Consider the following 72,089-nt stretch of genomic DNA (forward strand, 5'->3'; position numbering starts at 1 on the left):
CATAATCTTTTCCAAAGCAATATAAATGGCAAAATAACGTTAGCAATAACCGCCTCGGTTTTGGTTCCAGCAGATGAAAATTTCAGTACTTATAACTTTGTACCCAGTTTAGATGTGCAGTTTGATGTTTTGAAATTGTATTCGTCTCTAGCAGCTTGGAACGAAAATATAGTCTCCTTAGCAGCACACTCAAGATTATAATTCCCTAAATATCTCATATATTTGGTGAAGTAGTAGCATTAAGAGCATTCCTATGTTTAGTTGTTTTCATATCGTCTTTAATGTGCGACAGAAGTTCTACAGTACATTTTTACCCAGCGAGGTGGCGCAATGGTTAGCACACTGGACTCGCGTTCGGGACGACGACGGTGCAAACCCCAGTCCGACAATCCTAATTCACTCATGGTGTTTCACCTCCATCATTTTTAAATAGCAGGGCCTTGAAGACACATAGACCTTGCAACCGTAAACAAACCGAGATCACGTAAAGGCTCTGAAAAACTGGAGAATACAAGTTCGGTCTGCTCCTCATGAGCTACGGCTAATACTCGGAGCTTTTAGTGCCCGTAAGGTTTGGCAAACAGTTAAATTTAAAATTAAATACGAATCCAGAAATCTCTTCATTTCCTTCAAATGATGAAAAGCTCGGGAAAGTTAAAGCAGAATGTAAACGATTAAAAAGTTCATACATAAATTTTTCGGTCGACAACGAGGTCATTAGACACATGGCACAAGCTCGGATTAGGAAAGGATTGGGGAGGAAATTGGGCGTGCCCTTTTTACGGAACCATCCCGGCATTTTCCAGAAGCGATCTAGGGAAATCACCGAAAACCAGCGACTCCTTATGATATGACTGGCCTATAAGACTATGCCGTACATTTGCTTCAGCGAGCAACGAGACCCTATGTTATTCGTGAAAAGGATTGATTTTTTTGAGACAGATGTGGCTGATTTTAAAGTTGTACATCAAGGTTGGAACAGATCACTATTTTCACTCCTAAAGAAGCCTAGAATCATTGGGTTGGGCAAGTTTTAAGGGAGGCTGCACTCTAGATTTAACCTTTAATGTTTTAAATGTTCTTTCAAAATAGTGTACGCTGATGGATCAAACCAAGGAAACATCACTGGCTGCTCAGTCATTTTCCCCGCTCTTCTCTTCAGGATTGACCTTCCTACCGTATTTAATCACAGCTCCATGTACTCCTGGAGTCAAATGAGCAAAAGGAGCGTCTTTAGAGCAAATGGGTTCTCATCTGCTCCGACTCCGTTGATACTCTGCTGGCATTACAGCAAATGTAGACAGTGGACAAAATGACACCAAGTATGTTGGACCGCCTTTTCCTCGTTCAGCAGTGAGGGAAAAGTGTTATTCTGCTAGACAACAGCGCACGTGAAAACCTGAGAAAATAAGAAAATAGACCAGGCAACCAAGGAGATGTGTACGGAACATGGCCTGACACAGTGTGCCATTTCCTTAAGGTTGTCATTTTGCTGTTGAGCGAGAGAGCCACGCAACGGTGGGATGGATAGGTGACTTCCTGTGAGGGATGACAAGCTGCGATAGGTGAAGCCGACCATCTGGCCACGACATACCTCACACTGGTCACTATGAAGAGTTTAAGTTACTGTCTGTAACACATGGCTTCATACTCAGCGAGAGGGCCCCCCTCTGTGGTGCATGTGGTGTACAACTCACCATACACCATATTTTAGCCAAGTGCATTGTATGGTGTGATGAGTGGGCAGAGGAAAATTTAGGTGAGGATCTGCCCTCTATTTTAGCTGGTGAAGAGAGTAGTGCCTGGACTCCAGCCTAAACTTTTAGAGCGCCGGCCGCTGTGGTCTAGTGGTTCTAGGCGCACAGTCCGGAACCGCGGGACTGCTACGGTCGCAGGTTCGAATCCTGCTTCGGGCATGGATGTGTGTGATGTCTTTAGGTTAGTTAGGTTTAAGTAGTTCTAAGTTCTAGGGGACTGATGACCACAGAAGTTAAGTCCCATAGTGCTCAGAGCCATTTGAACCATTTGAAACTTTTAGACTGGGGAGTTTTGTGAGTTGCAGAGTGAAAAGCTGATTTTTATTCTACTCTATTTCTTTCCGATGCTCTTTTATTTTTATTGTATAAAGGGCGATCAAAATGTTTCCGTTTGAAGGCCACACTAACCACTTGCCTGTATGTCGATGTATCCGCATCAGAGTCGCGCTAGGTTCCACATGAACTACAGCAAGTTTTGGGATGATTTTCACATTTTGCTCACTCCCCTTCCCTCCATCTCTCTCTTACTTCTCCCTTCATCTCTCTCTTTCTCTCTCTCTCTCTCTCATTTCCCTCTCCTTCTCTCCCTCCCTGGTTACATCAACTTGTCTCCTCATACTATTGCCCATCAGCTGTTGCTTAACTGAAAAACTCCAAGTCGCATAGATTTAACATCACAAATAGATATCGAGACCAGCAGTCCCACGGTTTGAATCGTCGTGAAAGGAACTGACAAACTCATTAAGAAGTCGCAGCTCGTGGTCATGGTGATGAGCGTGAACACAGTCCCGGTGCGATAAGATGTGCAGTCTCATTGCGTATGGTAATTATGCCATTATGAGAAAAATTATCAGCGAACCTGTATCAGCTCCCAGCACTTGAGCACTAACGAAATAGTTCAGACTTACCACCCTCGCCTTGACCCACGAGACGACAATAAAACTGTTATCACCTACTGGAAACTATAAACTCTGTGGTATCCTGATTACATTAAGTTCCAAATTCCTGCTACTGAACCGGAAACATACATCGTTACTCCCAGCTCGAACACGGAACACTGCAGTGTCTTCAAAAATGTGAGCAAAGGTAAATCCTCAAGACCAATGTTCAAAGCAAGAAATATCCAAGAATCATAGGAAAACAAGCTCATTACACTTGATTTCCCTGTTAAGGAACCTACGACCACTAGTTATTTTCACAAAGTTCTGTCAACAATTAACGACACCAGCTTCTTCTATATACTCAATTTCACAACTCTACTTTGAAGACTGGCTGGCCATCACTATGGGCAGCTATTGCAATAATGTCTCTCACCTCTGCACTTAATCACAAGACGACTTCAGAAGTCGGAAACTGCTCGTGAACGCCCTCTCACAGGCACAGGAACATAGCTTATAGTTCTTTCAGTCCTTTCGTAATCGAAATATAGCTTGTCCAATTTCCGTAGGTCGGAAATAGGTGTCTATAAACTGATATGCTACTGACATTAGTCACTGTGTTCTGCGACTTTCTGGGTGTTAGAATTTCTCCCTCCCCCACCCTCTCTCTCTCTCTCTTTCTCTCTCTGTCTCTCTCTCTCTCTCTCTCTGTGTGTGTGTGTGTGTGTGTGTGTGTGTGTGTGTGTGTGTGTGTGTGTACACGCGTGTGCATGCATACGGGCTTGTTCGGCTTTGCGTGTGAATGAGAGAAAGGAGGGAGGGAGGGGACGACCATGGAACAGGCAGGACGGTAGAAGTGCAGAGTTAAGGAAAATAGATCTTACGGAAAAATTCCTCTCTCTCTCTTTTATCTTAAAGTACAGGAAGAGAGGGCTAAGGCAAGGATATTTTCGGAACAATGAATGGACAATGAAACAGATGTTGGGAGGAATGATAGATGAGGAAAGTAAAAAAAGGAGGTGAGGTAGATGTATGCATTATAACAAAAGTATAATTGTAACAAAACAGGTTAACTGGTTTGTTAAATGGAGTGACAGACAAGTAAGATGAGAGTGTAAGACAAAGAGAGAGATGGGAAGAAAGGTAGAAGGGGAAATTAAAGGTGAATAAATATTATAAGAAATCTTTTACATATTACAGGGAGGATGCAAGAGGTAACAATAGAGAGGAAGAGAAAGATGAATATGAAGTAACAGAAAGTGGGCTCAAAGAAGTCATCTTACTTTATTAATTTCCATCTGTGGAGGCAGAGACGAAATACAAGAAAATGTTACATTTAAACAATATATTTAAAAGGTGCTTACTTCATTTAAATAAGTAACTTAATGGAAAACTATCTCACATTCTATTACCTCAGGTGCGATACTTTCCTGTAGCCAAGTGATCTTCCACTGGCTCTCACTAACAAATAATTGAGCGAAAGGGCAAGTAAATAAAATAGAATGTTTTGAGTGCTCTGATATCTTGTCGAGAATCCCCCAAAATTTCTAACTTCAGTCGAACATCTTTGCATGGTACACATGAAGCGCCGGACGTAATCGCCAGAAGCGGCAACTTCGTCAAAGGCTTCATGAGCGCAGTCCCAAAAGTGTCATCTGTAACCGGTTGGTATCTTGGCCATTGAATTCATAACATTAGTCTGTGGTGACCAGTCCATGACGTTAATGTTCATGTTGCACAGCTGCTGTTGAACTAATGTCGACTTACGCATCGTAAGGTGAATTGTTCTTCACTCTACAGCATGCGCATTTCACATTTCCTCATCAGTGAACATTACTTTTTCCCGGCCGCGTTCTGATGGAGTTCTGCGAATACCAGTAGGTTTAAAACATTTCTCTTTTCTGTATCACTGTGGATCTTCGTGTGTGCAGTTCAGTTTTCCTCAGCCTTCAGTAAGTATGTCCTTGCTACTACGGAAATTCGTCTCTCATCGAAACTGCTTCGCTTTTGTGTCTGCTGAGTCTATACTTGCCTGAGCCGGAATTCTGGAAGAACATTCCTCCACCATCTCTTTTCAGTAGTGGAGGCACATCATACCCCCCCCTCCCCCCCTAGCAGCAACTCTACTCTAATTGAAAACGTGCCTTCTTCAGTCAAAGCGATGCTTCCTGTGAGCCATTGCAACTGATTCTCTGCAGTGTGATTTCTGCTTGCCGTTCTTATACAGATGCCTGGGGAAGACCCAACGTATTTCCGTCAAAAGCAGCGGCAGTGATGACAACCTGAAGGAAGAGCCGGAGTATCTGCTAATATGCTTTAGCGAAGGTCGTGCGTTCGATTCCCGCCCGTGCCCGTGCACCTGAATAAACATTGACGTACTTGTTCTTAAGAAACGTGCTCGAATTTAAACAAATAATCCAATGCTTTATTGTAAAGTTGCTAAATGCCAGTGGTTACAATAGTTACCGTCTATAGCAGGATTGCGTCTTTGGCCAGTTTCTTTAAAATGTCTATGTCTATATAAAGAGAAAAAGTCTTTTTGGATGACCTCCTGTTGCAGTGGAAATAAGACGTAAGACAGAGTTCACCGGTTCGAATTTGGTCCGTGGCACGGTGATTTTCGGAGAGAGTTTGTGTTGTCTTTTTACGTACACTGTGAGTAACACTGATGGCGATAAAACGCAGTGAATGGCTATTTGGTCCAATTGACGAATGCAGATTTCGAGAATATGAATCATTGTAACAAGCATGCGTCCTACGGCGAAGTTTTAAACACAAGGAAACAAAAAATTTGTATCGATAATGTCTACTACACACATATACGTAATGTATGTCAGGCTGCTGTGGATCGCTCCTAAATGCCATGCATTTATTGAGTCCAGAGCTCGAGCCTAGTAATACGCCCCTTAATCACTATCGTTTGGATGCAGGATACTTAAAAACTCATAAATGCGGCAGATATGTGTCACCAACATATAGAAAGTCACTTTATATGCATGCTGCACGTGTTTGTTGAGTTACGTGCAGATACGCTCACATTGGAGGACAGGCCGTGTGGTCCACCCTTCGACGTCAGAAAAAAAATAATAAAAAAAATACAGCAACATTGGATCAGGATGCTTTGTCTGACATAAATCATGAACCGCTTTGACGACGCCTGAGTGACAGTCATCGATCCACAATTAGCACTTCGAGTATATTGCAGATAACCAGAGATCAACGGTTCAAGTTTAACCCAAGGCATGAGAAATGACATCCAATGGAGTATTCGTTTGTTTGTCTATGAGTATCTGTTATGTTTGTTACTACTAACTAGTGTCCCACGATTGTTCAAAGTCCTTCCACGATTGCTTCCACCGCTCTGTAACATGTACTATTGTTGGCAGGATGGTTCATCACAAGATTGCAGCACATCTCTTAATCTCCTTCTTCGATTTCCCTTCTTGTTTTTCGTTTTTCGTTTTAAAGACGCTCACTCAGTTGTCAGTCTGTCTGTAAATAACCTCATACACATCCCTGCAACATTTACAGTGTTCCAGAACTCGTGTCCTATGTATGACGAAAACTTCAATAATACACTAACGGGAAAAGAAATCGCAACATTAAAAGATAATTAGGGTAGGGCAAGCAAATTTTCGGAATACGTTTGCCTAGGTAATATATTTAAGTGATTTACGTTCCAAGATAACAGTTTAATGTAAGCGCGAAATAAGACATTGCAAATGTGAGATGCTGGTACATTAATAGCTGGTATAACCGGCAGAATGTTGTATGGAAGCATCCAGATCCAGACGTGCATAAATTATGTTTTGCAATTGCCGGATGTCAGTGTGTGGCATGGAGTTCTATGCCTGTTACACTCGGTCTGTTAGCACAGGGACAGTTAATGCTGTTTATGGAAGAAGCTAGAGTTGTCGTTCGATGAAGTCCCATGTCCCATGTAAGCTCTGGTGATCTGGTGATCGAGCAGACAAAGGCAACAAGTCGACACTTGTAGAGCATGTTAGGTTTCAACAGCGTCATATGGGCGGGAGTTATCTTGTTGGAAAGCACACCCTGGAATGCCGGCGATGAATGGGAGCACAGCAGGTCGAATCGCCAGATTGACATACAAATTGCCAGTCAGGACGAGCCGGATAACCACGGGAGTGGCCCTGCTGTTATACGAAATCGCACGTCAGAGCATAACTCCAGGTGTAAGTCCAGTGTGTCTAGCGCGCAGAGAGATTGGTTGCAGGTCCTCAACTGATCTACTGTTAACCAATACCTCACTGGCACCGAGGCAGAATCAGAATTCATCAGAAAACACAACAGATCTCCACATCGCCCTCCAGTGAGCTCTCGCTTGACTCCACTGAAGAAGCAAATGGTGGTGATTTGGAGTGCGTCCTACAAGCCGTCTGGCTCGGAGCTGTCTTTGAAGTAACCGATATGTAACAGTTTCCTGTGTCTCTGTGGTGCCAACTGCTGCTCATATTTCTGCTGCAGATGCACTGCGATCCGGAAAAGCCATACACCAAACACAATGTCTTACCCTCTCGGTAGTGCCACGTCCCCATGTGGATTCCGGTCTTCTTGCGACTGTACATTCTCGTCACCACCGCTACCTGCAGTCACGTACACTGGTTACATTCTTGCCAAGTGTTCTGCAATATCGCAGAAGGAACATAGAGCTTCTCATAGTCTTATTATGCGACCTTGTTCAGATTCAGTGAATTATTAATGGTGGTTGTTTTGTCACCTTAAAGCCCTTCTTGATTAACACTAACTCACCACGTCGAATCTCGAAGGTAACTAATGCGCACGACAGTTGCAGTGTGTATTTAAAGCAAAACTGATTTCATCCGCTAGCTATGGTGGCCTCGCTATATCATGAGATGAGACGAGAGTGGGGTGCCTCTGCTAGTGTTCCCCTCCTTTGCTGCCTCAACTCCATGCTGGTTGAGGCAAAACCATGTTTCGATGTATATATGAAAGTTACTGACAATGGTGGTTGTAGGAAAACTGGTGGCAGGGCTTTTAACATAATGTGTGCTTGGTGGCGATTGTTTTAAAAACATAAATGTGAATTTTAGTCATTTGTTTATGCTTGTCCATTATTAGAGGGTCACGCATGGAACAATGAGCAATATATCAGTTTATTCTTTTTGGTGGTTGATCTCTGTTGACGTACACTGTACTATAATGCAAAGATATTATTTCATGTATTTTTGAGTTATAAAAAATGTCACGTTACTGATGTAGGGCGTCATCTCCTTATGTTTAGGATAGTATACTCAGTTGTGTGCAGCCCGCATCTCGTGGTCGTGCGGTAGCGTTCTCGCTTCCCACGCCCGGGTTCCCGGGTTCGACCCCGGCGGGGTCAGGGATTTTCTCTGCCTCGTGATGGCTGGGTGTTGTGTGCTGTCCTTAGGTTAGTTAGGTTTAAGTAGTTCTAAGTTCTAGGGGACTTATGACCACAGCAGTTGAGTCCCATAGTGCTCAGAGCCATTTGAACAATTTTTTTCAGTTGTGTGCAGATAGGAGATGTGAATCCTAAAATCCAATCACGTTGGCGATTACACTACACAAAAACGTACATAGTGATTTGTATATGCACTTCCGTTATGTAAATTGTTGTGTACCTAAATGATCAAAAAAATCAAATGTTTAAATGTGTGTGAAATCAGTCCCTAAGCTTACACACTACATAACCTAAGTTATCCTAAGGACAAACACACACGCCCATGCCCCAGGGAGGACTCGACCCTCCGCCGGGACCAGCCGCACAGTCCATGACTGCAGCGCCTTGGACCGCTTGGCTAATCCCGCGCGGCACCTACATGATCGTTGCACCTACACATTGTGTGACTATTACATAGCAAGAAAATACTTCGTTTCTGGTATATACATTTCCCCTACATAAACAGACCACTCCACTTGAAATTTTTTAAATTTCCCACGTTGTTAATTTGGATTATACAATATGGATGATGATAGTGTAATTTAACGAGTTTTAGAACATAAAATCAGCAGCGGCTTATCTGTCAACCATACAGACTATGCTCATTCCATGAGACCATAGGGCAATGCACCAGTTTCAAATTTCCAACCATTTTTGAAGGGGAACAGTCATTTTTGGGTCATAAAGCGTTAATAAATTACTTGATCTCTGCTGATGCTGAACTTGTGGCGTAAAGGGCACGAAAACCAGAGGGCTAGTAGGTCAGGATGCAGCAGATCAATAGTGAAAAGCAAGCAACTGCAGCGCCATCAACAGTCTGCCAAAGTGATGTCATAATCCACCATTTACCGCGGTCATCTTCGTTAGTGACATAGCTCTGTCAGCTGTGCCAGCCACCAAACTACTATATTTCTATACTACTCGCCATTACAATTGCTACACCGCGAAGATGACGTGCTACAGATGCGAAATTTATATGCAAACGATTAGCTTTTCAGAGCATTCACACAAGGTTGCCGCCGGTGGCGGCACCTACAACGTGTAACACGAGGAAAGTTTCTAACCGATTTCTCATACACAAACAGCAGTTGACCGGCGTTGCCTGGTGAAACGTTGTAGTGATGTTTCGTGTAAGGAGGAGAAATGCGTACCATCGCGTTACCGACTTTGATAAAGGTCGGATTGTAGCCTATCGCTATTGCGGTTTATCGTATCGCGACATTGCTGCTCGCGTTGGTCGAGATCCAATGACTGTTAGCAGAATACGGAATCGGTGGGTTCAGGAGCGTAATACGGAACGCAGTGCTGGATCCCAACGGCCTCGTATCACTAGCAATCGAGATGACAGACAACTTATCCACATGGCTGTAACGTATCGTGCAGCCACGTCCCGATCCCTGAGTCAAGAGATGGGGACATTTGTAAGACACAAACCATCTGTATGAACAGTTCGACGAGGTTCGCAGCAGCATGGACTATCAGCTCGGAGACCACGGCTGCGGTTACCCTTGACGCTGCATCACAGACAGGAGCGCCTGCTATGGTGTACTCAACGACGAACCTGCGTGCACGAATGGCAAATCGTCATTTTTTCGGATGAATCCAGGTTCTGTTTACACCATCATGATGGTCGCATCCGTGTTTGGCGACATCGCGGTGAACGCACATTGGAAGCGTGTATTCGTCATTGCCATACTGGCGTATCACCCGGCGTGATGGTATGGGGTGCCATTGGTTACGCATCTCGGTTACCCCTTGTTCGCATTGACCTCACTTTGAACAGTGGACGTTACATTTCACATTTGTTACGACCCGTAGCTCTATCCTTCATTGGATCCCTACGAAACCCTACATTTCAGCAGGATAATGCACGACCGCATGTTGCAGGTCCTGTACGGGCCTTTCTGGATACAGAAAATGTTGGACTGCTGCCCTGGACAGCACTTTCTTCAGATCTCTCACCAATTGAAAACGTCTGGTCAATGGTGGCCGAGCAACTGGCTCATCACAATACGCCAGTCACTACTCGTGATGAACTGTGGTATCGCGTTGAAGCTGCATGGGCATCTGTACCTGTACACGCCATCCAAGCTCTGTCTGACGCAATGCCCAGGCGTATCAATGCCGTTATTATGGCCAGAGGTGGTTGTTCTGGATACTGATATCTCAGGATCTATGCACCCAAATTTCGTGAACATGTAAACATATGTCAGTTCTAGTATAATATATTCGTCCAATGAATACCCATTTATCATCTGCATTTCTTCTTGTGTAGCAAGTTTAATGGCCAGTAGTGTACATATTTTCTGTGACAATTTAAGTGAAGTGTCCAGAAGACATGGTTAGATGCCAGTGTAATGTCATACACTTGCACACCATTGGCATGTATGTAGATAATCAGAGTTGCAATTCTCTGTGACAAGTAGAAGGGTCACTAGAGTGCATTAACGTTGTTCATATTTAGTGTTGTTTGCAAGTATGATAATATACATAATGTGTGTGAACGGCATCAGCTGTTGAGCAGTCGCTATGACACCCATGGAGGTATGTCAGGCTCGTGTGAAAGTGCGTTGTCAGCATCTGACAGTTTGAAAGGGACCTGATAGTTGATCTCCATTTGGCTGTTTGGTCGAACTGTGAAAGATGAGCATTTCAGGAGCATTGAGTTGTGACAGTACTGCACTCCATGGGAACGTGAGGGCAGGCATAGTTGTCATATGGACTCCCTGCGCAATTCTGTGTCATCCCATACCATAGGTTGGAGAGTAGCCGCAACCAGAATGGGCAGTTACAGTCCCACATGTAGACTGCGTTTGGAGTGGTACCATCACCATGAAGAATGGACTTCATATGAATGGTGTCTCATGGTTCTGAGTGACGACTCGTAATTCTGTACTATCGTGGATGACCGTCTCCGAGTGTGGCGGCGGCCTGCGGATTGGTTCGATTCTTCCAATGATATGGAGAGACAGAGCGATGTTACTCGTAGAGTCGTGGTGAGGGGAGCTATCGAGTATGACTTCAGGAAACGGCTGGCAGTGACTGAGGGAGTTGGCAAAACCAAAGAATGTGACAGCAAAAAAAAAAAAAAACTGTCTGTGATGAGAGACTGATCTATAGAGTAACGCAGCGTCTAGGTTAAGGGAATGCAACAGTTTGTTTGTGAGTTGGTGAAGCCAAAGAAAACAGTGGTACGTCATAGACGTCCATTGTCCTTGTATGTTACTTCTCATGCGACAGTATCGTGGTGCGATTTTTCAACAGGACAATGCACGTCCCAACACGGCATGTGTTCCTATGAACTGCCTGCACAATATTGAGGTACTTTAGTTAGTTCGGTGGCCAGCAAGCTACCCAGATCTGTCTCTGGCTGAACACCTGTGGGACCAACTCAGACGTAAACTCTGTCGCAGTGCTGGTATGCAAGATATCGACGACCAGTTACAACAGTCGTGAGCGTGATTGACTCGGGACAGGGTAAACTGCCTTGTGACGTTCTTAACAAACGATTCAATACATTCGTCGACGCCAGAGGGGTGCAACATCATACTGATAAGGGGGCTCATACAGCCAAGTTCTTTTTGTAATAACAGGAATAACATCCATACCCTTTCAACTTGTGCAGTTTCATTTCGTGCTCTTCTCTCCTCCTGAATGTTCCGCTTCTATTTTTCTATTGCCAAGCAATATCACGTGCCTCTCCTGTGGGTCGACAAGTGCAGTTTCTCTGGTGTTTCGGCAGATATTTGCAATTTCGTTTTTGCAATGTGCAGCTGAAGTCAGCCCAAACCAATTCTGCTCATCACGTCTTTCATACGACGCCCAGCCTCGACGGAAAGCTTCCGTTTATTTCCCATAAAAAAAAATTAAATCTAAATATTGCGTGCCCATTCGACAGAGCGGTCCCAAATTATTTCCGTTGTCGATGTGTATTAACAGCTACAGTAAAATGCGAAGGATAAGCGGTAGTCCAACAACTCTTTTGCGTGGCGGTAGAAGTCATTCCGGCTAAGGCTGTGCTGTCACTGCTGGAATATTGGTTATTCCACTTCAGAAATCATTTTGTTTGTAAGCGGAAACAAACCAACGCTTTCCATCGACGCTGGACGTCGCATGAAAGAAATGATGAGCAGTGATTGTTTGCGCTTACTCCAGCTACACGTTGCAAAAACGAAACTGCAAATATCCGCCGAAAGGAAAGAGAAAATGCGCCTGGTGGCTCGTGGGAGAGGCACTCGGAGTATGTGCATGATATATATTTGTGTGCTGTGATTTATTTCTGTGGTTCACAACAGTAGCACTTTCGCGAAAACACACAACGTCAGAAGCTTCAACGCGAAAATGTTACTGCTCTGAACCACAGAAATAAATCACAGCGGTATTTGGATAAATGGTATAAAGATGAAAAATATTTTTCCACGGTGGTTAAAACGGCGTTAAAATGTGAAGCTCTTGTCCTACGAAATTACAGAAGCGGATAACGTTGTTGCCTCTGTTTCGATCGTGACCCGACTGGTACGCTGTCGGAACTTCGGCGCATTTTCGGCTGCAACAAGGGTGCAGCTTTCAATTATCTTGACGCGTGAAGTCTGGTGAGGTTTAATTTTGACGAATGGTTGCGCACCTGCACTGGGAGGGGCGTTGGGATCGAGGGCAAGCTTTAATCACAGAGCACCGCTGAACCCGGCGAGGCTACCAACGCACAGCAGCAAAATGTTTTCTCTTATTCTGCGTAATTGGCGTCAGTCCTTATTCGAGAACAAGGGAATACAATTGTAACCTTTCGTTTAAATCTTAATTTGTATTATTATTTTTGCCATTTGAATCTTATAGTGCTACAAAAAAATGTCAGTACCATTGAGGAATAAATGGAGACAAATTTGCGTCTACATCTGTACTCTACTTTTCCTAATACACTGTCCGCTCTCATGATTTTTGAACTTCAAATAATTATAAATAAGTAATTATTACATTGATGTCACAAAGAATCTCCTAAAGGTTATGGTGGAATCTTAGCAAATTTTAAAGATGTAAAAAAAAAAAAAATTAAAAAAAAAGATCTACATGCTGGAATACTGTTCACAAACTGAGAAATGTCTACACTGTGCCTCGTCATCCGCTGTGAACCACAGCCAAGTGCAAACTGATCGTAATGTTATGTGGTATTAATTACAGTCGGTCACAAGAGGGCGCTAGTGTAGCGATGTCTGCCAGTTACCTAAGGACTTGTCTATAGGAATTTTAAAAAATTAAAAAAAAATTAACGAAGTAAGCATAAGACTAATAAATTCTGCATTGCATTTTTTCCTGCAACTACTTGCATTAGAGAGGAACTGACTGGAATTATACACAAAGCATCAGAAGATATTGTTTACGGAAAAAAAATTAATAAGTAGAGTTATACCACAATCGATAGATGGCAATGCTTACGGTGGCAAAATGCAGAGCTCTTAATACATCTGCCGGCCGGAGTGGCCGAGCGGTTCTAGGCGCTTCAGTCTGGAACCGCGCGACCGCTACGGTCGCAGGTTCGAATCCTGCCTCGGGCATGGATGGCTGTGATGTCCATAGGTTAGTTAGGCTTAAGTAGTTCTAAGCTCTGGGGGACTGATGACCTCAGCTGTTAAGTCCCATAGTGCTCAGAGCCATTTCGTAATACATCTCTCAGTTAAACTTATTTACAAAAGCATGTGGCAAGCTGCAAACGCCGGAAGTACAATGATGAAATGACAGAAATTACATTGTTCTTTAACAGATCAATGTAATATCCTAGTTCTTCATATCACGTACGTATGTGCAATACTGTAGTATAGATACGAAGTTGGAGACTTTACTTATAAAATGTGTTCAGCCTAGCCTCATTGTAAATATTTGATACTATATATACGTAGTTCATCACAGATTACAGTATGAACCTATTTGAATTATACAAAATTTATTAATGAACAATAAAATTTGCATGTACCAAATGGGTGTGAATGGACACTGTGTACATTTTCATACATATTATTTTCCATGTGTACATGACGTGAAGGGACGGAAGATTAGACCAAATTATTATTATACATACGAGTAGGGGGACAAAGAAAGATGGAGGTGGCGGGGGAAGTTGCTTATGCTGTTGTATTCGCTACTTTTTTACCAAGAGGTGGTGCCTATGGCGGTTTCCCTTCCTTGTCTGAAATAGTATGCACGTTACCGGTAGTTGATCTCTTCTGATTTCAGGAGTAGAGATGCGAGGCATGTCAAGTGAAGGAAAGGAAGCGTCAAACACATGAGCGTCAAAAATTAGCTGATATTAGTGATCGAAACCGAAGCTGTCTCACACTACATACGTGTTGGTTATTTCGTCGACTGATAGACAGGCGTTTATAAATCCTAGTACTTTAAGGGTAAAGACAAGTATCAGTGGTGAGCTTCCGGGTGTTCTGCTAAGATTTTTCCATTTTCTGCAGATTATTTCGACGGCCGACCCTCCCGTCTGCTTCAGCTGTCACCAGTTTTGCTGTTATTTGTACTCGCTGCCTGGACCCTAAACAGACTGTGAACAGTTGTTTCCCTCACGCCGCCATTTATAGTCGAGCTCGACTCCCGACTCCCACTACTTCCTTTGATGCACTTTTGTTTTTTGGAACTCGCTATGACAGTGTGTTCCGTGAACCTCCAATTGTGAATGTGTTGACTGATGAGATTTTAATAAACTGAGTGCCGAACCCGAAGCCCTGTGTAAATAAAAACCACATTTTCCTTTTTGTCATGTTATCTGACATCTTCATTTAGATACATTCCTTAATTACCCTGTTCCAGAAACTTAAACATTTGCACAACGGTATTGGCCTAATCATATTTCATTTCATGATTGTATTCGAGGCAGTTGTCGGCGACAGACGATTTACGTGGTTGTTTTTGTCGGGTGTGTCACTGATGTTCATTGCATGTCTCTTCCACTGTTCTTATAGTCTGTCCCACGTAACAGATACCACATAACACTATAGTCCTGATGCCACACTGTGCAAGGAATATGAAAAGAACCAGGAGAACAGAATCCGAAGACGGATCGAGAACAAACTGAGAGAGGAACAGCATGGCTTCAGACCCGGTAAATCAACTGTTGACCTCACGTTTGCAGTGAGGCAGCTTCAGGAGCACCTCCATGACTTTGTGAGAGACCTCGTGATGGCATTCCTCGATATAAAAAAGGCATTTGGCAGCGTCTATAGAAGAAAGGACTGGGAAGCAGTAGAACAGAAAGGAATGGAAAAAGAGACAACAAGCAGAGTGGATAAGATGTACTGTGGAAGTCTGAGTCGTATGAAAGTGATAAATGAAAGGACTGATTGATTCCAGCAAACAGTGTGAAACAGGACACTGCATTCTCAGAGATAATGACTAAGGTGGCACAAAAAACTGGAGAAAACAAGATGAAGACAATGATGTTCCCCGATAACTTCATGATTTCGGGAAACAGGGAGAAGAAGATTAGGAATAGTTGGATGCTTAGGAAGAAACTGTGAGACAGTATCGAATGAAATTTAATGTAAACAAATATGAGACCCTGATTACAACTATAAAGAAATGCAGACCAGCAGGCGGAATAAGAATTGGAGGTGAAAACTGAAGAAGGTGGAAAGTGTCAAGTATTTGGGAAGTATGATACAGAAAAATGGAAGAAATGAGAAAGAGATAAGTGAACGAATTAGACAGGCAGAAAACTTCCTGTGATGTGTAAGGAGTTTAATTTGGAACAAAGGCGTCCCACAAAACAAGAGAAATGATATATAGAAGTTACTACATCCCAGTATTGACTAATGCATCTGAAACATGAGTAATGAAAAAAAAGAGATGTAAGCAGATTACAGGCATGTAAAATGAAGTTCCTGTGAAGTAGCGTGGGAGTAACAGTGACAATAGGATGAGGAATGAAAGAGAAAGAGAAAAAATGAAAGAGGAACCCTTATAGAGCAGGGCAGGTACATCAAGGCTAAGATGGTATGGGCACTTAAGGAGGTTGGAAATCAAGATGAATCCCAAGAAGATACACGAAATGGAGATGTGAAGGAAACGCCTGAAAGGAAGGCCAAGGGATGGATGACTGAAAGGTGTGGAGGAGTGTGATGAGAAAAGAGGCTAGGACTTGATCAGAGTGAACGCAGAAAGATGGTGGGAGAACACAACTAGATGGTGAAGTTTGTGTTCCAAACAGACTCAGCCAGGGGCTGGAAACTCGATGAAGATTTTTTATCATAGTTGAAGGGAGCTAAACACACTAGATGCCATGTTTATTAAGGAATCTACGGATATTTCTGGATATTGGGCCAGAATACGCTAGATAAGCGATTTTTGATTTCTCTTCCTCGTTCTCAATCTCAAACTATTTCTCGGGGGTTTTTGATTTTGGATACATTTTCCGTCCACTTTGATGATCTGACAATGAGCACACGTTCCTTCGGAACACTATTTGTGTTATAATTCTTCGGCGAGACTTTCGTTACTTGAAACCATTCGAGCTATATGGGCAAGAGTCTTAAGCATCGAGTTTCTTTATGACAAGTGGTGATGACTCGAGGCATTTAAGTAAAGAGCAGTGTGATACACTTTTTCTATATAAATTGTGACCCTGGGATCCCTCTGCTCTTCTCTTACCCAACACGTCGAGGAAAGGTAGTTGGTCTTCTTAAAATTCCATCGTGAATTTTATATTATTGTGGGACTTACACTTTTTTCCGCTCCGTCTGGTTATACCATAGAAGTCTCGTTCACGTATCAATAGAAACACGGTGGTTTCAATTTGGAGGATTCTAGTTCCTTTGCTTCAAAGCATCCCACGCGTAAGTTCACCACGACGGGAGGTAAAGGACTACCCAGCGCCACACCATCTGTAACTCGCATCAAAGAGATGAAACTCAAGTTAGAAAGTGGGTATAGTTAAATGACAATAATATTGATCAGAAGAGAGTCATCAATAGAGATCTCAGGAGTATCAGTTTTAGAGTACACAATTTCTGTCCCCCTAAAAACAAATAATACATCCTTATAATACAGTCTTACGGAGTGAAACTAGCAAGAATTAAAAAAAATGAGAGAACTGTCTCAGTACAAATTTTGCTTTCATTTGTCATTTATCATTTACATTTACATTCACTGTGTATGTTATACACATAATACAGCAATCAACTCAACTGAAACACAAAGGTTCCATGCAGCTGTGGCTGAACGTGCCCAGAAATTTAAAATCTGGAGACAGAGGTACACTACTGGAATCATTTATGATAAGTGCTAATATTTTCCTGCAATAGTTGTTTCAAATTTGAAACAGGAAACTGACTGATATACTAGACTGTTCAGTGATTTCTACAGACCTAAGAAAAGAATTCACTTCATTGCCTAAATTTTTCTGAAACTCCACAACTGGTGTACTGTACATCCATCGAAACAATCACCTAAGTGATTAAAAAATCCTTAGACTGAGTACAGCAGAGGGAGAAAATGTTTATTATGAATAAGAAACATATTATTTATGTAGACTCGACAGCAAAAAAAGTGGGTCATCCCTGAATTCCAACGTGTAGGCTGCACCTGAAAGTATGCAACCAACATAGCATATCTGTGTTGCACATAGTCGAAACCCTCCACAGTACAGTCGTTGTAAGATACACAATGGGTACTGCTAGAGATTACTAGAGAACACCGGTCTTTATGACAGTCCGTCCAGATGTAAAGTAACACCACGATAGTACAGAAGAGATCAGACAGTCCTCAACATTTGTAAACTAAACTTAATTACAATAAGTGACATTTCAAATGTTATGGGACAACTAGTTTTGTCACATAAATCGTTCAGTAATCCTTAGGCACAATTAAATATTTGAGACAGTATATGGATTTATAAAGTTGTATGGCAATTGGAAACAAGTTCTTTGCTGTCTAAAAGGTTTACCCAACACATGCTGAACGTCGTTCAACATTCAACGGGGAGTGGTTTTGCATCAACTTTATGTAATACTAAGCAGTTAAAAGAAAACGTGATTAACGGCGGCAACCACTCTACAGAAATCCCAACATTAACAGCGAATCACAAGTAATATCATTGTTGACATTACTCATCAACAGTTACTTGTACACGTAGTTGTACTTTAAATGACATGACCAACGTTTTCGTTCTGGATCTGGATGCAACCCCAGAACGTAAAGCCATTGTTAACCAAGCAAAGCTTTGTGCCTGTTGTGACTTGGCAAGACAGCCAAGCCACTATGACCGGTACCTGAAAGGCACGCGTTTAAGCTCACGCAGGCTGGCGTGAGGTCTGGACAGTTAAAGGGATTGTGACTAGCAAATAAAGTACGTAGCTGATTGAATACTTAACTTTAATCCATAATTGGTGAACATCGGTCTGATGGTACATGCATCACAAGATAAATAGCAAATGATAATGGCGCCTTGCTAGGTCGTAGCAAATGACGTAGCTGAAGGCTATTTTAACTATCGTCTCGGCAAATGAGAGCGTAATTTGTCAGTGAACCATCGCCAGCAAAGTCGGCTGTACAACTGGGGCGAGTGCTAGGAAGTGTCTCTAGACCTGCCGTGTGGCGGCGCTCGGTCTGCAATCACTGATAGTGGCGACACGCGGGTCCGACGTATACTAACGGACCGCGGCCGATTTAAAGGCTACAACCTAGCAAGTGTGGTGTCTGGCGGTGACACCACATTCCTCCCCCTCAAATCGGTGAACGGTTGTGTTATAAGGCTTCCGTCCGCCGTGGGGAGGACCCCATGTTGACGTATGCGACGAGGTGGGGAGCCTAACAACAGGCGAGGCTGTGCCACCTGCACCCTGCCATTCGGTCCGAGGGGAGCGAGGAAACGCCTGAAAACCTAGTCCAGGGTGCACGCCAACATGCGGGGGACGCGCCTCTAGAGAGACAGGAGGGGCCGAAGGGTTGACCTCCATCGGGTCGGAGAACCCGACGGGCGAAGACGCTATGTGGTCCGGAGCGGGCAAGAAGTCCATGGCGGAGGACAACGGGTCACGGGAAGCGATCGGCGGCGCGTGACCCAGGGAGGCGCCCGGCGGTTGCAGCGACGCGTCCACTGCGGGCGTCGCCGGCGGGAGAACAGGCGGCGGCGGCAGCGGCGGCGGCGGCGCGTCGCCATGAGGCAAAATGGAAGGCAGCGTCGGTAACACCTGGGGCTGAGGCGAGCCAGTAGATGGGTCCCCAGGGTGCTCACCGGACGGCACCATCGCTGAAAGCAGACTGGGAGCGCCAGATCCCGTGCGACGACAGACGCGCAGCTGTTTGAGATGCCGACGCACCTCACCAGAGGCCCCCAAAACCAGATACATAGCGCGACCGAGGCAGCGAAGGATGCGCCCTGCGAGCCAACGCCGTGAACCGCGATAGTTGCGATAATAGACAACGTCGCCTGGAGCAAAAGCCGGTGTCTGCCGCTGCACGGGAACCTGATGCGGCGGATGTAGCAAAGACATCAAGGTGCGATGAGGGCGACCGTGAAGCAACTCAATCGGCGAGCGACCATCTCGGGGCTGAGAGCGATACGAGGACAAAAAGAGCAATAACGCGTCCTCCCGAGAATGCGACTCTTTCAACTTCAACATCTGTGACTTGAAAGTCCGGACCAAACGTTCAGCGGCACCGTTTGACTGTGGCGAAAACGGCGCGGACGTCAGATGTTGAATACCATTGGCCTTGCAGAATGACTGAAATTCTGCGGACATGAATTGTGGGCCATTGTCGGAAACAATAGTCTGTGGAAGACCTTCAATGCAAAAGATAGCGGATAACGCTTGGATGGTGGCAGAAGACGTCGTGGAAGACATCCGGACAACAAAAGGAAAATTACTGAATGAATCGACCAGAACCAACCATCGAGCATTCCAGAATGGACCAGCAAAATCGATGTGTAAGCGTTGCCAAGGGGAAGTGACTTTTGGCCATGCAAAGAATTTCCGCGGTGGTGCGGATTGTTGTTCGGCACACGCCATGCAAGAAGAGCACATATTCGTAATCGCGGCATCGATTCCGAACCAAGTACAGTGCTGACGAGCAAGTTGTTTCGTTCTCACTATACCCCAATGTCCTTGGTGGAGAAGCCGTAAGACAGAGGACTGTAACGAACGTGGGACCACGACCCTGGACTGATCATTATCAGAACGCAACAGCAAAACACCACGTCGTACAAAAAGTCTCTCCTTGTGAGCAAAAAAGCGGCGAACCAACGGGTCTCCGATCCGTGACTGTGACAAGGGCCATTGCGTAGCAACAAAACGCAGAACGGTAGCAAGGACAGGGTCGGCAGCTGTGGCTGTAGCTACACGACGAAAATCAATCGGAAACGAATCGACCACGTCATCGGTTTCTGAATCAATGAACATGCAAGCAAGTTCGGAGGAATCGAATGCTCTATCCTCAGCAACAGGCAAACGGGACAAAGCATCGGCGTTTCCGTGCTTAGCAGTGGACAAGATATCGTAGCGGTACTGCGAGAGGAAAATAGACCAGCGAATGAGTTTCTGCGCTGTACGTGGAGGTACAGGCTTGGTCGGATGAAAAAGCGATGTCAAAGGTTTGTGGTCCGTGATGATGGTAAAGTGACGACCATACAAGAAATCATGAAACTTTATAACACCAAATACGAGAGCCAATGCTTCTTTCTCGATCTGTGAATAATGTCTGCGCAGACGAGAGCACTTTGGACGCAAAGGCAATAGGGCATCGTGCGAACCATCTTTGTGCGCAAGCACAGCACCGATCCCGAAATCCGAGGCATCCACCATCAACAAAAGGGGTTTCTGGGGATCGAATGGCGTAAGGCAAGTATTGGAAAGCAACGCCGATTTCAACTGGCGAAAGGCGCGTTCGCATTCCGTCGTCCAGACGAACGGAACACCTTTACGGCGTAAGCGATGAAGCGGAGCTGAAATGGAAGAGGCGTGGCGCACATAGCGATGATAGTAATTTATTTTTCCCAGCACACTCTGTAGCTGCTTCAAATTCTGCGGCGAAGGCAAGTCTTGTATGGCACGGAGGTGCTCTGGACTGGGATGTATGCCTTGAGCATTGAGTACATGTCCCAGATATGGCAAATCACGAGCAAAAAACACACATTTGTCCTTCCGCAAGCGAAGACCATTTTGTCGCAAGACCTGAAATAATGTTCTGAGATTGGCTAAATGTTCTTCTTCCGTCTTTCTGGAGATCACAGTATCGTCCAGATAGTTTGCTGCAGTAGGGTCCGACGCACAAACAGTTTGTAAATATTGCTGAAACAATGCAGGGGCGGATGCACACCCGAATGGCAGTCTTTTGAATCGGTACAAACCAAGATACGTGTTAACCACCAAAACGCGCTGGGATTCTTCGTCCACTGGTATTTGCAAGTACGCATCTGCTAGGTCCAACTTCGAAAAATATTTACCCGGGCACAGTTTGTCAAAAAGATCTTTCGGGCGGGGTACAGGAAAAGTTGCAGTCACTAGTTGTGGATTCACTGTTGCCTTGAAGTCCACACAAAGTCTCAATTTTCCTGAAGGTTTGTCCAAAATTACTAAGGGTGATGCCCAGAGGGAAGCCCGCACACGTTCAATTACACCTTGTATTTTCAAATCGTGTAATGTTCTTGCGACCTCATCACGCAATGCGTGGGGAACATTGCGCGCTCTGAAAAATTTCGGTTGCGCGTTTACTTTCAGTTCCAAATGTGCTTTATAGTTCTTAGCGCAACCAAGGCCCGGTGCAAAAATGTCTGCAAATTCTTCACGTAGACGAGAAACACTGGCTGAAGGCACAGTCTGGTTCACTGATAGGACCTGATTTACTATAGACAAGTTCAACAACTGAAATAAATCGAAACCAAACAAGTTCAGTGCAGAAGAAGAACGAAGGACGTAAAATGACACAAGTTTTGTTTGTCCCTTGTACGTTTCAAGTAGGCTGCACTGTCCTAACACAGGGATCACTTGTCCGGAATAACTAATGAGCTTAACAGTTGCGGCACGCAACAGAGGTTTGCCCAGCTGTTTGTACATGTCGTGATTGATCAGAGAAACTGCAGCTCTGGTATCGAGCTGGAACGGTATCACTTTGCCGTTAATGTCCAAGTCCATAAAAAGTTTATTGTCCTGCTGACAACAAGAGCGACTGTATCGTACAACGTGAACTGACACAGGTACAGAATCACTTGCGACTTAACGGGATTTCCGGCGATGTCGACGCACACTATTTGTGGGACGAACACACTCACTGTTAGAGAGAGTAGCACTGGGCAGAGTGGAATGAACTACATGAATTTCCATAGGCGAAGTGTAGCGAGCCTGAGTATTCTTGGTTCGATTCGGATTCCAGTGCGAAGCAAAGGGCCTGGAATGGTTGTGAGTGTCCGATCGGAGCTTTTTCTGGCAAACACTTTGAACATGTCCTTTTTTATTACAGAAAAAGCAAATAGCCTGGCGTGACGGGCAATTCTCACGCGAATGTCTAGTAGCACACCACGGGCATGATTTCACTGCATTTACATGCTGGCACGGGACACGTGGCTGAGAGCAAGGCTGCTTTGGCGCGGCCAGGCGCGAGGACTGTTTTCTGTTCTGTGCAGCTCGCCCGGCGAGCTGGTTAACGTGACACACAGGTGGCGAAGTTTCAAATGATTCCTGAGCAAAATCAAGTGTGTCCTGCCGATCCAATATGTCCATCACTTGTTGAAGGGAGGGATTGACTAGTTTCAACATCTGTTCCCTTATACGAACATCAGAAACGTTCTGTGCAATTGCATCACGCACCATAGTATCTGAATAAGAGAGCCCACATTCACACTCAAAAGCGCAATCCCTAGTAAGGCCCTGCAAGGTTGCAACCCAGTCCCGATTAGTCTGACCGGCCATACGTTTTGTACGAAAGAACGTATACCGTTTAGCAACTACATTGACTGACTCTTTGAAATATGCATCTAATGCAGACAAAATTTCGTCGTAGGACAGAGTTGCTACGTCGCGTCGGGGAAATAATTTCATTATCACACAGTACGTCTGGACGCCTACAGATGCTAACAAAAAAGGCTGCCGCTCATTACCTTGAATTCTGTAGGCGGCAAGATGGAATCCAAATTGGCGTGACCACTCCGTCCAGCTTTCCAGTGCCGCATCAAAAGGACGAAACGGTGGTGCAACTGCATGTTGTGGCTGCGTGAGCGGTAGAGCGGCGGCTGCCGCATCGTTTTGCAGTGCACGTTGACCCTGGACGAGCTGTCCAAGGGCATCCAATAAGGCCTGCGTCTTCTGATTCTGCAAGCGATAAAATTCGGACAGTACATCTGGAGATTGTGGCGAAGCCATGACACAAGTAAATCAGGAAAATCTATACGAACGCAAAATTCTCGTCGCCAAACCTCGGCGCCAAACCTCGGCGCCAAACTGTTGTGACTTGGCAAGACAGCCAAGCCACTATGACCGGTAGCCGAAAGGCACGCGTTTAAGCTCACGCAGGCTGGCGTGAGGTCTGGACAGTTAAAGGGATTGTGACTAGCAAATAAAGTACGTAGCTGATTGAATACTTAAGTTTAATCCATAATTGGTGAACATCGGTCTGACGGTACATGCATCACAAGATAAATAGCAAATGATAATGGCGCCTTGCTAGGTCGTAGCAAATGACGCAGCTGAAGGCTATGCTAACTATCGTCTCGGCAAATGAGAGCGTAATTTGTCAGTGAACCATCGCTAGCAAAGTCGGCTGTACAACTGGGGAGAGTGCTAGGAAGTGTCTCTAGACCTGCCGTGTGGCGGCGCTCGGTCTGCAATCACTGATAGTGGCGACACGCGGGTCCGACGTATACTAACGGACCGCGGCCGATTTAAAGGCTACCACCTAGCAAGTGTGGTGTCTGGCGGTGACACCACAGTGCCTTATCGAGACTCGATCACTAGGCAGAAAGAGACGTCAAATATTGACGTTTGCACCAGTATCAGTTATCAGTTCTCAACTTGAACGTAAATGACGATAAAGTTTGTACGAAAGCAGGAACCCTAACATGACAATTACATTCTTGGTAATTAACCTCGAAAGACGTTGTATAGTGTTGCATTGTCAAGGAATAAAGGATGCACCTGTTTAAAATTGAAATGCCATCATGTAATGCTGGGGACAAGTATGCGAACCCAGCACCTAATCGGATTGTTGAATAAGTACGTAAAATCAAAATGTATATATCACAGTTTGTCACCAGTAGTGGGGTTGGAACCTTAAATGACGACTGACGTTGTATTGCCTGACCGGGATTCGAACCCGGCGCCTACCGCCGTCGTTGTCTAACCAGGAACAGACGAGAAAGGTCCAATGTTGGTCCACCATCAGCGAGATGTGCACACGTTTAACTAGAAATAAGGTGACGAAAACGTCTATGCTGACTGAGAGTCGAATGCCGCACACATAGTTATGAAGACACGTTAATAATCAACTTCATATTCAGTAGTAGCTAGGAGTAGCATGTTTAGTTGCAAACCTTAAGGCCTTACTCATCCCTAGTAACGTGTTGCGTAATATCTGCGATAACATGATGTTAATTTACAAGTGGATTGATTGCCGTAAAGAGCAATGTTCTCTAGTAGTCGTGTATCATTGAGATGTAAATGATATGCCTCAGCAGAAAGTAATTTCCGTCGTGCAGCACGTATTGTTTCAGAGACACTGAGTACATGTTACAAGTGCACAAAACGTGTACTATACAGGGTGAGTCATCTAACATTACAGCTGGATATATTTCGTGAACCACATCAAATACTGACGAATCGATTCCACAGACCGAAAGTGAGGAGAGGGGCTAGTGTAATTGGTTAATACAAACCACCAAAAAATGCACGGAAGTATGTTTTTTAACACAAACCTACGTTTTCTTAAACGGAACCCCGGTAGGTTTGTTAGCACATCTGAACATATAAACAAATACGTAATCAGTGCCGTTTGTTGCATTGTAAAATGTTAATTACATCCGGAGATATTGTAACCTAAAGTTGACGCTTGAGTACCACTCCTCCGCTGTTCGATCGTGTGTATCGGAGAGCACCGAATTACGTAGGGATTCAAAGGGAACGGTGATGGACCTTAGGTACAGAAGAGACTGGAACAGCACATTACGTCCACATGGTAACACCTTTTTATTGGTCTTTCTCACTGACGCACATGTACATTACCATGAGGCGTGAGGTACACGTACTCACGTGGTTTCCGTTTTCAATTACGGAGTGAAATAGAGTGTGTCTCGACATGTCAGGCCAATAGATGTTCAATGTGGTGGCCGTCATTTGCTGCACACAATTGCAATCTCTGGCGTAATGAATGTCGTACACGCCGCAGTACATCTGGTGTAATGTCGCCGCAGGCTGCCACAATACGTTGTTTCATATCCTCTGGGGTTGTAGGCACATCACGGTACACATTCTCCTTTAACGTACCCCACAGAAAGAAGTCCAGAGGTGTAAGATCAGGAGAACGGGCTGGCCAATTTATGCGTCCTCCACGTCCTATGAAACGCCCGTCGAACATCCTGTCAAGGGTCAGTCTAGTGTTAATTGCGGAATGTGCAGGTGCACCATCATGCTGATACCACGTACGTCGACGCGTTTCCAGTGGGACATTTTCGAGCAACGTTGGCAGATCATTCTGTAGAAACGCGATGTATGTTGCACCTGTTTTGGCCCCTGAAATGAAGTGACGACCAATGAGGTGGTCGCCAATGATTCCGCACCATACATTTACAGTACACGGTCGCTTTCGTTCTACCTGTCTGAGCCAGCGAGGATTGTCCACGGACCAGTAATGCATGTTCCGTAGATTCACTGCCCCGTGGTTTGTGAAACCCGCTTCATCGGTAAACAGGTAGAACTGCAACGCATTCTCTGTTAATGCCCATTGACAAAATTGCACTCGATGATTAAAGTCATCACCATGTAATTGCTGATGTAGCGACCCATGAAACGAGTGAAAGCGGTGACGATGCAGTATGCGCCTGACACTACTTTGACTGAGCCCACCGGCTCTCGCAATGTCCCGTGTACTCATGTGTGGGTTCATGGCAACAGCAGCTAACACACCAACTGCACCCGCTTCTCCTGTGACGGGCCTGTTACGGACCCGTTTGCGTGCTACGACCATACCTGTTGCATACAGTTGGCGGTAGATGTTTTGCAATGTGCGGCACGTTGGATGCTCTCTGTCCGGGTACCGTTCTGCATACACCCTGCAGGCTTCAGCTGCATTTCGTTGACACTCGCCATAGATGAGTATCATCTCCGCCTTTTCAGAGTTTGAATACACCATGGTCACAGTCCCTACATCACTACACTATCACAGAAATTTGGTAACACGGTGTACTATAGTTGGTCTGTGTGCGGAGACGAATGCAGAATAACAATAGCAGCTAGCGCTACATGCGGACACTGCGACAGCTAGACCAAACCACAACAGTGCACTACAGCCACACTCGTAAACACGGTCGCATCGTAAACGTGTACCTGCAGATGCTGCTCGCCGACTGTGGCCCGTGTTTGTTATAACACGCAACTGAATGTCGGAGGTTTCAAGCGTCAACTTTAGGTTACAATATCTCCGGATGTAATTAACATTTTACAGTGCAACAAACGGCACTGATTACGGATTTGTTTATATGTTCAGATGTGCTAACAAAACTAACGTGGTTCCATTTAAAAAACGTAGGTTTGTGTTAAAAAACATACTTCCGTGCATTTTTATATGGTTTGTATTAAACAATTACACTAGCGCCTATCCTCACGTTCGGTCTGTGGAATCGGTTCGTCAGTATTTGATGTGGTTTAGGAAATATATCCAGCGGTAACGTTAGGTGACTCACCCTGTATACTAAGTGTATACCATTATTTGGAGAAGCTGCCGCCAAACCTGTTTACTTTTACATTCCGCTTAGTTGTCGTGGTTGAATACAGGTTTTCTTAAGGCTACATCTAATGCACAGCGCTTACAAGAAAGTATAGTTTCCTGCATCATGCTATTGCTAGCTAGGTAAAATATTTTGTGGTAGCTATGTTTAAAATGAATGTATTTTTGAAAGTATTGTTCGTCAAATATTTGAATAAATCGTCAACTCTAGGTGTGCCTGCACATGTTATAGCATAATAGCTGTAGCTGCGTTAGTTTGTACTACAGACTAGGTGTAACTTTTGATCCTTCAAGGGGTGATCGTGGCCATACGGCCCGGTTCTGTACTAGCCGCGGCTCGCGAGCTACGGGCCAGCCAGGCTGGCCGAGGCGAGACGCAAGTGAGCGAGCTGGCGGTGGCGTTGGTGGGCCAACAGTCCAGGACGGCTGCGCCGCATGCCTCTGCCTCTGCCGCTCAGTTTGACGTAAATATGTTTACCTCCTCTCCTGGAATCAGTATAAGAGCGGCAAGCAGAAATACACATCAGACTGTCTGCCGTAATGGCTCACTGGGAGAGATCTATTCGAGGAAGAGTCAAAAAATGGTTCAAATGGCTCTGAGCACTATGGGACTTAACATCTGAGGTCATCAATCCCCTAGAACTTAGAACTACTTAAAACTAACTAACCTAAGGACATCACACACATCCATGCCAAAGGCAGGATTCGACCCTGCGACCATAGCGGTCGCGCGGTTCCAGACTGAAGCGCCTAGAACCGCTCGGCCACTCCGGCCGGCCAAGGTAGAGTCGTCGCTCTCACTGAGGAAGGAGGATGTTCCATCAGAGAAGCTGGCAGACGGTATGGCGTACCACATACCGCTGCAACGAGATGGTGGAGGATCTGCATTGAAAGAGGCACCACCAACAGGGCTCCTGGCTCAGGCAGGAAGAGAATGATCTCACAGCAGGAAGACAGGGACCTAGTGTCTAGGAGCAGAGAAAATCCCTTTCTGAACGCGAAGCAGTTGCGGCGGGAGACCAACTTCCTCGGCTCCAGTGACACGATTCGCCGAAGGGTGAGGGACGCTGGACTGCATGCACGACGATCCGCCGTGAAACAAGAGCTCAGCGAAGATAATGTTTTATACCGGCTAGCATTTACGGAGCTCAATCAGAGGGTGTCGTGGGACAACGTCATTTTCACTGATGAGAAGGTGTTTTCCACCAATAACGACGGTCCACGAATCGTTTACAGGCCGCAAGGGACTCGCCATCGACGCGAATATGTAACCACGACGAGAAGAAGTGGCCGGCTATCTGTTACCTGCTGGGGTTAGAATTCTGCGAGAGGGGCGGGAATTCTTCACAGGACAGAAGGAACTCTGGACAGCGTGCAGTATGCCAACATATTGGAAAATGTGATGCTTCCGTCAGTGCGAATGCTGTACGCAGAAGGGAACGTCACATTGGAAGAGGACCATTCTCCCATTCACAAGTCTGCATTTGTTCAGCAGCGGCTCTCCACGATTGGCGTCAACGTCATGGACTGGCCGCTACGGGCGGCTGATATTAACTCCATGGAAAACATGTGGGCTGAGGTCGCCAGAACATTAACAGAGAACTGGCCATGAAACCAACCAACTACTGCGGTCGCTCTTTGGGACTGCGTCTTGGAAGCCTGGGAGAAAGTTGCTTCTTCAGGCAGTTACGTCCGACGACTTATACATTCTATGCCAAGACGCGTGATAGAAGTACAAAATAATGAAGAATTCTGTATAAAATATTAGAGTTCTTAAAATGTTTTGTTATGTCTTCTTTTTCGTCATTTTTCCTCATTGGGAGCTAGTGGAAGATCGCATGGCAACAGGAAAGATACAATATGGGTTAGCTTTCCTTTGAGTTGTCCTTTTAATTCAAGTGGGTTTCTTTTGAATATACAGTTTGTTAAGTATTCTATTTTGATTTCATTTATACCCTGTCTACATACTTACAAACTAATCAGCGTCGATGGACTCTGTCACAGTAGTTTTTGTTATTTCAAATACGTCTCTCTCTTCCCCTCCATTCATGAATACACCCTCCGTCCTCCACACAGTACGCCAACGATTTCATATTATATTTACTCGCCGCGCGCGATTAGCCGAGCGGTCTAGGGTGCTGCAGTCATGGACTGTGAGGCTGGTCCCGACGGAGGTTCGAGACCTCCCTCGGGCATGGGTGTGTGTTTGTCCTTAGGATAATTTAGGTTAAGTAGAGTGTAAGATTAGGGACTGATGACCTTAGCAGTTAAGTCCCATAAGATTTCACACACATTTGAACATTTATGTTTACTCGTTAATATCTCTTGTGCTCTCTCTCACACACTCTCTCTCTGACACTATCGCCGCAAGTGCCCTTCTATTACACTCCCCCAAAACTTTGTAAACAAATCTAGCGGTTTCCAATGACGCTACATTTTCTCTTTTAATTGCTGCTGTCTTTACTCTCTATCATTCCTCTCACCACCTATGAAACCGTATTCTTTGATCTCCCCTTCGCTGTAACACATTCTTCGTTCTGAGAACAGTCCTTCCTTATCTCTCAGTTCTAAGATAAAACGAAGTGTGGCACACATCTAAGTAAGCAATACTTTGCAAGCATTTCACGCTTATAGTTTGCACTTCTGCACTTCTATCCATTCCCAGATCCCGCCCTCCTTCCTGTTACGCGTCCCTTGACATCTGCATCTACATCTAAATGAACACTCTGCAATTCATAATTACCTGCTTGGCAGGGGGTTCTGTGGTCTGGTGGATTAATCTTGTATTGATGTGTAAAACGTGTAGGTTCACATCTCACGTCAGGCGTAGATTTTTAACGCACACAAGTAGCTCTGCTTCACCCCTAATAACGCCAAGTGCAGAACGCCAGTAAGCTCCGTAGTTCAATATCCGCAGTAAATGTAACATCCCTTCGCTGCCAACTGGGCATTCGTTTGAGCTGCGACAGATGGAGAAACCCCGGGAGGCAGATACTCTGTCACCAGTAAGCCGTCGTAAACTAGAAAACATTTTTCATTTAATGAACCAATGGCCATGTAAGTTCACAAGGCTTTTACTTTATTTGAAACTGAGACGTTGAAAATTGTCGTGCTGGACTGGGATTAGAATTCGATTTCACTGTGTTCCCGAAGATTGCAACCTCTTCTAGGCGTCCTCGAAAGGCACCTATCTGGTTTCGAATCCTGATCAGCACAAAATATTCATTATTTCATTTCAAGCCCTAGCATGTGCACTCCGAACTGCTGGTGAAAAATAGTTGCATTTTCAACGTCTCTTCGTGCGTTGTCAGCTGTAACGTGTTCGTTTCAACTCACAGCCACATGATGAGCTTTTTATCACAACATTACAAGATCAAACGTTTCCTTACATCTTTTCAAGTTCAAATGGCTCTGAGCACTATGGGACTTAACATCTGTGGTCATCAGTCCCCTAGAACTTAGAACTACTCAAACCAGCTAACCTAAGGACATCACACACATCAATGCCCGAGGCAGGATTCGAACCTGCGACCGTAGCAGTCGCGCGGTTCCGGACTGCGCGCCTAGACCCGCTAGACTCTTTTCAAGTTCAAACATTCCTCTCCATCCTACTGGTGAAAACGGATTTGTGTTTGACGTTGTGTTCGTTGTGATCACCAACGACGACATGTCGTGGATTCAACTTATAGCCAGCAGTGTATTTTACATTACATCATTGAAAGTACAAACATTCCATTCCTAGCTATTATTGGAAAATAATTTGATAGTTAAAGTTTCTTCATGACCACGTGTGCGGGGTTTGAATTCCATTCAGCACAGAACTTTTCGCCGCCTGATGTCTAGCTAAACATGCGCCCATCTCGCTACTGGTGAACCAACAACAGCTATTTATCGTCTGTTCCTGGCTAGAAAACGACGGTGCTAGATGCTGGGTTCGAATTCCAGTCAGGCAAAAACAATTCTATCGTCAATTAAGGTTCCAGCATTTCGCAAAAAATTTGATATTTAACTTCTGATTTTATGTACAGTCGTGCTCAAAAGTATCCGGACGACCTGAATTGCGTTTCACCTGATTCCCATGCGACCTACATAACGCAGCTGTCTAGCAGGTCCTCTAATCGCTCCTTGGTACAATTGTTTGACTATTGAAAATGGTTCCAACAAATCACCACTAGAAAACACTGCTCTGTATCGCAATAACTCAGGCTGTAAAGTAATACCACGATACTAAAAATATCAGGGAACACCTCACCACAGATAAGACTGTCCTTAAGGCTTGTAATCTCACATTTATTGTAATAAATGACATACCTGAAATGTTAGCACTCACATTATTACGTCAGACAGGTAATGCACGTAGTAAGTTCGTCGTATTCATGATTTCCTCTTCAAAGTAAGATACCATATTTGTTATTTAACACAAAATGTCATTAAAAATTCACGTTGTTCACGAGCAGCTAGTTGAGAATATGTATGAACTTCAAATGACACAACGAACCGACTCGTTCTGCATATGGATTCAAACCCAGGTGATGCAGGCTAGGCCGCAGTGGCCGTGCGGTTCTAAGGCACTTCAGGCCGGAAACGCGTGACTGCTACGGTCGCAGGTTCGAATTCTGCCTCGGGCATGGATGTGTGTAGTGTCCTTAGGTTAGTTAGGTTTAAGTAGTTCTAGGTTCTAGGGGACTGATGACCTCAGATGTTGAGTCCCATAGTGCTCAGAGCCATTTGAACCAATCATGCAGGCTAAGATTTCGTGGCTGACGGAAATTAACAGTCATTCCTGACTAGGCATAAAGAGAGTGATATACCTCATTTTTGGACAGTATCTGTTAGCAGATATCAACTTTAAATTACGTAACGTAACCTTTTTTAACGGACGTGAATTCCCACTCAGCATCTATTGTTCCTGTTAACGAACTACGGGAGATGGTAAATATTGCTACTTCACAAGTAACTTACTTGAAATGCAGTGAGGTAAAGCTTTGTGTTGGACAGGGATTCGAACCCAGAACCTAATCGGATTGTTATCGAAGCACAATCAACTTTGACATATCGGATTTTCTCGGCAGTAGCTAGATGTATTAAATGAAATGACGAGAGGAAACATTAATGTTTCCTTCCCAGGACTCCAACCCGGCACTTATCGCTGTTATATTCTAGAGGAAGGGAACGTTAAGTATGGGTTTGTTACACCAGCAGCGACAAGTGAGCATATTCGAACTATAAATAATATGACGAAGTGTTCAGTGCTGACTGAGCATCGAACCCCAAACATATCGTTGTTGACTACACACAAAGAGACGTCAGCTACCGAATTTTTCTCCACCAGCAGTTCGGAATAACATCCTTGAACTTACAGTGATCTCGCAAATCGCAAATAGTTCTGTGTCTCACTGGGAGTCAAAAACGTCAAATGTCGTTAGTGCTGACAACGAATGAAAATGCATTAAAAATAAAAATTATTATCCACCAGCAGACAGGTGTTCTCATGTTAGAGCTTGATAATACATAGTGAAAAGTTCAGTGCTGGGCCAGGATTCCAACTCACTCGTGCGCAATATGTGGAGATGTTGAGGAATCTGCAGTTTTGAACAAACAACAAGTTGTAGTCGAGTTGTATTGTCACGAAGGGATCAAATTCCGCGTTAAGGGCGGTCTGAGTTGCATTCCCAGTTCAGAACCAATTTTATCGACATACAGAAGCTCAAATAAAAGATGGAATAAGTGTCCTGTGACCATACACAGGGTTTGTTTCGTCACTAGAAATAAATAACCAATAAAAGAAAGGTTACTGGTGATAGAGATTCTACATGTCGCCACTCCTTACTTTATTGTGGTTCCACCTAACGTCTACTTGGTAGAGAAGGAATATCATGTTTAATGTGATTTTCAGACCATAATGCCATTATACCTTCTTCACTTGGCGTAGCCAGAAGAGAATAGAATCTGCCTCTCGCTATCAAAAAACATCGGCAGAAGTTGGAATCGAACCGAGACCAACCTCATATGAAACTACCGTCAGTCCAACAGACCACCAAACCCTCTTCTCTACGACTCATTTCTCTATCATAACACAGTTGCGGCACACAAGATGAGAATTCTGACACACAGGCTCGCTGTAGTGGTTTGCAGGATGTTCAGTACATTCATTTAAATGGTTGATCGAATCGCCATGAACTAGCTGCCTTGGCTACCCAGTGCATACATTCGACTCTATTTTGTAATCACCGAAATAAAATATCGTAACTGCCACCTACACAGAACTGCCAACAGTGTAGGATGTAGAAATGTAAATACACTCCTGGAAATTGAAATAAGAACACCGTGAATTCATTGTCCCAGGAAGGGGAAACTTTATTGACACATTCCTGGGGCCAGATACATCACATGATCACACTGACAGAACCACAGGCACATAGACACAGGCAACAGAGCATGCGCAATGTCGGAACTAGTACAGTGTATATCCACCTTTCGCAGCAATGCAGGCTGCTATTCTCCCATGGAGACGATCGTAGAAATGCTGGATGTAGTCCTGTGGAACGGCTTGCCATGCCATTTCCACCTGGCGCCTCAGTTGGACCAGCGTTCGTGCTGGACGTGCAGACCGCGTGAGACGACGCTTCATACAGTCCCAAACATGCTCAATGGGGGACAGATCCGGAGATCTTGCTGGCCAGGGTAGTTGACTTACACCTTCTAGAGCACGTTGGGTGGCACGGGATACATACGGACGTGCATTGTCCTGTTGGAACAGCAAGTTCCCTTGCCGGTCTAGGAATGGTAGAACGATGGGTTCGATGACGGTTTGGATGTACCGTGCACTATTCAGTGTCCCCTCGACGATCACCAGTGGTGTACGGCCAGTGTAGGAGATCGCTCCCCACACCATGATGCCGGGTGTTGGCCCTGTGTGCCTCGGTCGTATGCAGTCCTGATTGTGGCGCTCACCTGCACGGCACCAAACACGCATACGACCATCATTGGCACCAAGGCAGAAGCGACTCTCATCGCTGAAGACGACACGTCTCCATTCGTCCCTCTATTCACGCCTGTCGCGACACTACTGAAGGCGGGCTGCACGATGTTGGGGCGTGAGCGGAAGACGGCCTAACGGTGTGCGGGACCGTAGCCCAGCTTCATGGAGACGGTTGCGAATGGTCCTCGCCGATACCCCAGGAGCAACAGTGTCCCTAATTTGCTGGGAAGTGGCGGTGCGCTCCCCTACGGCACTGCGTAGGATCCTACGGTCCTGGCGTGCATCCGTGCGTCGCTGCGGTCCGGTCCCAGGTCGACGGGCACGTGCACCTTCCGCCGACCACTGGCGACAACATCGATGTACTGTGGAGACCTCACGCCCCACGTGTTGAGCAATTCGGCGGTACGTCCACCCGGCCTCCCGCATACCCACTATACGCCCTCGCTCAAAGTCCGTCAACTGCACATACGGTTCACGTCCACGCTGTCGCGGCATGCTACCAGTGTTAAGACTGCGATGGAGCTCCGTATGCCACGGCAAACTGGCTGACACTGACGGCGGCGGTGCACAAATGCTGCGCAGCTAGCGCCATTCGACGGCCAACACCGCGGTTCCTGGTGTGTCCGCTGTGCCGTGCGTGTGATCATTGCTCTCGCAGTGTCCGGAGCAAGTATGGTGGGTCTGACACACCGGTGTCAATGTGTTCTTTTTTCCATTTCCAGGAGTGTAGCAATGGAACTTTGAACATAATTCTCTTCACTTCTCAACCCAAAATAGTCGCATGTGGAAAAAAGGCTAACTTCTGCGTCATTTTGTTCTTTTCAGATTTAATAGACGGTCAGGCAGCAGATGCGTCTCGAAGCTTTTGTATTATGTATGGGGAGAGTGCATCGTGCCAAAATAGTCAGAAAAGTATTTTCTACATTAGCTGTCGTCTGGTAGAGGCATTTTATTCTTCTTCAAACCTTGTTTGACTGCTTTAACTCAGAACAAGTTTTCTACATGCATGTAGTCAATAAACTGCATGTGCATTGTCATACTGTTATAGATAACATCAGAGAATTCGCATATATCGGTGGTGATTAATTCTTTCTCATGTTTAGTATTGTTTTAACAACACTAAAAGAAACCTTACGAAAACTGTGCACTGTATTGTAAGAAATGAAATAAAACTACCCACGATAACCTTACGACGAAAGTAAGTCTGTTTTAACAAAACTGAGGATCTGTACACACGCGTGTCTCTATCTGCACGAATTAGTAAAATACTACTCACATAGATTTCGATTGGGTCTGTGTTTAAATGGTATGCTGTGTCATACTCAACAGGTATGCAAACGTGGCATTTCATAAATAAAGTTACGTATTCCTAGAAACCCAAAATTTGTTTGTCAGCAGCGGAAAGAGGCGTTACCTGTTGTGCAGCATTGTAAGTTTTTCACCATTGCACTATGAGCTGAAAGTATTTTCTTGTGATTTGCTAATTAATTTATTTCCTTCATACTTATCACCCTTTCATGGGAGTCTTAAGTGAAGAACATTATTGAATTTCGTGTCGTTGACGGTCTATCCGAATTTCTTCAGAGACGCTTGTATTGTATAGCAGCTTGGCAGTCAGAAAGCCGAGATCTATGACTATTAACACTACTTACTGAGTCGAGCTGCCAAGAGGATTTGATGTGTAAGGTTTTCTTCTCATTTTGTTACAGAATTTTTTCCGGGAATTCGCAGCTCCATGAAATAATACACAAAGAAAAGCTCGCACGTGCTGCCCCTACCACTGTTAGAAATGACGATTTTCTTAACCGTTGGAACACGAGGCACGGGCAATACCACGCGGCTACGGACACACTGCTGCCAGCACGCCACTCTCGTCATGGTATTGGTCGCTCAGCCTCATAACGCATCGTGGAAGATATTAAAAGTTGTCACTTATGTGAAGAATAGCATTTCTTTAGCCAAAAAATTTCTGTCTCAGTGTTTTAGTTTACGTGAGGATTATATACCACGAGTCATTCAAATGGAAAGGGAATATCAAGTGAATTTAGCGAGTCAGTTCAGTACCATACGCGGAATGATTGCACTGTCACAGTGTTGCCAAATGTTTGTGACGATCTTACCAATTCTCAGCTGTGCTAGGAACAGCTCTGTAGCGTTATAAGAGGAGAATCCTGTGCTCGTGTTATAGGAGGATACGGAGAGGAGGCGCGGGGTTTGGCTAATATGCAGCGTTTTCTCCTACCAGCTGTGTCAAACATTCAGGTGTGTAATCTTCCATCACGATTACAGTTTCCCACAAAATATATACGATAAAACACTTGCCTTGTTACTTTGTTACAAAAGATTATTTCAGTACAATAAAAAGTCTTTGGAAATCAACTTTGCCAACCTGTCACGAAAAGTATGATAACAAACACTTTGCTCCTCGAAATAGATTGCATCTAAGTGCAGTCTTGTGATCATACAAGTAGAATTTCATGAATTGCACGAGAATGTGGAAAAATGTTGGTGCGAATGGAAGCTGTAAGAAACACAGTTACCTAATTATTCTGTACCACGTAATAATCAATTCATTTGATAATTCAGAAGAGAAGAAACAAAAAAATTATGCCCATTAAGACAGAAGCTAAAGTGCAGATGCGGGCACTGTGCAGATCTGCGCTTTTTCATCTTCAGATCTATACAAATAATGTATACTAACCAGCGTATTAATTGCTTTCGTAATGTTTCCCTCTTGTATAGTCTTCGTATGATGAAGTGGATCCACACCCATGAGTCTGATTTTTTCTTTGTATCCTTCCATCTACTATCTTTGTGTGTTATTGTTCGGTGTTCAAGAAGCAAAATATTATGCCTGCTCCCACGAGGTATTAAAATGAGGTCGCAAAAAGGCTAACGAATTATAATCAAATACAGTGAGACGCCAATTTGTCTGTCGTCATGGTGTTAAGTGGACAGAAATAGTTGGGTGTTATTGTCGTCTTTTCTTATTGAGATTTTCATATTACCCTGACACAAGACGCCGATATAAATGTGTATAAGCTCCGTGACGAAACATCCCACATTCCATTCATCCTGATCCATTCGTTACGTGCATCGGCGGCAATGAGTGATAGGAAAGCTGTTGTGGGGTGACGAATAACAATAACGATGGTAGTAATTACAAATCAATAATCAAGGATGTTTACTGCATTACAGACGATTAACAAAATAACCAAGAATTACTGAATGTTTAATTGGCGTACTGAGTAGGTGTTCTTACCACTTTGTTACTGAATTCTGTTCTAATTGTTTGCAGAGAGAAAACAAAGAGCTCTGTAGCCATACATATCGCTAGTATGAGATATTACCTATCAACTATCCTTGCTTTACATCACGAGACGAACATGGCGTCACTGAGCTGATATTTGAAATACATTTCTGTTTTCTCTCTCTGTCTCTCTCTCTCTTTTTATTTTTATTTTAATTTTTTGAGGAAAGTATCGAGAAGCGCGATAATAAGCAAGTAGGCCTATAACCTGTTTACAGTTATTTTCATCGGGATACATAATGCAAAAATATAACTTTTAAGTGTGTTATTGCGTAATTCCAGTTATTGACAGTCTATTCGTGAGCTTGCTCGCATTCAGTGGGGTGAAATCTATCACAGAAGCAAGCAAAACACAAATATTTCTTTGACTATGCGCAACACATAAACGAAATCTCGCTGCACTGACGTGTTGTCCGATATATTGCACGGAAAACATATTTGATTCATGTTGCTAAATACAGCTCTATCAGATATCAATTTGGAAGCGTACCAAGTGTATAAAAGTGTATCTTGAAATACGCAGAAAGGCCCATAGAGGTATTCAACTGAAACATAGCCATGACCAAAATTGTAACTGGGGTGGACAGCATCGTCGTCTACCACCTTGACAACTCGAACGGTGACAGTGCTCGACCGGTTACTTACTTTTACTGGTAGCAAAGCTACAGCATAAAAACACAAAAATGTTAATGACCCGAAGAATATTAGTTTTGGAACCCATAGAAAGTAAAGCAGTCATCAGTCGCAAGAGTGGTTTGAACACCTCAGTGCTTTAATAGACACGGACTTGTTGGAGGTAGTATGCTGTTCCTTTCATCCGACCTTTGAGTTGACTTACCTAGCCAGTTAATAGGGGAACCTACAGTTTAACGTGGCTTTCGGACCACAGTGCAACTCGGCATTTTTCACATCAACAAACACTGCCCCAGGGGAAATATGTGTAAAACGGCACATAAAAATCGTGGGACTGGTGAGAGATCGAACCTGAGACCTTCCTATCCATAGTCTTGCTCTTTATCACCTTGCCACCATACAACCAACACGGTGGTTTCTGCTTGCCATTAAAATTAAGGATCTCTCGTGTGTGCCTGCGTTTGCACTTGCGTGTCCCTTAGGAGACCTTACCTTTGGGATTACTCTCGTATACGTGTGTGTAAACGCCTTCCAATGCCCACTCAAGGAAGACAAGGATACCTAGTCCAGCTTCAATATTACAAATACGTCTCTGTTTGTGGATGAACGCAAACTTAGGTTGATAATCATTTTGAATATTTAGCAGTACTGTACCCATTGGTGTGAAACTCGTTTTCTACCAATGATTCCCACAGCTACAGGAACACTACTTTAATACCTCTTACACAAAATACTTACGCAGTGCTATCAGACGAAAAGATCAACCTGACACAAACTGTGGGAAGTTTGTTTTACAACCTTCGTACCTGGATAAAGAGCTTTTCCTATTTGAGATATCTGTGAACGTTGCTGCATAAGACGATTTAAGAAGAAACTAAATTCCTTCCGCTTCGTCAATGTTTAAAGAAATCGTGTTAACGGCACTAAATCGTGGTTTGTAAATCGTTTACCAGCCGTACTCTGACGCATTTCGCTGATTCGAAGGCAAAAAGCTTACTGACAAATTTCACAGAAGGAAAAGGGGAACGAAATGTCTCCCACTCGAAGGTCATGTTGTTTTACTTAAATAATTACAAAATCGGGTAAAACGAACAATGAGGTTGTCAAAATAAGCACATTACTGTTGTCAATATGATGTTGCACCGCCCAGGGCCTGTAATGATAAAGGGCCCGTTTAGGTCAGGCATATTGTACATAGAAGTGGAAGAGAGAGCACCACTAAATTCTATAATCCGTATGCATTGCATACACACAGAAATTACTGTTACAGTGTACTTATGGAGCCCAATGAGTGAATTGCATATTTTCCGGTGGGAAAGAGCACTGGCAAACAGTCTTCGCTACATTAGGTTACTTAAACTGGCGTCACTTTGAGCTAGAATTTATGGCCAGCGACTAAGTATAAGGACAGTGAGTCGGATGCGGGTTTTGCAACTGTGAAATACTTTCCTTACATTATGGCAAAGAATATTAAATTTGAACTAATAATGCGAAAATTTTGGACTTGGATAGCTTAGAATGAAAATCTTTCTGTTTATTGCAAAGGAAAACAATTGATTTTCTAAAACATTCTGTGTCATACACAACTTGAAACGGGTCACGTCGACCAAATCATATGGAAGAACCGACAGCGACGTATATTGGAAGGCAGTAAGATCCCCTGGCTTTTGGTTTGGCAGTATTCGACAACCATTTCTATGCGCAAGTAAATGAAGAAAGGCAGCGCATTTTCGTTATCAAGTAACGTCTTCATCAAATACTTTAGTTTTAATGTGATTTACGAGTAATTGCTGACGTTTGATATTAACATGAAAAGGATTCCGTAGACAGGGAAAGAACTTGTTCTTGGGCAACTACTTCTATAATGACCAAAAGGACTTAAATGATCTTCAAGTACATGTGTTCCAGCAGCGGTATGAAGAAAATGATAGTAATAATGACGGTGATAACCGAATTATCCGATAACTTCGCACTTCACAGTGGATTTTCTCGAACTAAGAAATTTCCTGAATTAGTGAAAATTTCAAAATTTTGATAAATAATCAGCATTGGCGGCCGAAGACTTCCGGCATAAGAAGTCAGCCTCATTCTGTCAACGGCTTTGTCAAAGAGGGCGGAGGAGCTGATAGAGGTTCAGGGCACTCTCTTGTCCTAGGGGTGGGAAATTGCCCCTAAAGGCGGAAGAATCAGCAATGATCAACGACATGAGGATGCAGAAGGCAATGGAAACCACTGCATTAAAGACACGTAACGTGTATCCACAGGACATGTGGCCTGTAACTGAAGAAGTGTCATGACGATCTCTCCATTGGCAAAAGATTCCGGAATAGTCCCCCATTCGGATCTCCGGAAGGGGACTGCCAAGGGGGAGGTTACCATGAGAAAAAGATTGAATAATCAACGAAAGGATAACGTTCTACGAGTCGAGGCGTGGAATGTCAGAAGCTTGAACGTGGTAGGGAAACTAGAAAATCTGAAAAGGGAAATGCAAAGGCTCAATCTAGATATAGTAGGGGTCAGTGAAGTGAAGTGGAAGGAAGACAAGGATTTCTGGTCAGATGAGTATCGGGTAATATCAACAGCAGCAGAAAATGGTATAACAGGTGTAGGATTCGTTATGAATAGGAAGGTAGGGCAGAGGGTGAGTTACTGTCAACAGTTCAGTGACCGGGTTGTTCTAATCAGAATCGACAGCAGACCAACACCGACAACGATAGTTCAAGTATACATGCCGACGTCGCAAGCTGAAGATGAACAGATAGAGAAAGTGTATGAGGATATTGAAAGGGTAATGCAGTATGTAAAGGGGGACGAAAATGTAATAGTCATGGGCGACTGGAATGCAGTTGTAGGGGAAGAAGAAAAGGTTACTGGAGAATATGGGCTTGGGACAAGGAACGAAAGAGGAGAAAGACTAATTGAGTTCTGTAACAAGTTTCAGCTAGTAATAGCGAATACCCTGTTCAACAATCACAAGAGGAGGAGGTATACTTGGGAAAGGCCGGGAGATACGGGAAGATTTCAATTAGATTACATCATGGTCAGACAGAGATTCCGAAATCAGATACTGGATTGTAAGGCGCACCCAGGAGCAGATATAGACTCAGATCACAATATAGTAGTGATGAAGAGTAGGCTGAAGTTCAAAACATTAGTCAGGAAGAAACAATACGCAAAGAAGTGGGATACGGAAGTACTAAGGAATGACGAGATACGTTTGAAGTACTCTAACGCTATAGATACAGCAATAAGGAATAGCGCAGTAGGCAGTACAGTTGAAGAGGAATGGACATCTCTAAAAAGGGCCATCACAGAAGTTGGGAAGGAAAACATAGGTACAAAGAAGGCAGCTGCGAAGAAACCATGGGTAACAGAAGAAATACTTCAGTTGATTGATGAAAGAAGGAAGTACAAACGTGTTCCGGGAAAATCGGGAATACAGAAATACAAGTCGCTGAGGAATGAAATAAATAGGAAGTGCAGGGAAGCTAAGACAAAATGGCTGCAGGAAAAATGTGAAGACATCGAAAAAGATATGATTGTCGGAAGGACAGACTCAGCATGCAGGAAAGTCAAAACAACCTTTGGTGACATTAAAAGCAACGGTGGTAACATTAAGAGTGCAACGGGAATTCCACTGTTAAATGCAGAGGAGAGAGCAGATAGGTGGAAAGAATACATTGAAAGCCTCTATGAGGGTGAAGATTTGTCTGATGTGATAGAAGAAGAAACAGGAGTCGATTTAGAAGAGATAAGGGATCCAGTATTAGAATCGGAATTTAAAAGAGCTTTGGAGGACTTACGGTCAAATAAGGCAGAAGGGATGGATAACATTCCATCAGAATTTCTAAAATCATTGGGGGAAGTGGCAACAAAACGACTATTCACGTTGGTGTGTAGAATATATGAGTCTGGCGATATGCCACCTGACTTTCGGAAAAGCATCATCCACACAATTCCGAAGACGGCAAGAGCTGACAAGTGCGAGATTTATCGCACAATCAGCTTAACAGCTCATGCATCGAAGCTGCTTACAAGAATAATATACAGAGGAATGGAAAAGAAAATTGAGAATGCGCTAGGTGACGATCAGTTTGGCTTTAGGAAAAGTAAAGGGACGAGAGAGGCAATTCTGACGTTACGGCTAATAATGGAAGCAATGCTAAAGAAAAATCAAGACACTTTCATAGGATTTGTCGACCTGGAAAAAGCGTTCGACAATATAAAATGGTGCAAGCTGTTCGAGATTCTGAAAAAAGTAGGGGTAAGCTATATGGAGAGACGGGTCATATACAATGTACAACAACCAAGAGGGAATGATAAGAGTGGACGATCAAGAACGAAGTGCTCGTATTAAGAAGGGTGTAAGACAAGGCTGTAGCCTTTCGCCCCTACTCTTCAATCTGTACATCGAGGAAGCAATGATGGAAATAAAAGAAAGGTTCAGGAATGGAGTTAAAACACAAGGTGAAGGATATCAATGATGCGATTCGCTGATGACATTGCTATCCTGAGTGAAAGTGTAGAAGAATTAAATGATCTGCTGAACGGAATGAACAGTCTAATGAGTACACAGTATGGTTTGAGAGTAAATCGGAGAAACACGAAGGTAATGAGAAGTAGTAGAAATGAGAACATGGAGAAACTTAACATCAGGATTGATGGTCACGAAGTCAATGAAGTTAAGGAATTCTGCTACCTAGGCAGTAAAATAACCAATGACGGACGGAGCAAGGAGGACATCAAAAGCAGACTCGCAATGGCAAAAAAGGCATTTGTGGCCAAGAGAAGTCTACTAATATCAAATACCGGCCTTAATTTGAGGAAGAAATTTCTGAGGATGTACGTCTGGAGTACAGCATTGTATGGTAGTGAAACATGGATCGTGGGAAAACAGGAACAGAAGAGAATCGAAGCATTTGAGATGTGGTGCTATAGACGAATGTTGAAAATTAGGTGGACTGATAAGGTAAGGAATGAGGAGGTTCTACGCAGAATCGGAGAGGAAAGGAATATGTGGAAAACACTGATAAGGAGAAGGGACAGGATGATAGGACATCTGCTAAGACATGAGGGAATGACTTCCATGGTACTAGAGGGAGCTGTAGAGGGCAAAAACTGTAGAGGAAGACAGAGATTGGAATACGTCAAGCAAATAATTGAGGACGTAGGTTGCAAGTGCTTCTCTGAGATGAAGAGGTTAGCACAGGAAAGGAATTCGTGGCGGGCTGCATCAAACCAGTCAGTAGACTGTTGACAAAAAAAAAAGACATGAAAATAGCATAATCTCCACGTCAGAAGCTTGCTTCTACTTAACCTTTTAATAGACTCGCGTTTTTTTTCCACCGTGACTAGTTTAGTAAGCTAAGCACATCATCCATTACAGCACACTCCTGGGGCTGGGAAATGTGGCCACAATGGTCTGGTGGAACGCACTATCTCAAGTGTAATGCGTGGGTTCAGGCATTTACTTTTAAGAGGCACAAACAGATTTACGTTACCTCTGATAACCTCAAGAGAAAGCTGTTATAATCCAGAATCCGCATTAAACATCACGTTCCTTCATTCCCAACTGGGCAGAGCCGGTTTACGTTGGAAAATGACATAGGTGGAGGTCAGGGTAAACAGAAATACTGTCACCAGTAAACTTACTTACATTAGAAAGTTTTATTTTATTTGATGAACTGATAGCCGTCTAAAGGAACAGGGCTCTTATTTTACTTGTACTTGATTGAACTAGAGACGTTGAAAAATTTGGTGCTGGACTGTGATTCGAATTCGTATCTTCTCTTTCGAGAATCTGAATCTCTCGGAACAGTATAGTTCAATCATTTCATTCCTTTTCCCAAGACTGCAGTCTTCTCTAGGTCTCCTCCAAAGGTAAATATGTGGGTCCGAATCCTGATCCAGTACAAAAATATTCATAATTTCATTTCAAGCCCTATCACGTGCACACCAGCCTGCTATTGAAAATTAACGTGCATTTTTAATGTCTGTTCATGTTGCCAGCAATTTATGGACGAACACGCACACATCTTACTGTTGGTGAGTAAGCAATTGATTCTTAAGCAATATACGTGGAGAAGAAGAACGATAGGAGTGCGGTTCGATTGTCGCTCAGGCACAAAAATTTGTGTCCTTATTTTAGATTAAACACCTAGCAGCTGGCAAGAAAAACCGATACGTAACATTTGATTTTACTTAGTTAACAATCCGATTACGTCTTGGGTTCGTATCTCCGTCGCAGAACTTCACATCATGCGCTTCATCTTTAAATTCATACACACTTCGTTACTTCTGAATTGAGGTATATCAGACATCTTTCATGGTTAGTTAACAGGGATGAAAGGGTCTTGATAGGAGTCCCGGTTTATTACAAAAACAGTCGTCTTTTATTTTGAAGTTTAGATTTGGTTACTGATATAGGCGAAAATTTGGGTACTTCATGACTCTGCATGGATAGTCAGCGATATGATATAATTAGATTAGATTAGATTGAAACTTGAATACGACATTTCGTAATGATGTGGAACGAGTCATTTTAATGGAAGATTTCTTTACATACCATTATTCAATTTCATTACAACAATTTTTTACCCTCTCTCTCTCTCTCTCTCTCTCTCTCTCTCTCTCTCTCACACACACACACACACACACACACACATTATCTTCTTATTTTTATTTGTTTGTTGTGCTCGACTATCGGTGAGGCACGGAAACGTCCGTGAATGAGTTTCTTAGTTTTGAGTATAGCTACGAAAGAAATATAAAAACAACTATGAGAGTTACTGATTTATGATGCTTAGTAGCAGTCAGTTCTGGGTATTATTAGCAACCAAGCTCCAGTCCCTAAACCTAGTTACAGAAATGCGAATCAGACGCATTATGTATTCCAGGCCGTAGCAGCCGCGTCTATGAGGCGCCAGCTATGGTAACTTCCCAGCCCACTGTAGGATCACATCGGTTCGTCTTCTTCCTGCTGGTAATGTTTCTGAGATTTCGCAACAACGCAAGGTATGTTTGGCAACTCTGTGATCGACGAGTTACTTCCTGGTGCACGGAATTAAGCCTCAAAGTTCACTTGATTTCTCGTGTCATTTCCATTGAATAACGTGAGTTGTTATCGCTTGAGGTGTAACAGAAGATTGTAAATTGACTGTTTTCAGCCCAGCAAAGTCATTGAATGTTGCAATCGCAACTAATCTCGTCCTGTAAATAGCGGTTTACGAGTTCTAGCCCCTATTGGCCTCGTAAGAGGAAGGCCCAACCAATATCTATCCGCTAGCTCTGTGTTGACGTGCTGACCTGCGGAAACGCGACTGTTATGGTCCGCGGTTCCAGCCTCTCTGAATGTAACGTTTTTATCCCTTCTGTGTAAGAGCTGCAAGCAGTCAGATCAATCATCGATAAGCAAATCGTAAGAAGATACTTTCAGCTCATAGTGCAATGGTGAAAAACTTATAATGCTGCACAACAGGTAACGCCTCTTTCCGCTGCTGACAAACAAATTTTGGGTTTCTAGGAATACGTAACTTTATTTATGAAATGCCACGTCTGCATACATGTTGAGTATGACACAGCATACCATTTAAACACAGACCCAATCGAAATCTAAGTGAATAGTATTTTACTAATTCGTGCAGACAGAGGCACGCTTGTGTACTGATACTCAGTTTTGTTAAAACAGACTTACTTTCGTCGTAAGGTTATCGTGGGTAGTTTTATTTCATTTCTTACAATACAGTGCACAGTTTTCGTAAGGTATCTTTTAGTGTTGTTAAAACAATACTAAACATGAGAGAGAAATTAATCATCAACGATATATGCGAATTCTCTGATGTTATCTATAACAGTCTGACAATGCTCATGCAGTTTATTGATTACATGCACGTAGAAAACTTGTTCTGAATTAAAGCTGTCAAACAAGGTTTGAAGAAGAATAAAATACCACTACCAGACGACAGCCAATGTAGAAAATACTTTTATGACTATTTTGGCACGATGCACTCCGCTGCCTGACCGTCTATTAAATCTGAAAAGAACAAAATGACGCACAAGTTAGCCTTTTTTCCACATGCGACTATATTGGGCTGAGAAGTGAAGAGAATTATGTTCAAAGTTCCATTAAATTGTTAACTTCAGCAGACAGCAGCACAGCGTTTTAAAAAACTGTAATAGCGAATGTAATAGAACACGCGACGTCTTACCAACAGTGCGCGGCGCTTGCCGTTACGTTACTAGCTGTGACGTAGCTACAGCACCTCTGGAACTAAACAACAGTTCCTTCAGAACTTCGGTATTCCACAGTGCTGTGAGATAATGCATATGGCCGGATCTAGACTTCTGAGAGACAGACAGTTACAGCATTTCTTTTGCACTGCACGATGGTTTCAACAAACAGATAGCGCAATAGAGTAGCTCAAATGGAAAGGAACACGTGCTATTTACATTTCTGCATCCTACACTGTTGGTAGTTCAGTGTCGGTGGCAGTTACGTTATTTTATTTCGGTGATTACAAAATAGAGTCGAATGTATGCACTGGGTAGCCAAGGCAGCTAGTTCATGGCGATTCGGTCAACCATTTAAATGAATGTACTGAACATCCTGCAAACCACTATAGCGAGCCTGTGTGTCAGAATTCTCATCTTGTGTGCCGCAACTGTGTTATGATAGAGAAATGAGTCGTAGAGAAGAGGGTTTGGTGGTCTGTTGGACTGATAGTAGTTTCATACGAGTTTGGTCTCGGTTCGATTCCAAATTCTGCCGATGTTTTTTGATAGGGAGAGGCAGATTCTATTCTCTTCTGGCTACGCCAAGTGAAGAAGGTATAATGGCATTATGGTCTGAAAATCACATTAAACATGATATTCCTTCTCTACCAATTAGACGTTAGGAGGAACCACAATAAAGTAAGGAGTGGCGACACGTAGAAACTCTATCACCGGTAATCTTTTTTTTTTTACTAGTTATTTATTTCTAGTGACGAAACAAACCCTGTGTATGGTCACAGGACACTTATTCCGTCTTTTATTTGAGCTTCTGTATGTCGATAAAATTGGTTCTGAACTGGGAATGCAACTCAGACCGCCCTTCACGCGGAATTTGATCCCTTCGTAACAATACAGCTCGACTACAACTTGTTGTTTGTTCAAAACTGCAGATTCCTCAACATATCCACATATTGCGCACGAATGGGTTGGAATCCTGGCCCAGCACTAAACTTTTCACTATGTATTATCAAGCTCTAGCATGAGAACACCTATCTGCTGGTGGATAATAGTTTTTATTTTTAATGCATTTTCCTTCGTTGTCAACACTAACGATATCTGACGTTTCTGACTCCCAGTGAGACACAGAACTATTTGCGAGATCACTGTAAGTTCAAGGATGTTATTCCGAACTGCTGGTGGAGAAAAATTCGGTAGCTGACGTCTCTTTGTGTGTAGTCAATAACGATATGTGTGGGGTTCGATTCCTAGTCAGCACTGAAGTCTTTGTCATATTATTTCTAGTTCAAACATGCTCACATGTCGCTGCTGGTGTAACAAACCCATACTTAACGTTCCTTTTCTCTAGAATATAATAGCGATAAGTGCCGGGTTGGAGTCCTGGGAAGGAAAAAATTAATGTTTCGTCTCGTCATTTCAGTTAATACATCTAGCTACTGCCGATATGTCAGAGTTGATAGTGCTTCGATAACAATCCGATTAGGTTCTGGGTTCGAATCTCTGTCCAACACAAAGCTTTACATCACTGCATTTCAAGTAAGTTACTTGTGAAGAAGCAGTATTTAACATCTCTCGTAGTTCGTTAACAGGGACAATAGAAGCTGGGTAGGAATTCGCGACCGTTAAAAGTGTTTACGTTATCTAATTTAAAGTTGATATTTGTTAACTAATACTGTCCAAAAATGAGGTATATCACTCTCTTTATAACTAGTCAGGAATGACTGTTAATTTCCGTCAGTCACGAAATCTTAGATTGCATGACCTGGGGTTGAATCCATATGCAGAACGAGTGGCTTCGTCGTGTCATTTGAAGTTCATACATATTCCTAACTAGCTGCTCGTGAATAACGTAAATTTTTAATGACATTTTGTGTTAAATAACAAGTATGGTATCTTACTTTGAAGAGGAAATCATGAATACGACGAACTTACTACGTGCATTACCTATCTGACGTAATAATGAGAGTGCTAACATTTCAGGTATGTCATTTATTGCAATAAATGTGAGCTTACAAGCCTTAAGTACAGTCTTATCTGTGATGAGGTTTTCCCTGATATTTTTAGTATCGTGGTATTACTTTACATCCTGAGTTATTGCGGTACAGAGCAGTGTTTTCTAGTGGTGATTTGTTGGAACCATTTTCGATAGTCAAACGACTGTATCAAGGTGCGATTAGAGGACCTGCTAGACAGCTGCGATTTGTGGGTTGCATGGGAATCAGGCGAAATGCAATCCAGGTCGTTCGGATACTTTTGAGCATGACTGTACTTCGTTAACAATCAGATTAGGTGCTGGGTTCGCATCCCTGTCACAAGCTTTATATGATGGCATTCAATTTTAAACATGAGCAAACCTTGTTCCTTGTGAATGACGCCATATTAAACGTCGTTGGGGGTAGTTCCCAGGACGGTAACAGTTATGACAGGATTCCCAGTTCAGTACAAACATTTTCGTCATTCATTTTCAGGATCTGAATTGATAACTGATACTGGTGCAAACGTTTATACTTCACATCTCTTTATGCCTAGTGATCCTGTCTCAATAAGGCACCAACAAAGCTTAGCTTCGTTAGCAATGGCTATAGGCGCTGGGTTTGAATCCAGGTCCGGAACGACGATGTTGGTCATGTCATTTAAAGTTCAAAAATTGTGTACACGTAGCTGTTGATGTGTTACGAGAACAATGATATTACTGGTGATTCGCTGTTAATGTTGAGAATTCCTTAGTGTGCTTGTTGCCGTTAATCGCGTTTTTCTAATGGTTCGTCCAATATCCAGTTTCCAGAGCCACTCGCCGTTGAGCGTCCTTCAGCACGTGGATGGAAAACCTTTTAGAGAGCGGAAAACATTTTTCGAATTGCTGTACAGCTTTGTAACTCCATATATTGTGTCAAGTATTTAATTTTGACTAAGGATTACTGTACGATGTATGTAAAATAATCCGTTTTCTTAGAACTTTTGGAATGTCACTTCTTGTAACTAAGGTTAGTTTATGAGTGTTATGGGGTGTCTCATCGCTAAGAACGTTTTTATGACGATATTAGTTGACTCTTAGACTGACTGCCATAAAGACCTTTGGTCTCTTAGTAGTCTCTTGCGGTACCCATTGTGTGTAGTCAAACGACTGTAGCCCACAGGGTTTTGGTGCTTAGAGGACCTGCAACAGAGCTACGTTATGATGGTTGTATTCGGCAGTGACCCACTTTTTGTGCTGTCAAGTGTATCTTCTCGAAGTATGGTGTACGGGGATTCTCCAGATAATTTTGGAGAAGAGGTGGAAGGGTGCAACGACATAGGTCGGAGACTGTTTATAACATTAAGATTAGGAGATGGTGTTGTTGTGGTCTCCAGTGCAACGATTTGGAGAGAAATTTGAAAAACTTGTGCCAAGATCAATCCAACAGTATAAAATAAACGGACGAAGGTTTTTCGTGGACCACTAGAGGCTGAATACCTCCACCTGACCTGTTGTACTTAAAGCTGCTGAGGATTGAAGTTGATCCATTCCCTCCGAAATGAGTATACGAGTAAATAATACGAGTGATCGAAGCCGTTGCATCTAAAAAAAACTGTTCAAATGTCTAGCGCTCACTTATTATGACTTCTGTACAGATATTGATACGTTATGATGAAGTTTGTGTTTCAAACTGAGAACGGAAGACACGCAATTTCAGTCCACCACGACATGCTCCGTACTCCTGCTTGCTCGCGGACAGCGGGAGGGGACGCGAGAGAGGCGCGTGACGTCAGGGATGGGGCATCAGTATGCGAGCGGCTTCGCCGCGCCTCCGTCACCGCGTCTTCCTCAGACTATTTGCGAGTGTCTGACGTCAGCAGCGGGTCTGCTCCTCGGTCAGCTGTGAAGTTGGGAACAGTCAGCGAAGGCGGTGCAAGTTGTGGAGCGAGAGTTTAATAGCGCAACGTGAGCTGAGCCGCAGCAGGAGTAGCTGACTTTGGGGCTTCCCTGCCCGAAGCTTTGCCGTGAGCCTCGGGAAATTACGTCACCCCTACAGTCCTTGTACCAGGAGGTTACACTTCGGTGGTCTCTGTCGGGGCAACGTCGTTGGCTCGTAAAGAGAAGGTCGTGGCGTCGAATCTTGGGATGTAGTTTTAAAATTCGTGTTGATGCGAGTGTCCACTACAGCGATAAAATTTAATTGGTGATAAAATTAAATCACTTAAAAAAAAGTGATGAGTTCGCTCTATGGGTACATAGACAAATCTACATTTCAACTTAAAGCAATTACAGGCCTCGCTCGCAAAAATTAAATCTTTGACCTGCTTTCGGCACTTCTATGAGTGCTTCCATCAGAAATTAATCAAGTTGGCCTATAACACGAGTACAAAATTAAGGGAAATTTTTTTTATATAAAAGTGTAAGTACTGTTGTACAAGAAAGAAAAAAAATGGTACAAATGGCTCTGAGCACTATGGCACTTAACATCTTAGGTCATCAGTCCCCTAGAACTTAGAACTACTTAAACCTAACGAACCTAAGGACCGCACACACATCCATGCCCGAGGCAGGATTCAAACCTGCGACCGTAGCAGTCCCGCAGTTCCGGATTGCAGCGCCTAGAACCGCACACCCACCGCGGCCGGCCAAGAAAGAAACAGTCACGTATAAATTACACTACTGGCCATTAAAATTGCTACACCACGAAGATGACGTGCTGCAGACGAGACGTTTAACCGACAGGAAGAAGAAGCTGTGATATGCAAATGATTAGCTTTTCAGAGCATTCACACAAGGTTGGCGCCGGTGGTGACAACTACAATGTGCTGACATGAGGAAAGTTTCCAACCGATTTCTCATACACAAACAGCAGTTGACCGGCGTTGCCTGGTGAAGCGTTGTCGTGATGCCTCGTGTAAGGAGGAGAAATACGTACCATCACGTTTCCGATTTTGATAAAGGTCGGATTGTAGCCTATCGCGGTTGCGACTTATCGTATCGCGACATTGCTGCTCGCGATGGTGGATATCCAATGACTGTTAGCAGAATACGGAATCCGTGGGTTCAGGAGGGTAATACGGAATGCCGTGCTGGATTCCAATGGCTTCGTATCACTAGCAGTCGAGATGAAAGGCATCTTATCCGCATGGCTGTTACGGATCGTGCAGCCACGTCTCGATCCCTGAGTCAACAGATGGGAACGTTTGCAAGACAACAACCATCTGCACGAACAGTTCGACGACGTTTACAGCAGCATGGACTATCAGCTCGGAGACCATGGCTGCAGTTACCCTTGACACTGCGTCACAGACAGGTCTGCCTGCGATGGTGTACTCAACGACGAACCTGGGTGCACGTATGGCAAAACATCATTTTTTCGGATGAATCCAGATTCTGTTTACAGCATCATGATGGTCACATCCGTGTTTGGCGACATCGTGGTGAACGCACATTGGAAGCATGTATTCGTCATCGCCATACTGGCGTATCACCCAGTGTGATGGTGTGGGGTGCCATTCGTTACATGTCTCGGTCACCTCTTGTTCGCATTGATGGCACTTTGAACAGTGGACGTTACATTTCCGATGTGTTACGACCCGTGGCTCTACCTTTCATTCGATCGCTGCGAAACCCTACATTTCAGCAGGATAATGTACGACCGCATGTACGGGCCTTTCTGGATACAGAAACTGTTCGACTGCTGCCCTGGCCAGCACATTCTCCAGATCTCTCACCAATTGAAAACGTCTGGTTAATGGTGGCCGAGCAACTGGCTCGTCACAATATGCCAGTCACTACTCTTGATGAACTGTGGTATCGTGTTGAAGCTGCATGGGCAGCTATAGCTGCACACACCATCCAAGCTCTGTTTGACTCAATGCTCAGCCGTATCAAGGCCGTTATTACGGCCAGAGGTGGTTGTTCTGGGTACAGATTTCTCAGTATCTATGCAGCCAAATTGCGTGAAAATGTAATCACATGTCAGTTCTAGTACAATATATTTGTCCAATGAATACCCGTTTATCATCTGCATTTCTAGAATGAGATTTTCACTCTGCAGCGGAGTGTGCGCTGATGTGAAACTTCCTGGCAGATTAAAACTGTGTGCCCGACCGAGACTCGAACTCGGGGCCTTTGCCTTTCGCGGGCAAGTGCTCTACCAACTGAGCTACCGAAGCACGACTCATGCCCGGTACTCACAGCTTTACTTCTGCCAGTACCTCGTTTCCTACCTTCCAAACTTTACAGAAGCTCTCCTGCAAACCTTGCAGACCTAGCACTAGTTTGGAACTGCGAAGAAATCTTCCTAGCGCAAATGTCTGCAAGAAATCAGAAGTGATCTTAAAGAGATAAAAATTCAAGAACATGAAATTCTGAAAAGAGATATGTTTCGAAAGAAAATTTCTGCTTACTATCTCCAGAAAAAAAAGAAAACTAAAGCAGTCGGAAGTATGGAAAAAACAGCAATCTGAGCCAATGAAAATTTAGAGGAAAAACCGTCCATACGAGACCAACATCGAGTGAAGAAGTACAAAATCCGACTTAGGTAGAAAAGTATAAATTCGGAACTATTGACTAATTGTATACGTTTTTAGCGTGTAGATGATTTCTCTTGCTCTACGTTAATAAGTAGTGCGTTGCTGAAGTGTCATAACTGGTGTGTTGTATATTTGTGATGGTAATTTGATGCTATTCTTTCCCTGACCAGTAAAGCTGACGACATGAATATCAGCTATGACTCCGCAGCATTTGTTGCATTGCCGCTAGAACTAAACATTCTTTCGTCTGTTCTATGAAATAATTATCTCAGGTTCTCTGCAGAGCGGTATTTTAGCTGCGAGTTTATATATGTTTCTCCACTTGTAATTAAATATACTACTGTTACAACATGAGAACGAAGCTAACTTACAATGTGATACATCAGTTTTAGATGACATTCACTTTATTTCTCACGGATGTGCATGTTATTCCACGAAGATCATCTCGAAAAACTATAAAAGTGTAGTTATTGACGGTGAGTTTATAAAAACACAGTTCTTTCATTACGTAAATTTTTCCGAACAGTCTCATGTTACGCACCTAATCACACTTTTTATTATTGCATCGAATGCAACATGCAATGTCACAAGCCGGCCGTTGTGGCCCAGCGGTTCTAGGCGCTTCAGTCTGGACGATCGCAGGTTCGAATCCTGCCACGGGCATGGATGTGTGTGATGTTCTTAGGTTAGTTAGGTTTGAGTAGTTCTAAGTTCTAGGGAACTGATGATCTCAGATGTTAAGTTCCATAGTGCTCAGAGCCATTTGAACCATTTTTTTTTGCAACGTCACAATTTTTTTTTACTAAAAAATGTTCCCGGCACCCTCGGTCACTGCATTTGATTACGTACCCAAAATTAGTAATTCTCGTCGGATTACCTGATTATCATCTTCAGGAGGCGATTAACGACAGTAAGCAGAAGTACACATCACAGCATTAATTGTCGTGGGGAAAGTCTTTGTCCATGAGCATGAGCACGGGGATGAGCAGTTTGTTCTATAACGTACCCATCCTTTCAACAAAGCACTCTATTGAATGGCCGTATTGATAACTAAAACCGGATAAAATATTATTCACTTCCTTAAAAGAGCACACAGCTCGCTTCGGAGCGCTGTAGATGGTTTAGAACTGGTAAACTGGCTCATGCTGAAGTGTCAGGATGCTGAAACTGTGTGTAAGTCCGTTGGAGATATGACAGAATCGCGGAAATGAAGCAATGTGATTGGAAGTGTCCACGACCACACCGTGAACGAAGTTGCTCGATTTGTCGGAGTATCAACGCTGATTATACAGCGTATTTACAAGGGATGTTGTGCAGCGCGCAGTTATATAATACAACGTAAGACCAGTAGTCGCGAAACGTTTGTAATAGACGCGAAACGTTCCTAACCGAAGGAAAGCGGAGATGAATGTCACTCCCTGTCAATGACGAGCAGTTTCAAAGGCGACAACTGTTAGTGGAAGGAGGGCGTCCCATTAGTTTCCGAGTGAACATTGCGAAGGAAACCGCATGCAGCAGATGTTTCGCGTAGGGTAGTTCGCAAAGAGCCATGGTTAAAGCGGCACGTAAAGATGGATATCTTCAATGGGCGGCGCAACACAGGAATTGGATAGTGTTTGACTGGAGACGAGTACTGTTGTCCGACGAGTCATGATTCTGCTTTCTTTCAAATGCCGCAAGGCGTCAAATGCAGAGATGGGCCCCCACATTAAGGCTACTAAGAAGATGAACCAGGATATCTATTTCTACGACGTCGCTGACCACTTGTTACCGTCTCTTCTCTAACTTCAAGTAGAGTATGGTACTGACACTTCTAACTCCCAAGATTCCAACAGCCGTACCCACAGGACATACATTTCTGAGGTACAGACGATCTGGCGCACTTCCTTTGGTCCGCTAAATCACCCCATCGTGTTTTTATAGAACATGTCTGACTATTTGGAACGGTTGAAACATCTCCTAAGAAAATTTATGAATTACTGGGTTGGTAAACCCCTTACGTTATTTGATTTTCAAACAGCTGAGCAGAACTGAACGTTCTCAGACATTTCTCTCTTTACTTATTCTGATCAACACTAAACTGACACACAATACTTTTAGCGCAACGCAATCTGACTTTCAATAATCCCTACAGAAGAATGGTGCTGACTAACAATAACCTATACCTTTCATAAATCACTTAACTCACAAAAATCTTCGTTACTCGAACTACTGCAATACAGTGAGCGCCAATACTGCCAGCTAAATAAAGGATTCTAACTACTGAAGGCACTAACTGCTGATAGGCATAGTTAGCAAATGAAAGATTTTGATAGAGAACAATGTATTTACCTTAATAGTGTTCAAAAGTCATATATATATAATCAGTTCATGCCATCCAGTCTTAAAAATTTCGTTTTTCTGACGGACACACGTCCAGACCGTCCGCTCTCAAAACTGTGCCATCTCTCTCCCCGCATCCACCACTGCTGGCGTCTCACCTCCAACTGGACAACGCTACGCGCTGTTCACATCCAACTGCCCAACACTACAATAGCGAATATTCCAACAATGCCAACCAGCCAGCCAGTGATTTTCATACAGTGCGCTACGTGACGTTACCAACATAAAAACCTAAACAGTCTACTTACGCAGTGGGTGAGACGAAACAATCAACATACCCGTAGTCTGATAGGTGTACGAGATCTGATCACGGATGACTGACTTCAGCTGCATATGGTGTATCATTAAGGAGCACGTGAGACCATTATGATGGCTACATGTGGTGTCACATGGTATTTGCCTACTGTTTCGTGCGGTGCCTAATTTTTTCTCTGGTGTTCATAATACTTAGTGAGGCAGTATCACGTATCTCTGTTGATTATACTGTCAGTTTAATTATGTATCTAGTTCATTTATTACTTTTTTCGTAACTTCTGAAATCTATAAAAGTGTTTAAGTCACGGCTGCAAAATACTAACACTTCTTTACAGACGAATGGAAAAACTGGTAGAAGCCGACCTCGGGGAAGATCAGTTTGGATTCCGTAGAAATGTTGGAACACGTGAGGCAATACTGACCCTACAGCTTATCTTAGAAGCTAGATTAAGAAAAGACAAAACTACATTTCTAGCATTTGTAATCTTAGTGAAAGCAATTGACAAGTTAACAGGAATACTCTGTTTCAAATTCTAAAGGTGGCAAGGGTAAAACATAGGGAGCGAAAGGCTATTTACAATTTGTACCGAAACCAGATGGCAGTTATAAGAGACGAGGGACATGAAAGAGAAGCAGTGGTTGGGAAGGGAGTGAGACAGGGTTGTAGCCTCTCCCCGGTGTTAGTCAATCTGTATATTGAGCAAGCAATAAAGGAAACAAAAGAAAAATTCGGAGTAGGTATTTAAATCCATGGAGAAGAAATAAAAACTTTAAGGTTCGCCGATGACATTATAATTCTGTCAGAGACAGCAAAGGACTTGGAAGAGCAGTTGAACGGAACGGACAGTGTCTTGAAAGGAGGATATAAGATGAACATCAACAAAAGCAAAACGAGGGTAATGGTATGTAGTCGAGTTAACTCGGGTGATGCTGAGGGAATTAGATTAGGAAGTGAGACACTTAAAGTAGTAAAGGAGTTTTGCTATTTGGGGAGCAAAATAACTGATGATGGTCGAAGTAGAGAGGATATAAAATGTAGACTGGCAATGGGAAGCAAAGCGTTTCTGAAGAAGAGAAATTTGTTAACATCGAGTATAGATTTAAGTGTCAGGAAGTCGTTTCTGAAAGTATTTGTATGGAGTGTAGCCATGTATGGAAGTGAAACATGGGCAATAAATAGTTTAGACAAGAAGAGAATAGAAGTTTTTGAAGTCTGGTGCTACAGAAGAATGCTGAAGATTAGATGGGTAGATCACATAACTAATGAGGAAGAATTGAATAGGATTGGTGAGAAGTTTGTGGCACAACTTGACTAGAAGAAGGGATCGGTTGGTAGGACATGTTCTGAGGCGTCAGGGGATCACCGATTTAGTATTGGAGGGAAGCGTGGATGGTAAAATCGTAGAGGGAGACCTAGAGATGAATATACCAATCAAATTCAGAAGGAAGTAGGCTGCAGTACGTACTGGGAGATGAAGCAACTTGCTCAGGATAGAGTAGCATGGAGAGCTGCATCAAACCAGTCTCAGGACTGTAGACCACAACGACAACAACAAAACAGCTGCCTCTGTTTTTTTTCTGAACATACAGTGCTGGAAAAAAATTAGTACATCTGGAAAGACAACGTCGATTTTGATTCTATGACGGCACATGAGACCTAGGGGATAATAGTAGACGTACTGATAGTGGTTTCAACGTTGTCCGCCAACAGATAGCGTAGTAGATGAGCCACCAGAGCACCATACCTGTCTTTTAACAGGGAAGGCCCACAGCCAGAAGACTCAGTGTGGTGCAAATGTGTGAAGCAAGTAGGCGACCATGCCACGGAGACGCACTCGTGCTTCCTACAGCCAAATGAGGGAGTTTGGAAGGGGTCAAATTGTGGACTTCCGAACATTGGGATGGTTGACAACTACGACACAAGTTGGACGTGCTGCGTCTCCTGGAAGCTGGTATCAGTAGTCACATGAACATTCTCATCCCGTAGACGAGGTTCTGGCCGCCCATCCCACACAGCACCCGTTAGCACCGTAGTATTGTTAGGGCAGCAGTGGCAGATCGTACAGCTACTACAGCGCATATAAGAGGCACTGTGAACCCTGACGTGTCAATACAAACTGTTGCGAACTGGCTACTAGCAGTGGGACCACGGACACGTATACCTCTAGCCCCTCTTCCACTACTTCACAGCATCGACGTGTACGGCTCGACTGGTGTCGTCAGAGGGTCACTTGGAAGATGGAATGGTGCGTCGTGGATTCAGCAATGAAATCAGATTCCACCTGCATGCAAGTCATGGTCGTCTGCGCGTAGGTGGTAGAGCTGGTGAGCGCTGTATCATAGTATGCACTCTAGGTCTTATTGTCTGCGGTGCGATAAGCTACAACGCTCGTTCTCTTCGGTGTTTCTGGAGGGGGAATCAACCAGCGCTCGTTACGTGCAGAGTATTGTTAGACCCGTTGTTTCACCGGTCTTGTAACAGGAGGGTGATGTATTGTTCTAACAGGTTAATGCTCGCCCATACGCTACCCGTGAAAGTCAACGTCTTGCAAGATGTGCAACTATCGAGTACATGTGGGATATAATGGGACGAGTAGTGATTCGCGCTACACGTCCACCGACAGCTCTTACAGAACTAGTCCGCCTGCCTAGCTGAGTGGTAAGGTGCTTGCCTACCAGATAGCGGGCACAGGTTGGAGATTTTCTCCGCCCGTGGACTGGGTGTTGTATTGTCCTCATTATCCTCAAGTCACTCAATGTGGCGTCACTTGCAGCCGGGGCCGAACTTCCCCGGACGGGGCCTCCCAGCCAACAACTCTACACGATCATTTCATTACTCTTACAGAACTACGTGAAGAGATTGGGCAAATATGGAATAACGTGTGCCAGGACAGTTTCGCCTCCGTAAGATCGATTTAATGGCAGTGTCACCGCCTACATTGCCTCTCACTGGGCTGTATGGTACTAAAAGTGGCAATTGACTCTGAGTAAAAAAAGTGCGATGTTATTCACATAAGCACTAAAAGAAATGTCCGCCCCCGGTAGCTGAGTGGTCAGCGTGACGGACTGTCAATCCTAAGGACCCGGGTTCGATTCTCGGCTGGGTCGGAGATTTTCTCCGCTCAAGGGTCTGGGTGTCGTGTTGTCCTAATAATCATCATTTCATCCCCATCGACTCGCAAGTTGCCGAAGTGGCGTCAAATCGAAAGACTTGCACCAGGCGAGCGGTCTACCCTACGGGAGGCCCTCGTCACACGCCATTTGACTAAAAGAAATCCGCTAAATTTCGATTACGCGATAAGTCAGATAAATATGAAGGCTATAAATTCAACTAAATACTTAGGAATTAAAATTACAAATAACCTAAATTGGAATGATCACATAAATAATGTTGCGGGTAGAGCAAACCAAAGACTATGATTCACTGGCAGAACACTTACAGGGTGCAACAGGTCTACTACAGACTGCTTACACCACGCTTCTCCGCCCTACCCTGGAGTATTGCTGTGCGGTGTGGGATCCGCATCAGGTGGGACTCACGGGTGGCATCGAAAAAGGTCAAAGAAGGGCAGTTCGTTTTGTATCATCCCAAAATAGGGGAGATAGTGCCACAGACATGACATGTGAATTGGAGTGGAAATCATTAAAACAAAGGCATTTTTCGTTGCGACAGGATCTTCTCATGACATTTCAATCACCCGTTTTCTCTTTCTCCTCCGATTGCGAAAACATTCTGTTGGCACCCACCTACATAGGGATAAATGATCATCACGATAAAATAAGAGAGATCAGTGCTCACACAGAAAAATTTAACTGCTCGTTTTTCCTGCGTGGGGGGAATAGTGGAGAGATTCGATTGTTTGGGGAGGGGGGGGGGGGGGGGAGAGACCAAAGAGCAAGGTCATCGGTCTCATCGGATTAGGGAAGGACGGGGAAGGAAGTCGGCCGTGCCCTGTCAAAGGAACTATCTCGGAATTTGCCTGGAGTGATTTAGGGAAATCACGGGAAACCTAAATCAGGAGGGCCGGACGCGGGATTGAACCATCGTCCTCTCGAATGCGGTGGAGAGACACCTTGAAGGTGGTTCACTGAACACTCTGCCAGTCACTTTATTGTGTATAGCAGAGTAACCACGTAGACGTAGATTTAGATGTTGCAGCATGGTTCGATACCTGGAACCTTAGAACCCCTTGTGCTATTGATCTGTAAATGTGCTCATTTCACGTATTCTATATGCATTGTTTGAACAATAAATCTTGAGTGAACTGGAAACCTCTAAAAGGGTAGTGTATAACAGGAGAAACGGTATCCATTATCGGTGTAATTAAGCTGACTTTATAAAAAAATGATGAAACCTAAAGTAGCCATTTATATGCTGCCCCTTCTATATTCAGCGAATCTGCCATCGCACTTTCTTCTTTGAAATATACGCAATGGGAACGTGGCCGTCTGTCTCAAAACACAGACTTCTTACAGAAACACTCGTAATACACAGTCTTCGCATCGTCGCCAGTGCTGTGTTCTCAACTAGCAACATTGTATAAGTAATACCGAATGTATATGAAAATGACCATGTAGCTGTACATCTGTCAATAAAACGAGTATGCAAGGAAAATAAATTAAAAAGATTACTCTACTTTTAAGGAGCTTCCTTTAGCGAAAAGGTTTATATGGCTCTGCCGTCCAAAAACAATCACAGTTCTTTCACTACCGATAACAATGATGCCTGTATGAAAGACAATTAAATTTGGGCACTTTTTTTCTACAGAGATATACATAACTTTGCTTTCCTCTTTTCCTTGTCGTATCGTTCGAACGCTCATGAAAACTGACAATGAGCTACCTGATGAGCGATATTAGACCTATAGCCAATAACATACACAGTAAAATAGTCAAAAATTCGTCCAGCAAAAATGTAAGTAAGGATGAACTTGTGAGCGCGCGTAGCGGTAGCTATTACGCTCACCTATCTTTACTCAGAGAATTCTATGACTTCCCTGGCCGGTACAGAGAGGGTATGGGCGGAGAAGGCGATTTAAGCAATTTAAGCGACTCTGCCTGAGAGCAGAAGGAAGCAGTGACTGTGGACAGTTTTCCTCGTGGTTGCTGGCTGGTCACAACACCGGGAGTCACCTTGGCCGTTGATTGTGTGTGAGGCCGCGCGGCGGACTTCGCTCTACATTTGCGTTCATTTCCAAGCGGCACTGGTTACATGGAAATGTCACAGAATGGAAGGCAGCGCGGGCTTACTAATGTTGCTCAACTTCTGTAACGAATATGGAATTTATACTTCCTTTGTCATAGAAAGTGGTTAACGGGGCTGATTTATAACGCTCGGCATGTAAGACTTTTGTAGTTTGTTACAGGAACAATGGCTGATCCAGTTTTAATATCGAGTGGATAACTTGCTAAGAAAAAAAAGAAAAAAAAGATGCTGCTGTTTGGCTGTCCAGATAGCACTGTTTTCTTCTGGGTCGAGTTAATAAACTTATGGGTACTAATTGGTTATATGTGTTTCCCCCGGTCTACCTTCTTAATTCTATAGAGCTTAACAGTGTATGCTTTAAGTCTAACTGTGTGTTTCATGTGCTGTGGTAATCGTCACAATTGTCTGGCATGTAATCTGGCCTGCAATTACTGTTTTTTTTTTTGAGGCCTTCAGTGGCCGGCCATTCAGCCCCAGTCAATGTAATGTTAATAAAGCGGATAAGCTCCTGAAAGGCTATTGGCTGTGAGCCACGTAGTTTACTGTTAAGTCTCAAATATCGCCAATAAAAGGGAGCAATCTATTGTGACTGCATTTTGAACGTCCTTTCAGTTGAATATAAAATTAATTTTACTATTCGTTCTTGTTATTTAATGCATTTAACATTCAGCCCGCTGAAACTTGGCATTTCGCCAGCTTTAGTATTTCTGCCACGTCAGGGGAACCAAAAAACTAGTGACAAATTTTTTTATAATCAGAACATCATTTCTTAACGCTGTAAGTAGGCTGAAGTGCAATTTGAGTGATCCTGCATTTCAGTGAAATGTCTTGCACGTATTTTTTTTAAACAGGAGTCCTTGCACAATTGTAACTGAATAACAGTGCCTTTCATTTAATTAATAGCCTTCAGCTGATCAGTCCTTTTGTTTTCTTTTAACCTGCCTCCGAATTGTAAAATTGTTTTGTTATTATGTGTGCACTTTGACAAAAAACTTTGTAAGAGTGTTACTCTCTAAATGCAGTTAATCGCCTTCTGCGCAATCTTGTCAAACAGTGAGGAGACCCGAGTCCGGCACAAATTTTCAACTTTCCCCATTCACTTAAGTCAATGCCCACTTCCAGCCAACGTCTGCAATTCCTTTGCGTCTTAATTCTTAGTGGTTGCTGGATCACAATGGTCTCTGTTCTTGCGTCTTGCGGACATGCCCGCAAGAACAAAATCTGCTACATTTTTGGCAAAAATAAATTATCTCTGGCAGTTTCCACTCCATTTATTTCTCATCCGTCCCTCCCTCCCCCCCCCCCCCCCGATTCCCGATCGAACGACGTCAGTAACATTGTCTAAACATATAACAATCTTAAGGTATACAGTGAAATCAACGAATCTTTATATACAGGGTTACATTTCAGTACAAAACGCCACTGGCACGTTCAGTAAATAAACTTCATCGCATTGCAAATTAATGTGCGTATAATTGTAAAGCACCTAATAATGGCAGCATGCTTCCGAAACGTGTCGCGTTAAAAAATATTACAAGGAAGGGACTGAAACAGCACAAATAATTTCATAAACTTAGTGATACACGTGCTGACCTCAACAAATTTCATATAACATGGATACATTTGAAATTAATTTACTGTTCCGTGCATCGTCTATGGCTCCCACTTTGCCCTCCAATTATCGTGCTGTAGTGCAATAGATGGAAGGAAACACTACACAGAGGTTGTAGTATCCGATCTGTTCAGTTTCCTTGCTTCTTCAAATTCACATATCTATACTGGCATAATTCAACAACGTTTCTCAAAAAACCTTATAGGCATCAGTTTTAATCGCATTCAATGCAAAAGTGTTCTATAGAAAGGCTGGCAGAGAAGTCACCTAAGTCATTGTAGTAGGAGATAATGTTGTACCTAGTGGAAAATGTAGCTACGAAAATGTTCAGGAAAAACAGGACACCTTGAACGACTAGAGACAGAACGCTCATATTCACAGGAGATGTACATTAGTATGTTCAGCAGAATTAACTAGCATTTCAGTCATTTCGGTTCAGCATGTGTCCTGTTGGCTAGTAGGCACAGGGTCTGCCATGGGCCCTGATAGCTTGTTCCATTCGTGATGGCGTCGACGCGTATACGGCGAGAATGGCGTCCTGTGGTATGTAGCCCTCCATGCTGCATTCACCTCGTTCCAAAATTCATCTATGGTGGTTGGCATTGGATCACAGCACTGCACCCATCGTTTCACAATATCCCATCCATTTTATGCTGGCGACAAATCTGGTGATCTGTCGGGCATGGGCAAAAGACTGACATTCTGTAGTCTCGAGAAGCCAGCAACATGTGATCGTGCATTGGCTTGCTAAAAACTGGCGTCTGGGTAGATGTACAGAAAGGGTATGGCTACGGGTCGCTCGTTATCATTCACGTAGGTAACACTAGCCACATTGCCCTGGACAGCCACAAACTGCGATTTGTGGTTGTACCCAATAGCACCTCACACCGTAGGGCACTGTATGTCTTGTGCGAATGCAGTCACAGTGATGCCGCTCCCCCGTCGGCGGCAAATCAAAATGCTGCCTCCATTTCCAAACAAATAGTACCTGGATTCGTCCGAAAACCCTATCTGATGCCATTCCTGTCCCCAGTGACGTCGTTCCATACACCATTGCTGTCTAACATATTTCTGCACATTCGTCAAAGGTAGGTGGACGACGCGCACGTAATCCATGCCGTAATAAACGACGTCTGTCTGTCACCCCTGATAGTCTAAAATGTGCTGCACCGTTCCACGGTTGCATTAGAGCCGAGAAGGATGCAGGGATGTCCTGAAATGCCATTCGGGTGAGGTGTCGATGTTTTCGGTGTGTGTGTGGGGGGGGGGGGGGGGGGGTGACGATTTGGGTGGTACAACCTGACCCATTTCAACGTGTTCTACGACTTCCGTGCACCATTCGCCACACACCCATTGCACTACCGAAACACCTCGTCCCATACGAGTGGCAATTTCCCAGATGGATGCATACACTCTCTCATGTCAATAATGCACCCTCTTTCAAACTCACTGATTTGACGGCACGGTTCGGGCACACGTCTGCGAGGCATCCTGCACGTCTGCTCAAGTCACACTGGTCCATTGACTTCGGTTTATGGCGACAACGAGATCCGCAGGTGGTGTTGCATCGCGATATCGATGTTGACCTTCAATCTTCGAGCCAACATGGTTTAAATGCTAATCGTTTCTGCAGAATGTACTAACGTACGTGTCCTGTGAATATGAGCGTTCTGTCTCTAGTCGTTCAATGCGTTATGATTTTTCTGAACGTAAGTGTATGATGTTTCTGGTCGGTGCTTCAGTCTAGTGACGTATTTCAGAAGCACGTGAAGGAATGCACCATAAGCAGTTTCCGCCATTTTATAGAGTTCTTGTTGCTAGACATGAGATTGTTTTTCGTGCAGTATTTGTAAATCTTTCGCGTTCTGCACGTTTAAGTGCTGTATAATATATATGAGAGCTGTTCGGAATATATTGTTAATTATGCACGCAGAGAATTTTAAAGTGAGCAAAGTCTTATGTATTTTCAGGACTTCTTATACAACAAGTGGACAGTTAGCCATACTGTATCTGTCGTGCACCGTCCTGGATCTTGAAACAGAGTAAGATGTTTTACCATGGATCATGCGATACTTGCAACTGTACTGAGTTTGTTTAATCTCCTTAGAATTTTACCTGTCTGCAAATTGGAACATTGTGTTAGTTTTCAGTAGCTCTTATTTTAAAACGTATTGCACTCGTAACTACATTTCATAATATTTCCGCTTAACTCGATTTCACTTATTGATAATTGGTGTGTAAAAGAGTGATAACATAAAACATAGACGATTAAATACAGTACTGTCAAGCTTTTCTGGAATGCAACGCTTTTAAATTTCATTAGCATGTTTGTTCCTAGTTACACGACCATGCCAACATTTAAAAACGGGTTATGAAAATCTCATATATTAAACTTCTCTTGCAGGGCTGCCTGCAGCGGGAAGTCTGAGAAGAGTGCTAAGGTACAACATTGTCGCCTACTGCTGCTTAAGAAAGTTTCAGAATTTCTTACAAGTGCTGTTCTTCTGAATAATTATTTGCTCTTTTAGCTAAGGATTTTTTGCAATCACACCAATCAACTACACTTTTTTGCTTGGTTTCTGTTCATGTCGGTGTTGCTGTATTTCACAATATGAAGATCGCGTAATGTTGTACGCCCCTTGTCTTGTGTAGACTAATTTTACGACTATTTTTCAATTGGTTACACTTTTTAATATAACATATCCTCTAACACTGTCAAAAGATTTGTAGGTTAGCTTGAAATACGAGGGCGGTTCAGAAAGTAACCTCCGATTGGTCACAGTGCGGGTTGTGGGGGGAGTAGCGACGCCATCTGTGCGTTCACGTACTCAACAGGTCAGTCGGCATCAAGCCGTGGTCGAGTGAACGTCGTACCTGCGCTAGTTTAGTTTTTGTGGCAGTTTGAAATGTGTGTTGCAATAGAAAACCCCGCCAAATGTGAAGTGCGTGCTGTCATAAGGTTTTTTTACAGCCAAAGGATATTCTGCAGCAGCTATTCATCGTGAGCTTTGTGTCGTGTACGGACCAAGAGTTATGAGTGAAGGAGTTGTCCGTGAATGGGTACGTTTATTTAAAAGTGGACGAGAAAACGTTCATGATGAAGAGAGGAGTGGTAGACCATCATTGGTGACTGACGAACTCGTTCAGACAATTGATGCAAAAGTTCGTGAAAATCGACGTTTCTCAATGTCGGAGTTGTCTACTGGTTTTCCACAGATTTCTAAGACTCTCTTGTGCGAGATAGTGACAGCAAGATTGGGTTACCGTAAGTTCTGTGCACGATGGGTGCCCAAAATTCTTACCGACCACCACAAAACTCAAAGAATGGCCTCTGCATTAGACTTTCTGTCACGTTATGAGGACGAAGGAGAACCATTGTTAAACAGAATCGTGACCGGTGACGAAACCTGGATTAAGTACGTGAACCCTGAGAGAAAAGAACAATCAAAGATGTGGGCACATTCAAATTCGCCTACCAAACCAAGAAAAGCCTCGCAAGATTTTTCTGCCAGAAAACTGATGGCAACGGTGTTTTGGGATGCCAAAGGGGTTGTTGTTGGTTGAATTCATGGAACGTGGTACGACCATTAATCAAGACGTGTACTGTGAAACAATAAAAAAGTTACGACGGGCTATACAGAACAAACGCCGTGGTATGCTGACTTCCGGTATCGTTTCTTTGCACGATAACGCCCGTCCTCACTCTGCTCGCAGAACAACGGCCCTTCTTGAGTCCTTCAAGTGGGACGTTATCAACCATCCACCTTACAGCCCAGACCTGGCGCCAAGGGATTATCACCTCTTCATGCATTTGAAGAAATGGCTCGGGTCACAGTGGTTTGATGACGACAAAGAGCTCAAAGATGTGGTCACAGGCTGGCTCCAGGCACAAGCGGGTGATTTTTATGCAGAAGGAATTTCAAAGCTTGTGAAGAGATACGATAAGTGCCTCAATCGCTATGGAGACTATGTAGAAAAATAGTGCAAAGATGTAGTTGTAAGATGTATATATTAAAATATTTTTATTTAACTTGGTGTATTTTTTTAAATCAACCGGAGGTTACTTTCTGAACGGCCCTCGTATAACAGCATAGCAACGAAAAACAAAACAAATGATAATAACTTTTGAGTAAATATGAGTATTCAAAATCTGTGGGATTATTCAAAAATCGGTGGGAAATTCAGATTCTCTTGGTAAATTCTAATTTCGGTTGTAAATTCAAATGTTAATTAAATTGAATTGCAAATGACATAAGAATACTAAAATTAATAATAATACACTGAAACACCAAAGGCATGCATATTGCAATACAGAGATATGTAAACGGCCAAACACTGCGCTGCGGTCAGCAACACCTGCATAATACAACAACCCCCTGGCGCAGTTTTTAGATTGGTTACTGCTGCTACAATGGTGGATTATCAAGATTTAAGTGAGTTTGAATGTGGTGCTATAGTCGGCTCGATGCGACACAGTATCTCCGAGGTAGCGACGAAGAGGGGATTTTTCCGTACGACCATTTCACGGGTGTTCAAATGGTTCAAATGGCTCTGAGCACTGTGGGACTTAACTGCTGAGGTCATCAGTCCCCTAGAGCTTAGAACTACTTAAACCTAACTGACCTAAGGACATCACACACATCCATGCCCGAGGCAGGATTCGAACCTGGGACCGTGGTGGTCGCACGGTTTCAGACTGTAGCGCCTAGAATCGCTCGGCCACTCCTGCTGGCTTCACGAGTGTACCGTGAATGTCAAGAATCCGATAAAACATCAAATCGCCGACATCGCTGCGGTCGGAAAAAGCTGCTGCAAGAATGGAACCAACGAAAACTGAAGAAAATCGTTCAACATGACAGAAGCGCAACCCGTCCGCAAATTGCTGCAAATTTCAGTGCTGGGCCATCAACAAGTGTCAGCGTGTGAACCATTCAACGAAACATCACCGATATGGGCTTTCTGAGCCAAAGGCCCACTCGTGTATCCTTGATGAATAAGCGACACAAAGCTTCACGTCTCGCCTGGGCCCGTCAATACCGACATTGGACTATTGATGACTGGAAACATGTTGCCTGGTCGGAAGAGTCTCGTTTCAATTTGTATCAAGCAGATGGACTTGTACGGGTATGGAGACAACTTCATGATTCCATGGACCCTGCATGTCAGCAGGGCACTCTTCACGCTGGCGGAGGTTCTGTAATGGTGTGGGGCGTATGCAGTTGGAATGATATGGAACCCCTAATACGTCTAGATACGACTTTGAAAGATGGCACTTACATAAGCGTCCTGTCTTATCACCTGCATCCATTCATGTCAATTGTGCATTCCGACGGAGTTTGGCAATTCCAGCAGAACAGTGCGACACCCTATACGTCCAGAATTGCTACAGAGTGGCTCCTGGAACACTTTTCTGAGTTTAAACACTTCAGCTGGTCACCAAACTCCCCAGACATGAACATTATTGAGCATATCTGGGATGCCTTGCAACGTGCTGTTCAGAAGAGATCTCCACTCCCTCGTATTCTTACAGATTTACGGACAGCCCTGCAGGATTCATGGTGTTAGTTCCCTCCAGCACTACTTCAGACATTAGTCGAATCCATGTCACGTCGTGCTACGTCATGGCCCTACTGTGTGTTCGTCGGGGTCCTACACGATATTAGGCACGTGTATCAGTTTCTTGGGCTCTTAATTGTACATCCCTTATTTATGAAAATATAATTTGCAGATCGCTGGTGTGGAAGAGTGTAGAGTACTCCCTTTATCTCATCATATTTGGATTACTGGCACAGTTTAACTATGACATCAGAAACTAAGGTGGCTGTCCCAGAATACTGGGACAGTGTTTACTCCTCTCGTCTTATTGGCGGGAAATTAAAAAATTGCTGAGCAATTAAATAAATCAGCATGAAAATTCAAATTTTTCCTTCTGGCTCTGATGCATGGGAGTTGGGAATGGGGAGGTTCCATTGGTCGAGCGCTAGAGAGTAGCTATAGCCAGGTTTGTCAATAACTATTGGACACAGAGAGGATTTTAACACTACAGAGTCGCTCCAGCCAGGTCATCAATGGTGTCTGTTCTTTCGGACATGTCCGACAGAACAGACACCATATCCATATAAGTATATAGTCTAGTCAATAGTCCTAAATGAGAACGAAGGGTAATAATCGGACAGCAAACTATCTCTGAAGTGCAGAGGGTAGCCTCTTGTCGATATACAAGTGAACAGAAGGTGGAAGAGACATAAGGACAGGTAATAATATTATGACAGCGATTCGATGTCCCTGTACTGATATAAATCCCTGTCCCTATACATAGAAGTTATGTAGCAACAGTAGTAGGGAATAAATCACAATTACAGCTATTCACGAGTTGCATCCCAGCCAACAGAAACTTGGGAAATGCATCATACGTTATTTTTTATGAAATCAGTGGGAGTTATCGGAGTCGAAAACATGATTTCTAGTCGAAAAACTGTATGCACTACCTGAGAATTACCGCCAGCATTCCTAGCATCATATGAACCACTGCATTGCGCGGCCGCAAGCGTGTGCGATCTGGCGACAACTGGCGGGTCTACAGCAGTCATTATGTTCGTGATTTTGTGTCTTCACGCGGGAGGCCCCTCGTCTGTCGCGTCCAGCACTCCAGGAACATGTCATAGCCGCCTTATCGGACTGTACACTAGCCAGATGTCTCCACAGGATCCAACGTAAGTGTGTGATTGAATTCATCACATTGAATTCCAGGTCACAGTCAACATTTCTGGGATCCGTGGTCAGTCAGTTTAGGATTTTGTACTGTTTCTTATGAGTCCAATCTAGCACTGCAATTTAAGTGACGCCTCATGTAGCATCATACGACCATAATAAAGTTACTCTGGGAAGTGTGGGTAACTCTTCAAAGCAATGAGAACAGTTCATTTGCATCCAACACACTCTCCAGATGTAGTCTTAGACTTTTAATGTGGCAAAGGTATTCAAATGCATCGCTTTTTCTATCTCTTTTATGACGTATTGTGTGTAATGTTTGGTTTGGTGTTTGTCACGTTTTGAGTATTTTGGTGCGTTGCTGTGTATATGATTCTGGTTTGTTGTGTGATGCTTACACAGAGAGAAGAAGCAGGTGGTTTTCGGAACACCCATATCGGCAGTGTTTCCTATGAACAATAGCACCCTATCCCAAATATGTCAGAGCCTGCAGAATTGTGGTGAATGATTGACAAAATCCGTTTCCTAAACACCTGGTCACTAAAAAAATGTTCTGAATGTGAAAATGGAACACCTGTACTAGAAATTCTTAAGGACATTATAAACCCCAGATGAGAAATGCACTCGAAATCTGTGTCACTAGTATCTTCAAACACCTCAGTATTTGTGATTCTTAAGTTTCTCCCAGCGTATTTGATAATCAAAAACTCTAGTACGAGGTGCATTCAAGTTCTAAGGCCTCCGATTTTTTTTCTCCGGACTGGAAAGAGATAGAAACATGCGCATTGTTTTAAAATGAGGCCGCGTTCATTGTCAATACGTCCCAGAGATGGCAGCACCGTACAGCAGATGGAATTTTACCGCCAGCGGCGAGAATGAGAACTGTTTTAAATACTTAAAATGGCGACGTTTTCCTTACTTGAACAGCGTGCAATAATTCGTTTTCTGAATTTGCGTGGTGTGAAACCAATTGAAATTCATCGACAGTTGAAGGAGACATGTGGTGATGGAGTTATGGATGTGTGGAAAGTGCGTTTGTGGGTGCGACAGTTTAATGAAGGCAGAACATCATGTGACAACAAACTGAAACAACCTCGGGCTCGCACAAGCCAGTCTGACGACACGATCGAGAAAGTGGAGAAAATTGTTTTGGGGGATCGCCGAATGACTGTTGAACAGATCGCCTCCAGAGCTGGCATTTCTGTGGGTTCTGTGCACACAATCCTGCATGACGACCTGAAAATGCGAAAAGTGTCATCCAGGTGGGTGCCACGAATGCTGACGGACGACCACATGACTGCCCGTGTGGCATGTTGCCAAGCAATGTTGACGCGCAACGACAGCATGAATGGGACTTTCTTTTCGTCGGTTGTGACAATGGATGAGACGTGGATGCCATTTTTCAATCCAGAAACAAAGCGCCAGTCAGCTCAATGGAAGCACACAGATTCACCGCCACCAAAAAAATTTCGGGTAACCGCCAGTGCTGAAAAAATGATGGTGTCCATATTCTGGGACAGCGAGGGTATAATCCTTACCCATTGCGTTCCAAAGGGCACTACGGTAACAGGTGCATCCTACAAAAATGTTTTGAAGAACAAATTCCTTCCTGCACTGCAACAAAAACGTCCGGGAAGGGCTGCGTGTGTGCTGTTTCACCAAGACAACGCACCCACACATCGAGCTAGGGTTACGCAACAGTTTCTTCGTGACAACAACTTTGAAGTGATTCCTCATGCTCCCTACTCACCTGACCTGGCTCCTAGTGACTTTTGGCTTTTTCCAACAATGAAAGACACTCTCGGTGGCCGCACATTCACCAGCCGTGCTGCTATTGCCTCAGCGATTTTCTAGTGGTCAAAACAGACTCCTAAAGAAGCCTTCGCCGCTGCCATGGAATCATGGCGTCAGCGTTGTGAAAAATGTGTACGTCTGCAGGGCGATTACGTCGAGAAGTAACGCCAGTTTCATCGATTTCGGGTGAGTGGTTAATTAGAAAAAAAAATCGGAGGCCTTAGAACTTGAATGCACCTCGTACATAGGGCGCGCACTATCTCTGACGCAGAGAGTCTACCCCAGGAATTGGAACACCTGAGAACTGTATTTCGAAAAAATGGGTACTCAGAGTGGCAGATTCAACGTGCTCTCCGCCCAACCACTACAGCACAACCTGTGGAGATGGATGAAATCACGAGGGAGGAGGTAGGCACTGCGTTTATTCCATATACAGGCGCACTCTCGGAGAAAATCGCCCGCATTTTGAAGAAACACCGCGTCGGAACGGTGTTTTGTCCTCCGAATAAAACTCGTGCACTGGTGGGGAGCGGCAAAGATGACCTCGGTTTGAGGAAGGCCGGCGTATACCAGATTCCGTGTCAATTTGGCAAGTCGTATATTGGTCAGACGATGCGTACCGTCGAGGATCGATGCCGTGAACACCAGAGGCACACTCGACTGATGTATCCGAGCAAGTCGGCGGTCGCTGAACATTGTTTGTCGGAAAATCACGCTATGGAGTACGAACGCACGAGGATTCTGGTACAGAAGTCGAGATACTGCGACAGCGTTGTTAGTGAGGCCATCGAAATTCGCACCAATGACGACCTCATAAACCGTGACTGTGGCTATAATCTTAGCAAGGCTTGGGAACCAGCGATTGGCTTAATCAAGAGTAAATCGAGCAAACGTATAGTTGTGACGACCACAGCGGACAGAGCCATCACACCGACGTCATCTCATACGCCGTCGTAATCTGTTTCACCGCGCGACCATGGCGCGGGGCGCGGATGGCGGAGGGAGTGCGCCGCGGGTGGAGGGTATTTAAATCGGCCGCCGCCGCGACCGAACCCAGTTCCCCATGAGCAGCCATAGCGTACGGTTCTCCGTACCGGCACGTTCACAGGAGCTCAGTCCGTCAGTTCACCTGAGGATGGCGACATGTATGATCGCCGAAATATTGTGCCCGTTGACACTGTAGACCGGCAGTACACCCTTGGATATTTTGATTACTTCAGTATTTAGTGCAAATATCAACATCGAATGGAATGCAATGTAAAAGATAGTCTGATGCAGTGCTGTTTTAATAGCAACATGGCGTATTCAGATATTAGGGTACATCCTCCCTGCATATAGCGCAATATCACATTGTCGTAACCTCCAGCTGAGCAAAAACAGCGAGAATACTTGCCTTTCACGTTACCTCGCGTCATGTCGAAAAATTTGCTTTCAGCAAAATGTCAACCTTGTGGACCACCCCATTCCAAACAGTCTGTGCT

Source organism: Schistocerca americana, chromosome 4 (assembly GCF_021461395.2).
Source record: "Schistocerca americana isolate TAMUIC-IGC-003095 chromosome 4, iqSchAmer2.1, whole genome shotgun sequence".
Taxonomy (NCBI): domain Eukaryota; kingdom Metazoa; phylum Arthropoda; class Insecta; order Orthoptera; family Acrididae; genus Schistocerca; species Schistocerca americana.